At 35.0% G+C, this 72,089-nt stretch overlaps 5 protein-coding genes across 6 annotated transcripts in view; 4 read left to right on the forward strand and 1 right to left on the reverse strand.

Annotated features, from left to right (window-relative positions):
• LOC125814610 (mitochondrial inner membrane protein OXA1-like) overlaps positions 1–1,508 on the forward strand; it is a 9,425-nt gene extending 7,917 nt beyond the window's left edge. Inside the window, exons 9-10 of the mRNA XM_049494074.1 lie at positions 712–766; positions 857–1,508. Of these exons, the coding sequence (XP_049350031.1) occupies positions 712–766; positions 857–1,155 (354 nt within the window). The 3' untranslated portion in view covers positions 1,156–1,508. The remainder of the gene's footprint in view (positions 1–711; positions 767–856) is intronic.
• Positions 1,509–4,031: 2,523 nt separating this feature from the next.
• LOC125814614 (long chain acyl-CoA synthetase 4-like) lies at positions 4,032–16,677 on the forward strand. Of its 2 annotated transcripts, none has more exons than XM_049494080.1 (20): positions 4,032–4,057; positions 4,336–4,495; positions 5,738–5,801; positions 5,905–5,994; positions 6,457–6,513; positions 7,530–7,578; positions 7,836–7,912; positions 8,347–8,386; positions 8,472–8,566; positions 10,210–10,377; positions 10,487–10,597; positions 10,667–10,754; positions 12,120–12,186; positions 12,648–12,723; positions 12,823–12,940; positions 14,319–14,564; positions 14,654–14,793; positions 15,406–15,588; positions 15,684–15,803; positions 16,518–16,677. In XM_049494080.1, exons 2-20 carry the CDS (start codon positions 4,347–4,349, stop codon positions 16,551–16,553), a joined length of 1,974 nt encoding a protein of 657 aa, XP_049350037.1. In that variant the 5' UTR covers positions 4,032–4,057; positions 4,336–4,346; the 3' UTR covers positions 16,554–16,677. The 2 variants fall into 2 exon arrangements, with proteins under 2 accessions (XP_049350037.1, XP_049350036.1); XM_049494079.1 differs by having other exon boundaries at positions 4,051–4,245.
• A 9,461-nt stretch (positions 16,678–26,138) lies between these two features.
• On the forward strand, positions 26,139–27,364 carry LOC125814617 (ethylene-responsive transcription factor ERF061-like). The gene has a single exon (XM_049494083.1). It carries the CDS (start codon positions 26,306–26,308, stop codon positions 27,344–27,346), a length of 1,041 nt encoding a protein of 346 aa, XP_049350040.1. The 5' UTR covers positions 26,139–26,305; the 3' UTR covers positions 27,347–27,364.
• Positions 27,365–31,870: 4,506 nt separating this feature from the next.
• LOC125814599 (uncharacterized) lies at positions 31,871–32,976 on the reverse strand. Its single transcript, XM_049494063.1, has one exon. The coding sequence runs from the start codon at positions 32,946–32,948 to the stop codon at positions 32,082–32,084; it is 867 nt and encodes a 288-aa protein (XP_049350020.1). The 5' UTR covers positions 32,949–32,976; the 3' UTR covers positions 31,871–32,081.
• A 950-nt stretch (positions 32,977–33,926) lies between these two features.
• LOC125814728 (probable WRKY transcription factor 53) lies at positions 33,927–35,911 on the forward strand. Its single transcript, XM_049494191.1, has 3 exons — positions 33,927–34,246; positions 35,123–35,245; positions 35,587–35,911. Exons 1-3 carry the CDS (start codon positions 33,927–33,929, stop codon positions 35,909–35,911), a joined length of 768 nt encoding a protein of 255 aa, XP_049350148.1.
• Positions 35,912–72,089: the final 36,178 nt, after the last annotated feature.

Genomic DNA, 72,089 nt, shown 5'->3' on the forward strand with positions numbered 1-72,089 from the left:
GCAATTTTCTGTCTTCGTGACCTAGTGAAATTTATCCTTGGGAAATTGCTTGCATGTGCTCAGGTATGCTTTATCATAAAATCCGGTTCTAGTCTTATGAGCATGCAACTGGATTATCAACGATGTTAAAGCACCTCTTTCTGCATAACTTCAAGCATAGATGTTATTCTGATGTGCTGGTGCATTTTCGTGAATGACATTGTCGATGTGATTAGCCAAATGCAGATGTTGCTATGAGAACCTCAATGGCCTTCACTTGAGGTTGTCAATAGGCACGGTCTCATCAAGAAAACATCATTTTATCCTTGGAGTTGTTATCTTAAGAAAAAGCCTATCTAAGATTTGGTATTTCTTTCAGATAGGTAGTCTCCTGAGAAAAACTTTAAAACCATATGTTTGTTAGTTTTCTTTTTATTTTGTTCTAGTCCATTTAGATGTATTTATTGAGTTCATGTAGGTCTCGTCCTTTGTATGTGCTTTCATGTGCGTGCTAGCTCTTTTCACTTCTCTTTAGAATGTGTCTTTTTTGGTGCGTGTGAACTGTCATGTTTGTTTGATAATTCTTTATGTGCCACATAATCCTTGTAAATGTTATGTGCTTCGTGTTTGGAATTGATTTGAGTTCTTGCTCGGTTTATTGTTTCCTTTGTCATATCGATATGTTGATGAATCAAGACCATTAACATTAAGGATGCGCTTGTTTCATTGCAGGCAGTATTCTGCTATTGGATGACCTCAAATCTATTTTCACTCTCATACGGATTAGGTTAGTATATTTTGGTTCATTTCCTGCAGAAGCTTTCATCTCCTTGTCAAACATGTTTCACTTATAATATTGTGTCTTCTTGTTTGTCAGTGGTTAAAAGACCCGCGGTTAAGAAGTTTCTTGGCGTTCCTATAATACCTGTCACTCCTAAATCTGAACAAAAACCGGGACTCCCATTTTTCGAAACTCTCAAGAAATATGCTGCAGCGCATAAGCAGATAGCAGAACAACAGCACATGCAATCATCGCCTGCTGTGGCATCAGAACCCACAAGTCAAGGTTTATCATCATCATCGTCATCATCATCATCACACTCTGTTCTTGGTCAAAGGATCGCAACCTTGGAGAAACAGGTAAAAAGAAGAAAGAACAACAAGAAGAGGCGATGAACACGCATGATTAAAAGTGAAAAATTAGTCAAGCAGATCGCTAGTTATTGGTTATTGATGGCGCGTATACGCAATTAAAAGCTATATTAGTCAAGATAATTGTTGCAGAAGCTCATTTTTTCCATAAAGTTCATGATTCTTGAGAATTGCAGAGATTCATATAGATACCATCAGAAACATAGTACTCTTTTTTTTGTTTTGTTTCAATTTTAATATGAATATAGGCATTCTATAAATATTGTTTACTCACAGAAAATTTGTAATGGTGACCAGAATATATACTGCAGCACAAGATGCATAGTTGCTGTAAATAAACAATTCCATTTTTTAGTTTCTTCCTTTGCAGTTTGCATACCTACCAGCATTCGCAGAGTTAGAATTTTCACTAACGGTTTGTTTGGATGATTGTTACCTATAGGGGTGTACATGATCAGATTGGTTCGGGTTTTTCAAATATCAAATCAAATCATTTGTGTAATTTTTTTTTTAAATTTATAAACCAAATCAAACTAATAAAATTCGGATTTTTTTTGGTTTTTCAACCTCGAGTTGGTTTGGGTTTTTCAAATATCAAACCAAACCATTGTGTCGAATTTTTTAATTTATAAATCAAACCAAACTAATAAACTTCAGATTTTTGGATTTTTTCAGTAAAGTTTGCATACAAACATATAATTAACTTGTGCTCCAAATACTTCTTTAGTTCAACCAAAATACAATTATCTAAGGTGTTTCTAAAGAAAATAACACAAAATATGAGATGAGTACTGATGACACTAAAATATTCAATAAAAAAGAAATCATCATATAAAATAAATATTGCAAAGTCATAATGAAAATGATCATAATTTAAAAGTACTAAATCATGCTAAAATAAGTTTAATAAGTATTAGTTACATTTCTAAATATTTAAGGAAAATTAAAATTAGATTATGTATTTTAATTGTCTGAACCAATGTAAAACTAAAGAACAAATATTCAATATTATTGTCATTCTTAGTGTTGAATTGATTTTCTTTTTGCATTAGTATTAATTTGATTTTGATTTAAGTTTTATTATAATTATCAACATCTATGAACTATAATCTATATTGGACCATTCCAAATTATAAGTTTTAAACTTGAAATAATATATTAAAAGATAAAAACTATGAAATAGTATAAGAAATATTTTAAAATTATATCAAAGTAAATATTTTTATGTATAAAATAAAATTTTAAAATTACATATATATAATGTCGGGTTGATTTGGTCTCGGGTTGTTTTTTTTAAGTTAAAACCAACCCAACCCAAATATAGTCGAATTTTTTTTCCAATACCAAACCAAGTCAAACCAAACCACTAGTCGGGTTTTTTTTTTTCCGATTTGACTCGGTTTGCGATTTGGTTCGGTTTTCGGTTCGATTTTATACCCCTAATTACCTATTGTGTTGTATCGCGTTATTACTTTAATTTGATGTTTGTTTTGATTGTTACTTCTAAATGTATTTTTGTGGAAAATTGAATTTTGCAAAATTGTTATTTATATAGATCGAGTGTCATTGAAAATGCTTGACGATATTATTTGGAGTTTATATGCTAATTTTGAGAAAATTTGGTGAAGAGTTGAATTGATTTTTGTTAGAATTTCATATTGGAACTCGAAGAGAAAGGAGAACAATGTTATATTTTTCAAGTTCTCGATGTGTAAGTAAGTTGTATTTTGAATCTAAGGTTTTCTTTATGAGCATGATATTTGGATCAGCTTATGCGCATCTCAATTATTTTTACACGATATGTGTTATTCATGCTAGTACATGTACTGAATAACTCTATCTACTAATACTTGAAATTGAAAAGAAATCACCTAGTGATTTTTGCTTTGGATGGAATCAAAATTGAATTTGAGACCTCACGGTTTTCAATCCACTTCATTGATCATTAGACCACAGTTGTCGACAGTACTCTTGACCGCTTTTAAATACACAGTTTATTAAACTAAATATCCTTATATATGACCCCGTTTCGAATAAACCTGCTACATTTTAAAATTGAATACATGCACTTTTAATTGTAGAAATTTTACATTTACACCACCTATAGGCATATACGTGATTAAGTATATTAAAAATAATTATTTATATGTTTTGTTAGGGATATATACCTAATAGATGGTGTAAATGTACAACTTTCATAATATAAAATACTCAACGTTTATTTTTAAAATACATAACGTGTAAGTGTAACTGAAATTGAATCATTGCATGGACGTTTAAAATAGATAATTAAATATAGAGTTAATAACATTAAATATCTATGCAATATAATTATGTTTAACGTACTTAATTTATTACAAATATACATTATAACGAGTGTAGTGTAGAATATCCTAATATAAAAAGTATAAGTATTTGATTTTAATATTCAGAAAGTTGTAGTTGTAACTAATCATATTTTATGATCTGAGTGCCTTAAATATAAGAGCTTTGTACGAGGTCACATATTCGAACTACAAAAACAATCTTATGAAGAAATATAAAATAAGATTACGTACAATAGATAATTGTAATCTGAGAAATTTTGTGAAAAATATAAAAGCTTGGTATGAAGGTCACATGTTTAAAGCATAAAAATAACTTTACGTAGGAGTATAAAATAATACTACGTACAAGATTGATCATTTGAGAAGCCTTTTGCAACATGTTTGATGTAAAAATGTATAAAAAGATAAAATTATATATAATAGATCCTGATAATCCAATTTCTTAAAAAATTACATATAACGGGAGGGTTAATGCACGGGACTTGACTTTTTATATAAGGGCTTGGTACGTCAAAATAGTTTGTCCTGCATGGAGGAATATTCTTCTCTTCTATATATATACAGTTATATATTGCGCATAGAACACTGAAAATTTCTCCGTAAGACTCGTAATTCTGTTCTCAAAAATCCCATTTTCGCTGTAAATCTCACATTATCCTTCGAATTATATACTAAGAAAATTCATCAAAATATGTATTAAGATTTAATCTGTTCACCTAAATTGCACTAATTATTTCACTCGATTTGGCGAAATTAAACGTGAAAAACTACACAATATTGGCGATTTGTGCGAAGATTGCACTTTTTTTTTCATTCGATTTGGCGAAAATCGATTTATATTGACGATTTGTGCGATTTTTGAATTTTTTTTATACAGAGGAATCGGAGATGGCGGAGAAATTCATCATCGAAGTGGAGCCGGCGAAGCCAGCGAAAGATGGAAAGCCGTCAGTCGGACCGGTTTATCGGAGTAAATTCGCGAAAGACGGTTTTCCACCGCCGATTGAAGGCTTAGACAGCTGTTGGGATATTTTCCGGTAAGATTTTTAGAAGGTGAAAACCGGTTTATTTAATCGAGTAAACACATTTTTGGAAAATAATTATTTTTGTGTTACTGCAAATATTTTGACTAAATTGCATGTGGATTTATTTCTTTTTGAAATAACTGTGGTGTTTGAGTCCGTTCGGGTCAGCTTACTCTAGGTGGATTTCACCTTTCACCTTGTAATTTGATTGATCTGATTTTAATATTTGCCTTTGTATTTATTGGACGAGTTAGCAAAGAGAAAAAGTGTAGTCTTTTAGCTTTTATATATGTGATGAGTATTGCAAAATCTACTTTTACTAATTTTTGTAAGATAAGGTTTTCCCTTTGTCTCATATGGAGCCTAAGCTGTTGTTTTGACTTCTATATATATCTTTATGATAGTGGAGTGAAATGTTACAGTAATAGTTGAAAAGTAAATTTGATAGAAAAATTTTACACTCCGAAATTTAAGATTTGAAAAGGTTGATAAAAACGTGTTATAGAAATAGAATGGTGTCGAACATTTCGGACATCTTAACATCAAAGAGTGTCTTATAAATTGAGACAAAGGGAATATTATGTCTGAACATTTTGGTTTAGTTTTACAATAAAGGTGTAGTCTTTTTGTATTTTTGATGAGTCAATGTGTAGTTCCCAGATTGATTTTGACATTTTTTTCCTTATAGCAAAATCTTTAGACCTCCTTAATTCAAGTAAAAAGCTGCTATCTCCGCCCTTTGGCTGTTAATTATGTTCGCAAAAAGCTTGCTTTTCAATACTAAATGGGAAATGTGGCGGGTAGTTGCACTTGACACATCAAAGACATCATACTGCCTTAAACATTATAAGACATACATGTGTTGGATACTCTTGAGCCAGAAATATCACTCAGTTCATGTTACCAGAAAACATGTGTCAATGAAGTCATTGTCATTCTATCTATGCAACCTTACATGCACACGATGACTACTCGGTAAATCTCAGCTATTATTCGCCAGTTCCCGAGAAAACCCTTAACGGAACTCTGCTTATGATACTTCTATTTGTGTGGTTTCCAGAGAGGCTGCTTAGAGTTATGGCACGCCTTCTACTCTTTCTTCAGTGAAATTGAGCTTTATTTATATAATACTCTTCTATTCAGAATAAAAGTTTCATCCAAAATCTTGTCATTGTACTGAACTTGCATTAGCCTTGATGATGACGCTTCTTTCTAATATTAGTACTTAAAGATGTTTTCTTGTCTATGTCATAGTTTGTCAGTGGAGAAATATCCTAACAACCGAATGCTTGGCCACCGTAAGATTGTGGATGGGAAGGTATATTTTACTTTAAGTATTATGCATTAATTTCAACTTCCAGAAGGATTCTGTTTTCTGATTCAAATTAGCTGATTTTTGCATTTGTTGCTCTTATCTTCAGCCTGGAAAGTATGTGTGGAAGACTTACAAAGAAGTGTATGACATTGTCATAAAAGTAGGGAACTCCATCCGAAACTGTGGTGTAGAAAAAGTAAGTTCTCAACTCTATATGGTATTATGCTGATAATTTGGCTGACAAGAGAACAATGCTAATGATAAAGTTTCATCATTGAATACGGTAGCAGTGTAGCTAGTGGAATTTAGCTTTTTGTTTATTGCCTAGTTCTATCAGGACTAGGAGCCAATTAAAAATCAATGTGCCCCTTACTCGAAGGTCCACTTAGGCTCTCAAGAAATGGTAGGCATCTTTTAATGCACTTTTTCAGCACTTTGGTACATAAGTTTAGTTCCGTGTTTAAATGTGGATTATCATCCTCCTTGGCTGTTCATTTTTCCCATCATTGAGGTATGTTGTTCTTATCCTTTTTGTAATTCATGTGTCTCTTTGTCCTTTGTTTATTTTTGTAGTTTCACATGTTGATATATTCCCCTTGAGTATTCATTTCAATTAGTTGCTTACCTCCTGTTTATTTGACATCTTATCTTATGTTAGGGAGGGAAATGTGGTATTTTTGGTGCCAATTGTACTGAGTGGATTATCAGCATGGAGGTATTGCTCGTTTCTGTTGCTAAATTTGTGTATGTCTGGAGTGTTTCATGTTATTTGTTACGTTTTCTTTTTTGCTAATTGTCTGGTCTCCATTGAAATTCTATTAGTATGATTCTTCTTGTCACATATATTGGCACAGCTCTTGAGTTGCCCGATAACATGGACATATTTACTCATAGCATGATAACGCTTGGATTGGACGTCTACTAATCAGTTGTTCTTTCTAGCTATCTTTTCAATTCTTGAAGATGCTAGGGATAAATTTTTGAAAGCTGAATGTCACATCCATTTTACGTGGATAAGAATGTGGGTTTGGGACTCATTAACGGCTTCCATTTTACCTCTAAATGAGGATCCTATTGGCTTAGTTATTACATTTACTAGTTTCTAGTATCATGTAAATTGGTTGAACATTTAATTATGTGATATCAGCAAGTCCATTTCTTTGAATTGAACATAGTTTCCTCCCTTCAGATTTTTTATGAGTTGTATACCTACTTCAACTTATGGATTATTCCGTGCTTCCTTTTAGTAACACTTTTTTTATTCAATCTGATTCTGGATCCTTCAATTTGTTAAATTCTGTCACACATATCTTTTTTTCTATACCAGTCCTCTTTATTTTCATGCTTTCCCTTCATGCTCCAAAAATATCAGTATTCTGCCATAATAAGGATGGCTTTTTGTTCTATGAAACGAAGAAACAGATCTTTGGACTACATCAGTACATCTGTATTATTAAATTGCTTGAAATTTCTGCCACACTAGGGATGTCAGTTGATTTCTTTTTAAAAAGTACGATATATTTGTATAAATCCAATTCAATTTAAACTACCAGAGAAGTAAAAAAAATTCCTCTCTCACTGCTCTTATTTCCAAGTGCACTTTCAGTTTATCTGGGTTTCATATATTTGTGATCCTATCTTCGCTGCTCACTCTCTATTTGTTTCTGTTTATTATATCTATTGTTTGCTAGGATAGTTCTTATTGTCTCTGATAGCAACTTTTTAATGCAGGCATGCAATGCTCATGGACTTTACTGTGTCCCTCTGTATGACACCTTGGGTACACATTTTCCTTTGTGCAAATAGTGGTTCCACGCTCTCCTTGTGATAGAATTTATTATCCTAGTGGTACTCTTAAAAATAATAGAAATGTCCTAGGCTCATTGTAATGTGATGCATGATGGTGGAGTTTGACTACCAAGAGGCTATCACATTTACCAGTCATGTGCCTTTTTATTTTCAGTTTCTTTCTTAGAAGAAGGATTCACATGCCAATGTAATAACTAATATTTAATAACTATCTTTTTATGTCTTCAGGTGCTGGTGCAGTGGAATTTATCATTTCCCATGCAGAGGTTGCAATTGCTTTTGTTGAGGAGAAAAAAGTTCCCGAGGTATGTATTTTAGGAGTTAACCTTTAATAGACATATTGTATTAACTTCTCAAACATCATGTCCGGGATACTTTAAGCATGTTGATCTCCATGCTAGGTATACATGACTTTCTACTCAAGTCTCATTGATATATCAAGTGTGGCAGTGAAATTAACTCACCCATGCAGGACAAAGTATCATCTGTTTGAACTTCTATGCTGTTTTAAAAATATGTAAATGTTTCAGACTTGGACATCATATTTTTAGAACTTTTGATTAGTATAGATTTTGGAAAAAATTGGTCCAATAAATTGAATAATTGACAAGAGAAATTTCAAGAATAACTTTCCAAGAGATTGTTCGTTAAGAAGTTTACTAGTGTTGAATTTGGAGCTATGTTCTTGAACATTCAGGGGTATGATTTTTACTAGAATTTTTCTCTTATGCCTTTTCAGCTTTTGAAAACATTTCCAAATGCTGCGAAGTACTTGAAGAGTAAGTCATCTGTAATTTTGTTTCTTTTTCGGAAGTATGAAGTACCTCATGTTAATGGCAATTGTTTCCTGTTCTTTATCAACAGCGGTTGTGAGTTTTGGGGAAGTGACTCCCCAACAAAAGGATGAGATTGAAAAGTTTGGAGTGTCTCTTTATTCCTGGGATGAGTTTCTGCAAGTAGTAAGAGTTCTCTTTTCAACTTTTATCTTTCTGTTCAGATTTCTCTAATGGCTGTTTAAGGGTTACCAGTAGCGTGTTGTAATCTTCATGTGACTTCTAACACGGGGAAAAAAGGGGAAATAAAGATCTTTGGATCCTGAAAAAAAGGAAGCGGAAGCTAGTGCAAATAGATTTACATGTTGGCTTGCGATTGATTCCAATTTACACATTTTTGTTTAATATTTCATCATTTCAGTTTTTGCTAGGTTTTCCTTGTCTCAGAATCGACCTTCAAATTCTTCTCCACATTTATTCTTGATGTTTCTACTCTTAGATGTGGGGCTACTTATGTAATTGATAATTATTCTTGGTCTGTTGTTTCCAATAGTTTGGTGAAATTGTAGTAAGTTTAACACTTTTGTTGAATGACCTGCTAAGAAGAACCTATATAGACTAGCTGGCAGTAAAATTGAACTTTTCCTTTCCGTCACTTAGTAATGTTATCAGTATTCATGAATGATAGTTTTCCTAATCTCGATCTTTCTGAATATCAACATATCAAATCCTTCTCCCTCTGTTTTGAAGATGTGCAGTTTCGGCAATCACCTTGACAGCAAAGTAAATGGATTAAGTCATACACTAGTCTAGATTTTCTTTCAATAGGTTAGTTGATCACTTCAGGAAGTTTCTGCTTGAGATGAAGTAAAAGGATGTTGCTTGGGTTGGGAGACTCAGACCTTAATTATGAGTTCTTATGGTTCATTCAGATTGCCTTGGTATAACACTTGCTCTGGATGATCTTATTCTATTTTTGATTTGTTTTTCTACGTTCCTTCCAACTGGTGAATTATGCTTCCATTGGTTTGAATCGGATAAGACTAGGGACTAACGAAAAGCTAGTTATATATCAGGTTCTAGCTTCACAATTTTCAAGTTTCTGCAGAAATTTCACCAAGCAGTTTGGGTGATTTTTGTTTGTGCATGCTTGTTTGTTAGTCATCCAGTTGCCTCGTCAATTTCATTTACTATCAAAATATTCATGTTTGGCTGTGCACTGGATTATAGACAAATATGTGAAGAAATAGTCCCCTATGAGTTGGAGGATAGGAAATTAATTACTCCTTCCGTTTCAATTTGTTTTTCTTCATTTGACTCGGTACGAAGTCTAAAAAAATAAAGAAGACTTTTGAATCTTGTGGTCTTAAACTAAAGATGTGTGCAATGTACCAAAATGTCATTTGAATCTTGTGGTCTTAAATATGCCAGGTAAGATATTGGGGGGTAAAGAGTTATTAAATATAGAAAGTGACATTCCTTTTGAAACAGACTAAAAAGGAAAGGAAAGTCAGACAAACAAACTGAAATAGAGAGTATATAAAATTACTAAGGCACAGGTTCTTGGTTGAAGTCTAGTTCCACACTTCCTAGTACTGCCATATGCTTGGCCTATAGAGAATTTGTTCAATAAATGAGTGGGGGGCTTAGACACAAACTATGGACAAAGAAATGATTGTTTTTATTAAAACTTTTTAGGCAACAAGGTCATTCATTCACTGGGAATATAATGATTGATGCACCACTTCCCTACATTTTGTTGAACATCACATACTTATATAACCTTGATTATTCTTTAAGCTAAACATCACACTTCTCAATATGTGCAGGGAAGCAAAAATCAGTATGATCTTCCACTGAAAGAGAAGAGTGATATCTGTACAATAATGTATACCAGTGGAACAACCGGAGAACCCAAGGGTGTGATGATCTCAAATAATAGCATTGTTACTCTTATAGCTGGAGTGAAGCGGTTTCTTGAGAGTGTAAATGAGGCAGTGAGATATATCTTCTTTTTATTTGCATGTGTTTTGGTAAAGCATTCTGAGAGTTTTACTTTTGCTTGAAAATATGTCTTAAGTTTTATCGAACCTTTTTGTATTGCAGCTGACAATGAATGATGTATATCTCTCATATCTTCCCTTGGCGCATATATTTGATCGGGCAATTGAAGAATGTTTCATTAGGCATGGCGCCTCAATAGGATTTTGGCGAGGGGTAAGATGTCCATCTCTTTCATGAAATGTTGTAAGAGCTTATCTTATGCATTTCTTATCATGTTTGCAGGATGTCAAATTACTAACTGAAGACCTTGGAGAGCTGAGACCAACCGTCTTCTGTGCGGTACCTCGGGTATTAGACAGAATATATTCAGGTAATATCTTACCCTCCCTTATAATTGATTCATATAAAGTTTCAAACCTTTCCACCCAATTACTAATGTTGACCTCCTTTTCTTATGAAAATCTATTTGTTTTACTGGAATACCAATGTACTTTAGATGTGACTTACACAGAAAGTGTGTAGACATAAAATTAATAATAGAAGCATTATTTTTTCTGTATAACAATGATGTCTGAGCCAAATTTTGCGCACCTCGACTATTTCAGTGGATACCTGCAACCTCTATCAACACAAGTATTGAGTAACTCCACCCGCCAATGCTTAGACAGATGAGAAAAGATCACCTAATGCCTTTCTCCTCTACTAGAATTTGATTTATTGACCAATAAGCCACATCCTTAGATGCTACTACAAGTGTTCTTTCTATAACTTTACAGATCTCCACACATTAGCGCAAGACATAAACTTTAGCTACGGAAATGAAGGATGCCATGAAAAATATGAGGGTTAGAAACACTTGTGCTCCAGATAGTAGCTCTTTTAGAGGTTTGGAATTATCTTGCAGAAGTTGGTGTGTTATGGCTTACAAAGTAATACAAACTATTCACCGTCATATTAAGGAGCAGAAAGATGCCATGAGTGGAGAAATAGTACCTAGATTCCGACGGATAATCAGGAACCATCACAAGTGTGAAAGCAGATACTAAGGAGTTATCCATGGGCGTGGTTTATTAGATATTTACTTTAAGCTGGTACTTGTTTTACCCCAATTATGGATGAGCTAACCCACATCATAAATGCTTAAGGCTCATGTTGTGTGCTATTTACTGACAATATCGGTTAATTGATGAAACTGTGTCTACCAGAAGCTTGAATTATTGAGACACTATTAAAGAGTTTTAGTACAAGTAGAAGTAACACTATAACACATAGCATATGAAGTGCATTTTTCTTTAATACTTTTACACCTATGGAAACATGTACTTTCTATAAATTGTTTTACTAGGAACAAGTCAGTTCACTCCATTCTTCTTCCCTCAGATCTGAATATAAATCAGAACAAACCGATGTCCTAAGCCTGAGTCACTGCCACACATCAACAAAATTTCAATGTGCTCGACTTAAGAAAAAGAATTAGATCCCCACACAATGAAGTGTATTGCAGCTATATAATAAGCACATAACAATCCTATCTTATCTAACAGTTTAAGCTTTTAGATAAGGTTATTCACGCAATAATAAGGATACAATCATCTTCTGTTAGAGACAATAAGATGTGGGATTTACTGTTGTTCTCTGTGGAATTTGCTTCTTTCTCTCAAGTATGCTTTTCACTTTGTGCACTTTGAGTCTTAAGATTCTGGGTCATTTGACTAATTGCAACGAGCATTCTCAGGTTTGCAACAGAAAATTTCGTCAGGGGGTCGGCTAAGAAGCACCCTGTTCAATATTGCATATGCTCGGTAAGTTCTGTTCCATATTTCTCAAAGAGATGGCAACTTTTTTTGTTTTGATGCAAACATCAGTATTTTAAACTCGACGTTCGAGCTTTGAAGTGCTTCAATTGTCTTAATGTGTATCTGTTGCCAGGGAAGGCATTGTATCTATGGTTGAAAGGAAAAAGATGCATCTGATGATGGTTCCTTTTGATTTTTGGAAATTCCATTTTACTTGTCTGGCATAACATAGGTGTTTCACATTGTTGGATTTATACCTGTACTCTTTTACAATTCTAGCACTTTCTATGCTACTTCCAAATGTAGAGATTAGTTCTGTGAGTCACTACAAGCTTTTTCATTTTTGAATTGATTTCCATAGAAGTGCAATTGGTTGCATGTATATATGAGTAGAAATTCGTTCCTAGTTTTGGTTTAATATGAATATTGTGGAGCCTTTACCTTACCTACATTTTTTAATTCTGCAGAAAACTTCAATATTTGAAGGATGGGTGTAAATATCATGAAGCATCTCCAATATCTGACAAAGTTGTTTTCAGTAAGGTGGTGTAGATACTCTTGCAGCAGCTAATACATCTTCTAAATTTGCTTCCTGTCGTACCACTAGATATGAAAATTTGGTTGCTTTTGCTGATTTCTTAGGTAAGAGATGGGCTAGGAGGCAAAGTACGCCTTATATTATCTGGAGCAGCACCCCTCTCTTCTCATGTAGAAGCTTTTCTGCGAGTTGTAGCATGTGCTCATGTTCTTCAAGGATATGGTATTTTATTCTAATCCTCACATCAATTCCATCTATGGTGTAAAACTTATTGTCTTACTCCATCCCAAAAAAAAATCAACAGGCTTAATTTGCTTAGTTATTTTACTTTTTTTTTTGTAAAAAGATGTGATAAATCTCATGGTTTATAATCTAGTCATAAGTGACATCAGTAGTTGTCCTGTCTGAGTGTTGACTATAGCTGAAGTAAGTAACCTTTTAAACTATTCGGCAGAAAAGCTTCTATTGTAGTTTTACAGAAAGAAATCTAGCATGGTAATTTAGGTTTCTGCTTGAATTGTTCTGAAATTTGGCATTTCTGTAGCTTGTATTCTATGGGGAGTAATTTATTGGCATTTGGCAAGTACTGGGACTTGGCAGAAGTTATGAGCTCATTCTCAGTTTTGACCACGTTGCGCTGACTCTTCACTTTCGATGCCGCATCCGTGTTGGATTCTCCAAAAAAACACTACTTTTGGAGAATCCAATATGCACCCGTTGACAATTTTGAAAAGTCCGAGCAACATAACTGACCAGAGACTTCTCTAAGCCTACATCTATTACCATAATGGTATTAATAAAATGAATTTGACATCATCTCTCCGTAGACCCAACATGTTATATTCAATTGAAAACTAAAATAAGTGATGTTTGTTTCCCTATGATTTAAACTTAAACCTTCCTCTCAAATTTCCTCTGCACTCTTCTGTCAGCATATTGTTAACTTAGCTGAAATTTGATGCATACTTTTGTCAGTATTGAGAGATTGTTGGCTTTTATTGTTTTGCACGAATAAACGTGTGTTGGACGTTGGGTGGTCTTGGGTTCGTTCCATGTGGGCTGACTAGAGCTGGTTTTGAAAGATTTAAGATAAAAAATAACTCTCTCGGTAAAGTCGAGGAAATAATTAAAATGGTGTTTATAACTATTCGATGTGACAAACAATTTTAAGTAAATTACTTAAGGTATTTGGTTGTATAGACTTATTGAAAAGCTCTAAGTCAATATTTGGCACTTTTCTTTGTAGTATGTGCAGTTTGAACCTAGAAACTTTGTGAAGCAATAGAAGTGTTAGTAGTATGCCAAGTAGATTTATGGTCCTGGTTAGAGAAGTCATTTGTTGTTAAGAATTGGACATAAGAACATAACTCATCTTGCAAACCGTTTTTGAACATAATGAAGCAACTTCTGAAAAATAATAGTGATACGTATACATTTAGCTGTCATTTATGTCTATAGTGTAATCTTATTTTAGATTTTTAAAATATGGATGAGAAATTCTTTGGTTTCTTTATATTGCCTGAGTAATTGGATTGTCGTTCCTGATGATTTACTAGTGCGTGTTCTTGCCAAAGCTGATGATTCAGCCTTTTACTTTTAGGTCTTACTGAAACATGTGCTGGTACATTTGTATCACTACCCAACCAGTTTGATATGCTTGGTACGGTTGGTCCTCCGGTGCCCAATGTGGATGTATGCTTGGTGTCCGTTCCTGAAATGGAATATGATGCTCTTTCAAGCACACCACGTGGAGAAATATGTGTGAGGGGAGACACTGTGTTTTCTGGTTACTACAAGCGTGAGGATCTGACAAAAGAAGTCTTGATTGATGGATGGTTCCATACAGGTTTTCCTGAAAAAAGAATTTGCTTGAACTGATAACTGTCCCACTTGTTAAAATTTTTTAATTGAACTTGCTCCAAAAAATCTTGTCAGGGGATATTGGTGAGTGGCAACCAAATGGTAGCTTGAAGATAATTGATCGCATGAAGAATATTTTCAAGCTATCACAAGGGGAATATGTTGCAGTCGAAAATTTGGAGAATGTATTTGGCAATAATCTTGTTATTGACTCGGTAAGTAATCCCAATTAGGTGCATTGGCCTCTTAACTATAGCAACTTGGTGACTTCGTGAGTGCAATTTATTTTCTGAACAAATAAGGTAGAAATTTTCCATCTGCTGTGTTCACTGCCTGTGATCTATCTGTGTGAACACTATGCTGTTAAAAGAAAGAAGCATTATTCATTCTAAAATCTCATTCTTTATGCAAATATATTTCATTGTCAATTGACAAATGTTTACTTAATTCTGTAATGATGAGATGGGATGCATATATAATTTTGGGCCACCCTTCACTCTGTTCATGGTTAGCCATGCTCACTATTAATGTTTGATAGAAAGTTTTGGGGCATAATACAACGAATATTCATAAAGAATAGAGCATATCCGTAAACCTGTTCATTATTTTAATGTTCTATAGAGATAGCTAGTTAGTCGAGCTCGAGCCTCTTCAGCTCATGCTGCATCTCATCTTGATTGATAAAGCTTTGAAGGGTCGATTGGCTCTGAATAGCGCTAGCTGCATTATTGGTTCTCTAGGATTAGATAATATGGTCTAGTAGTAACACAGTTATATCCACTTTATACTCTAGATTCTCAGTTTTTTTTCTTCTTGATTGGCTTCAGGTATGGGTATATGGGAGCAGCTTTGAGTCTTTCCTTGTTGCTGTTGTTAATCCAAGTAAACAACAGGTTGAAAAATGGGCCAAACAGAATGGCCTCTCAGGGGATTTTAATTCCCTATGTGAAAATTCAAAGGTGAAAGAGCACATACTAGGGGAGCTCACAAAAGCTGGAAAAGAAAGGAAGGTTAGTTTCTCTTCGGCCTCCATGGCTGTTTTTCATAATTTGATGTTTGGCAGAAACAGGCAAGCCTAGGTAAACATGACTTATTTTCTTTGCAGCTGAAGGGATTTGAGTTCATAAAAGCTCTACACCTTGATCCAGTTCCATTTGACATGGAACGTGACCTCCTGACTCCAACATTTAAGAAGAAAAGACCACAATTGCTTAAATACTACAAGGTAAATTCTCTTTGATCAAGTTTGGTCCTTTATCAAGACAACTCCAACTTGTTGGGGACTAAAGCTTAGTCATTGGTGTTCTTGGTCCACATCCAAGCATTTCCGTTTTCTCTTTTGTCTTCCTACTATTTCACTGCTATTATATTCGTCTGTTGCGGGGAAAACAGGATGTTGCATGCTCCTTCGCCTAGCTAACAATATTATTTTAATGGATATAAGAGGAGTAGACATATGACCAATGATCTTGTGTTCTTTAACCCGTTGTTGAGATTTAGTGTTAAAATGTACCTCATTGGTTGAGAGAACGGGCTATTGTCTCTGTCTTGGGCATTCCTCACCATGTAATGTAACTTTTGAAGTTGAGTTAGACCCTAGGTCCTTTTCTTCTCGTGGACTACCCATAGACTAGTTCATGTTTATGAGCAGAAATATTGGTTATTTTGTTCATAGCATGATCAATAATCCTCAATGCCCAAGATTGTTCTTAACATTTTTTTCTTGGTTATATCTAGAAGGAATTTGTCTAGAAAGACGTATAATTTCTTAGACCTAGTGTGGATCCATATAGACGATCCTAATATGTTTAGACCTGAGGCATACTTGTTATTACGTTATTGTTATATATCGTTCTATGTGCAATCAGTTTATGAACTCCACGTTACGGAAATATATTTCATAAGCTGTTCTTTTCTGATTTGATTTAACTTTGTGCAGGATGTGATTGACACCATGTACAAGGATGCTAAATGAACTTGCAATGCTTGAAATTAGCACCTTTTATTTTTAACTAAACCTACCCCTTTTTATGTTTTTTGTTTTAGTACTGTACATATCACTCAAAGAATATGAGATTGTTTTATCCAAAACTGGATCAGACCCTGTGTAATACATGGGAATCTTATTTCTTATTAATTTGCTTTAGTTTATACCTATCAAGGAACACATTGAATTATGTCATTAGATTATGTTATTGCACAAACCAATAGTGGGTGTTTGGACGGAGAAATTGTGATTTTTTTTTAAAAAAAGCCATATTTGTTTTCAAAGTTGAAAATGGTATATGGAACATGGAGTTGTATTTGAACATTAATACAAATTAGAATTGTTTTTTAATATTTGTGAGTGATCTGGGGTGAAAATTGAAAAAATAGGTTTTTGGAGTTCTTTGAATTTCAAAATTTTCAAGTTGAATTCTAGAAAATTGTAAGAATTCTAGCTAAAAATATGGGTTATTAAGTTTGCGTAGTTTCTTAGAATTTATGTCTAGTCAAATTCATTCGAGAATCGCATATCGATTCTCAACGATGAGTTTGTATTAGTTTTTGAACAATTGAGGATAGTACTATATATATATATATATAGTAAATCCCTTTATACATTAACCATCCGGTAAAACTCACAAGTAATCACTTTTCTTTTTTAGAAAAACACTTTACTACATTACTTTAACATATGTTTCAGATGTCCATAGGACACCATTGTATCAGTTACAATACCACTTGAAAAGGCAGAATCCCAAGAAATCTTATTTACACGAGTAAGCACTTTTCAACTCAATAATTAAAAGCTAGCTCAAAGCTTCAATTACTAAAAGAAAAACTCCAAGATATTGATATGAAGTTTGAAATTTCATGATTGTAACTAGGGGTGTCAAATGAGCGGGTTGAATTGAAATTGAAGATATTAAAATGGATTGAAATTAAAATTGGGCTGGGTTTTGACCCGCCCAAGTTTACTTTGGGCTCAAATGGGGTTGGGTTCAAATGGGCTAAAAAACAGGTTAGGTCTTGACCCGTCCAATTTGACCCGATTAATCTCAATAATTTTAACATAGTGATATTTAACTTTTATAATCACAATTCGAATTTCAACTCGAGATTTTTTTAAAAAAAAGTAACAAATGGATAGATAAATCCTAAAAGATGTTAAATAGATAATAATTCATACCTTTAATATTGAAACATATCTTAGTAAAATGTTTTAAAACGGGTTGAAATTGAAGATTGAATTAGGCTCAATTGAAAATTCTCTTAAAATGGGTTGAGATTGAACCCAATTCAAATTATTTTGAGTCTAACCCTAAAAATTCTGAACGAATTACCTATATTTGGGTTCATTTTTGACACCCTTAATTGTAACTATTTCTCGAAGACAAGGCCAATAAGTGACTATGCGAAGAGTTCTTGGATTGTGTCGAGGGTTTTCATTGAATAAAATAATATAGACTTTACATATACATAGTAATCTTTCGGCTTAAGAAGTTCAAACGAACTCTATTGCTCCCCTTTAGCTATGTCCTTCATGATAAATATCCCTTCATTTTTAATCAGACGTTTCAAACTCAAATTTCAAAAATATAGCCAGCTTTAGTAGTGAGCGTTTTGCACCCTAAAATAGAACTTTCTATGTAAATTTGTACCCAAGCCCAAACAAAGATTCGGACGCTAGGTGAAGAACCAACAAAAGAATAATTCGACTGACTTCAAGTACTGTTTGCTAGTTATTAAATTAACGAAAATTACAAAAATACACAATTTAAGATATTATAATCTCTAAAATTATCTATCATTTAAAAAAATTACAACAATCTCCTTTTAGACATCCATATCCCCTCTCGGATACATTTTTATCCCCTCTCTAATATATCTCAATCCTTTCGAATACATTTCTATCCAATCTCAGATGCATTCCCCCCATTAAATAATATATCATTTGTAATGTATCAAACATCTAAGGAATATATCCGAAAGCAATGAAAAATTTGAGATTTTTTAAATTGGAAAAACTTTATGAATAAGATATAATTAGCACCAACTTATACTTCAATTAATCTAATCACTTAATACATTAATTAGAATTGAATAGCCACTAAGAATACGTTTAGTAATAACAAGAATTTGAAGTGGCAAAAATGTCTGCAAATAATAAGAAAACAAACAGAGGTCGGTTTCAATGCATAGAAAATGATAAAATTTGTCAAACCGACCTTTATTTTTTTTCTTTAGGTCCAAAATATACCTTTTTCCAAAACCATTCCATGAAGAATTGACAACTCATTTACATGAAAATAAATAGTGACCCTTTGAGTCCTTGACTAGACAATTTAGTCATCCCTTCTTCTATTCATAGTTATCCCTTCTCTATTTTAGTCCAATAGGAATATAAAATACAATTCAAAATTCGATAAATAATATTCTCGTCATTTTAATATATATATTTGAATTTGACTAGACATAAATTCTAAGAAACTAAGACATTATTGAGTTTTGTAGTCTTTTACGAGCTTATCAAAGATATAATTAAATAAATAAAATATATTTTATATAATAGCTTAAGTTTTTTTAAAATAAATATTATCAAAAAATGTATTTTTATTTCACTCCTTTGATGATATAAGATAACACAACTACAAACACCACAACAAGTAATGGTGTTTTTCCGTAACGACTCTATCGAGTTATTATGAGTAATCTTCAGTCACTGAAAAATTTATTTTAAAAAATTCTTTAGTTCTCACTAAAGGAAACATCCATTTTTTAATAGATTGCACCATATAAATTCAAATTAGTCAGGATTTTAAAATGAATACAAAATATAAAATAGGAAAACGTTGAAGAATCAATCAGAACAAAAGAAAAGACAAGAGTGATTTTATTAGATTTTGATGTCTAAGGTGTTTCTTGTTCTTTCTATTTCTTGATGAATCATGATGTCAGTTTCAATCAAAAAAATAAATAAATACAGCTATGAATTTCAATTTCCAAGAAAACGAACATGGGGATTTATATTACGATAAGAGGGGACCAAATCTTGATAAATGAAGAATTTTATCCACTACATATTGCATGTGTAATTTAATTCTTTGGCAAACATTTGCTAGATATAACAAGTGAATCACAATATTATATTATTATTGAATAAAATGGTCCTTTCCAATATGAAGAGTACCCATTTTTTGAACATTAAAATTTAGTAAAATTTAAAGGACTACAAAATTTGTTATGTGCTCATCAGAAAGCAATAGTCATGAGTCATTTGACTCATTTTTATAACGATGTTGGTTGTTCTGATATTCTCTTCCTTATAATATGTTATAGATGACATGCATTATAACATAATAAAAATATTAATAAAATCTCATGACTATTATACCCAAGTTATAAAAAATATTATGACGTGAAGGAATAGTTAGAATCTTTTCATATTAACGGAAGGTAATTTCTAGTTCAAGTCCTAACTAGTTAAGTATAAGAGAACCATTGGTTGGATATTGAAATTCATAGTTGCACCCACTAACCTCGTTTCGGAATATATATATAGAAATTAAGAGGTATTTGTATAAAATTAACATAGAGCACTCAATGAATAAATGATCTGATTGATCCATTGACTATTGAGTTGGTGTTTAAGATTCTTTTAGTATTGTTGAACCTGAGTTTGAATCTCATTTTAAGTTGTTTTTTTTTCTGAAATTTCCTTTACCCTCTTAGTTGGTATAACTGGCGGAAATTCTTATTATCAGGTCATAACATTTGGATATTGGATATCGATTATTAATAAACAGAAGAAATAAAAGGATTGCAAATTCTCAAAGTATTTATTTTCCCTTTTGAGTTTTATTCTTTGAATACTGTTACCTTAATAACAGTTACTACCAATAACACTTTCACTACTATATATATCATCATATGTCTAATAAAGTCATTAAACTTTGTTTTGTATCAATTAAATCAAATATAAGGAATGACCAAGATCCGGGATTCGTTGCTAACATAATTACTACTTCACTTCTCTTTGCTTTAGCACAAGCTGACTTGTTATCTTCTATACTATTTATTAATTTTATGTTCTAAAATTTGTTTATGTGACAATATCTTTACTCCCAAATCCTAATCAAACATGAAAAATGCAACTATTATCAGAATATAAAAAATAGATTTTATAATTTATTGATTTGCGGAGTTCATGATTATATGACATTAAAAAAAATAACTTATTTTGTCATGTCAAATATATTTTAAAGATAAATGTAGTTGAATGATTTTTGAAGATAAAAACCTTAAGTTGAGTGATTTTATTAATACAAAATAAAGTTCAATGACTTTATTAGATAATTTCTCATAGTTAAGTAACCTTTTAAGATATTTACTCCATCGTTTGAAGTAGATTCTTCTTTTGATCAATTCCCAAACAGTTTTTCGAGCTTCTTCCAAAGCTAGCATAGGGCTTTCTGGATGTAGATGATGGATATCTATAGAAATGGATCTTCTATATATTGCAGAATGAAGTACCACATAGGTGGATATATATATATATATATATAATGCATTAGATAATCTATAAAGTTCAAAACACATACTAAAAAGGATATCCTATTCACATTTTTGACTATTTATATATATATATATATAGATAGATAGATAAGTTTCAATAATATAATTGTGTTTCCGTTTGATCCAATATGAAATGATCTTTAAAATTATAGCTGTCAATGTGGGTTGGTCCAATCCATTTGGGTTAACCCATACATGCTTTGAAATTTCAGGGGTCAGGCTGGGCTAGCCTATTTTTGGTGTGAGCCAAAAAATGGCCTGCCCAACCCACAAGTATGTGGCTACGGAATTTGTCGGGCCAACCCTTTTATCTAAAAAGTATATTTTTTATAATTTTTTAAATTAAATTATAATTTAAAAATGTTATCATAAATATTGACAAGACAATATTACATGGTGTTAGTGTTACTATTTGTTAATCAAATTCACAAATAAAATTATTTTTATAATATTTATTAAGTTTGATTTCACGTAAAAGCATAAATAACTAAATAAAAATATTAACCTAATTGTTTTCCAATGATCATAATAAAACACAAAAACTATGACAATATTCCATAGGGTATGGCCTATGTAGTGATTCCCTAGAAATTTTAGTGAATTTTTATTTTATGTATTACATATTTTATAAATATAATTTGTATTTAAATTGTAATATTTAAAACTTTAAACAGATTTTGAGTTTAAACTCTTGTTATTTTTAATAATCTATTTTATTTTTATTTTTTAATTAATTTTTATTTGGCCCACGGATCAGCCCTATCCATATTTCTCAAGCCTCACAAATCGGCAGATTTATTCAGGTCGGGCTAAAAAGTCATTTTCTTAAATGGGCTCCAAAAATTGTAGCCCAACCCTATCAAATCACGGGTTAAGCCAGGTCGGTCCAACGAGCTTAGCCCATATTGACGATTCTATTTAAAATCATAGAATTACATAAACCTAATTCATTCTCATTTTGTGTAGCACACACATAAATTAAAATTAGAAAAAAAATATAAACACATATAATAACCAAATTTTATATGTGCTAAGCATGATATCATAATTACATCATCATTTTGAGATAATTATATTTATTTATTTTGGTCAGATAAAGGATGAAGTAGAGACGTGTTCTTTTTGGGATTAGACCATTTTGGGGGGACCAAGGGAGCTATCGTTTTAGCTGTTGTGCACCCATATGGAGTCAGTCCCCCTAATACTTCCAAGACTCAACTTTTTGCATTAGTGGCCCCTCTTTAATTAATAACCCACTTCTTTAAACAACCACCTCTTACCCCCCAACCCAACCCACACACCTTGAACATTTCCTTTGTCATGTCAAAAAAAAAAAAAAAAGCTTTTTTTTTTCTTGGCTACAATAGAAAATAATATATTCAGTATATTACTTCTCATGTATAGAAAGAATGAGATTGAGAAGTTTTTTTCGATAAATCATTTGTTTAAGAAAAGATGTTTTTAAATAAAATGATTTAAAAGAAGGGAAAGTATTAGACCAAATCCTCCATTGACTTTCCATAAATATGAATTCTCTCTATTTCAAAATAAGTGAATTATTGAGATATTGTACACCCTTTAAGAAAAAAAATATCAAGACATTACTTTTTATTTTTATCCTTTTTAATTATTGTCAAATTACTCTATAGAATGACTAAAGATTGATCAGCATAACTACTCTCACTACTAACTAAAAATTAAAGTTTCTTGAACTCATCGTACCGAAAATACAAATGAAAGGTAAATATGAAAGAAAATTCTAAAATTATTCTTAAAAATTGAACAATTTAAATTAATTTGAAATATAAAAAACATCGTAACATTAACTTATTCTTTCAATAACTTTTCATAGTAACTCTCAACAAATTGATCGATATTGCTTACATAAAATCTGGTGGATAGCAAAAAAAACAACAAAAGCAAAAGGTTTGAACATGAGGTAGGATTTATGAAGATAATCAAAAGATATAAAAAAAAACAAATAAAATCAAAAAGTTTGTGAAAAAACAAAAAGTAAAAATACAAATTGTACGGTTTTAGATTTGACTTTTGAGGGAGGAGTTAGGTTTGTATCACATTCAAATACAGAGAAAAACTTTTTGGGCTATAAATGAAAAGATATGTGGGCCCATATCTACATGAGCCCTGTCTACAAAAGGCCATTCAATGAAAGATATGTGGGCCCATTTAACTTTACGTTTTTAATGAAATGAAAGTTTTGGGCCCATTTTGGTAGCCCCCTTTTTTTTTTTGTGTTTTTAACCACTCATGTCATTTTTGGTCAATCATCCATACTAGAAGAATTGGTCTTCAAAAGCATAATTATTTAAATTTTTATTATTTGTTTTATAATTATCTTAACCACACAAAATGGAAGTTACATCATAAGCAATCTATACCATAATATATGAGTTCAAGTAAGTTCATTAGGTTTTTGCATATACTTTATATACGTATTAAGAGACACTAAGCAATTATGAAGATTGATTCTGAACCTAATCATTCATGTTATTTGAGTCGAGGATCTTTTAGAACAATCTCACTAAATTTTCGAGGTAAGATTAAGATTGTGTACACACCAACCTTGACTGTCCTCAAAATTCACTTGTAAGATTTACTCACTATGTATATGGTTATTGTTGTTTAACTCAATCATTATTGTATATTGTAACAAATCTTTAAACTTCAAATCATCCACCTCAAATTACATACTAACATTATTCCAGTCTCATCTCATCTAAATTATAAATTCACCTCAATTTGTTTACATGTTTCTAATTTCTTATTTATATGTAGAGTAAAATCAACAATGACTCGAGAACCTTTCATGAAAATGGGTGTTAACTATTATTGACTTTTTTTTCTTTATAATAGAGTATAATATGCAATTTTTACTTGTTGGATACGTGCAAAATGAGACAATATCCAAATTTGGTGGAATTTTGAAATATTGGGTATGTAATTTCTCCTCTTATTTGCGCTATTTAGCTTCATTATTACATTAGTGTTGCTCGTTTTCCACATTCCTACACTAGTCTCATCTCACACATACACTGATCTTTCTATCCTACTAACTAAGATTGACAACTAAATTCAATCTTTGAAACTTAGTAGTAAACTGCTAGATAAGTTTATGCGCCACGTTAGCATTTTAAAATTCACTTAATCAAGTAGAGGGGTGTTTTTAAGGTTGTCAATAGTTGGAGGACTAAAGTAATAATTCACGTCAAGTTTAGATATGTTTTCAATACTTATCCCAAGAATTAAAGCATATAACATCCGTTTTGGGGTGAATCAATTCACCCCCACCCCACCCTCCAAAGTTGGTACTTCTTGAACCATTTTCACCTTGAATTAATCAACATATCCATAATATCTAACTTTTTGTCTCAAATTCGAGACTTTCAAATGAAAACCCACTAATAAAAACTCGTCTTATCCTTTAATGAGATACATCTAAATTAATCGGATCAATAAATTTCAGAAACCAAAACTATTAAATATAGATAAAACAAATTTCCCCTGCCAGGAAATAGGAGATATAAGAAAGACGCTCAACTGTTCAAAAGTCCTATGAGTACTGCTGACTATTCTGCCATAGTAAATTAAATACTACATAAAGTACCTTTTTGTATCTCATCAATAAATAGGGGATTTAAACCAAAATAAATACACATAGGGCCACTCTTTCTGAGGTTGGCACGGATACATCGGAGGTAAAATCTGCGTATATTTTTTATTTCAGACTTCACCTGCGGAATTAGTCCTTTGGGGTCCATACCAGTTGTTAGTTGTGAATGTGAGTTCTTCTAAAGCTTATTTTCCAAACTCTGTACTCAATATACAGCCTGTTTATGGGGTACACATTTTTCTCTTTAAGATATTTTTTGCTTTCTTGTACAACATTGTCTTCAATGCAAAACACAATTTTGTATTTGAGCTTAATATTAGTTAAAGCTATAATAAAAATATATATATATGAATTTTTACTTTAATATGTAACTTGTAAAATCGAATTATTTGATTTAGTAGCAACAACATATTCAATACAGTTTCACGGGAAATTTGGGAAGGTTAGAATTTATGCATATCTTAATCTTATCTTTGTGAGGTAGAGATATTATTTTTAATAGACCCTCAACATTCAATGTTAGTGTTGTGCTAGATAGATTATTACGGGGTCACTTGAGTCAGCCACCAACATGCAGGGGTAGGTAGAATTAATGGGTTTCAACTAAATTCTCTAGTCGATAACTTAAATTGTGTAACTAGAGATTTTTTTAATATAAAAACGGTTAAATCTCCTTTTATGACGTTCAAATCCTAGATGTAACACTGTAGTATCTATTAATTCCCTCTCATAAAAATTTCTAACTCTGTTACTGATTGTCGATACCTATCAACCTCTTGATCCCGTCCATTTTTGGGTTACTTTTCCTTTCTTACTACAAAAATGAACTTTTTACACCTCCAATGTTATTTAATCCGCTATAACAATGATCTTAAATATGATTACTTGCAATTATGTCCATATATTGTACGTCAACAATACATATAACTTTTACTCTTTGGGATCGTTTGATTGGAAACAAGTTATTTCACCATATATATAGGATAACTTATCTCATCACTAAAGTATAAAAGATGAGAAATAATCTTAAGACTGCCTAATACCTCCAAACAAACGCAGGATAAAATTATCCCTGAAAGTATTACTTAGACCTCACAATAAACAGCTCCATTAGTTATTGAATGTGTAGTAGTTCAGAGATTGTCAAAAGAGCTAAAAAGTGAAAAGGTGAATCATAAATATTGAACTTTTGAAAACAAAAAGTTAAGGACCTTTAGAAGAAAGAGAAAAAAAGATCCTTTCTGTAGCTATAAATACAACAAAGAGGAAACCAAACTTTCACACACACCATAGATATCAAACACAACAAATCTTTTTTATCCAAATCCCAACTTCCCCTGAATTTCCAATTTTTCTTCCTCTTATAAGCCAATCATCAAGAACAAATTCTTCAACTTTTAACACACCCTCAAATTTTCTTGGATCAGTGTATTATAAATCTCAACAAAAGGGACAATTTTTTTTAGTATCCTTTTTTCCTTTTTGTGTTTTCTCTTTTCTCCTACATCACTTGTCTCTCTTGAGGAAATCAAGAAACTATGAGCAGAATTCAAGAAACCATGTCTTACTCATCTGATGAGGCTGCTCAAATTAGATCATCTTTATCTCAAATCCTATTAACAAGTAGTACCAACACTTTAGACTCAATATTTTTTCATTGCCAAGAACCAAAAAATCAAATGACTACTACTAGTCCTGTTCTTGAACCACTATGTTCTTCAGTCTATCTCAGACAAAAAGATTTGCTCCAAAAATTTTGGGAACAAAATAGAACAAATATCACAATTCCAACAACTTCCACACAAACCCCACTTCAAGGATCTTTATATTCACAAAAATTTTGGGAACAAAATAGAGCAAATGTCACAATTCTAACAACTTCCACACAAACCCCACTTCAAGGATCATTATATTCACAAAGATATGTTAGTCCAAACAAGAAAAAGTTATATAGAGGAGTGAGACAAAGGCATTGGGGAAAATGGGTGGCTGAAATAAGACTTCCTCAGAAGAGAATGAGAGTTTGGCTTGGAACTTATGACAATGCTGAGGCTGCAGCTTATGCTTATGACAGAGCAGCCTATAAACTTCGCGGGGAATATGCACGATTGAACTTTCCAAATCTACGCGATCCAAGTGAGTTGGGATTTGGAGATAGTGCAAAGATGAATGCTTTGAAGAATTCTGTGGATGCTAAGATTCAAGCTATTTGCCAGAAGGTTAAAAGGGAGAGAGCTAAAAAGGGTGGAAAGAAAATTGTTGAAAGTGAGAAAAAAGTTGCAAAAAATGTGGATTTGGATTCATCATCTTGTTCTTCTTCTTCATTGGTTGGTAGTGAAAGTTGGAGTCATAGTGATGTGATTTCAAGTAGTTCTGATGATGGATTCTTGAATAGTGAGAAATCACCTTGCTCTGTTCTTGGTGACTGCCCCATGGGGCCTGAGAACAATAACTGCCATGTCATTAGCATCACACATCAATTCGAAAGGTCTGTGCTGGAATCGGAGTTGGAAGATTATTCCTTAGCAACAATGCCTTCTTTTGATCCTGAGTTGATATGGGCAGTTCTGGCTAGCTAGAAGTCATTCCGACTTTGTAAGTAGGATTCAAAATTTTAAGTTTATGAATTCCGATTACAATCCTTTTTTCTATTGGATCTTACCAACCCCATAACTTCGTCTGTAGATGCACCCCTGCTTACCCTCCACATGACTTGAATTTTTTTTGACTTTTAGGTTAAAAGTGCTTTGGATATTTGTAGAATCTCTTCTTGAGATGTGGTAGAGACCATTTTTATATTGTGGGCAGTGTAAATGTTTAATTTTGAAGATGTGTAGCTATTTAGTTATATGACTTCTTTTGTTCAAATTAATCAAGTATCAGTCTCTTGTTTTTTAACTTTTCTCTATGGGATGAACAGAGATATTATAACCTGTTCATTCCCAGTTTTCTGTATTTTATCTAATTCCAGTACTCATAAAGTTTAGTATCTTTTGAACCATATTGTAGAATGATCTTTCATAAAGAGAAAGTTCATATCCCTTTTCATCATCATCAATCAATCAATGATATTTCCCATCTCAAATTAGCTGAGGTAAGTTAAACACATCATTTGTATATATGTTATTCTATTTGGTAAAAATGTACTCACATGAGGATATTTACTCCAAATTAATAGATACATGACATATGTTCGAATATACTACTAACACTTAACCATCAACATAACATGGGGTGTGAATATAGGTGTGAGAACTACGCCGAATTTAGCCAAATTATTGGATAGCTCTATTACATCTACGATCGAAAAGTATAGATTAATTGGGTATTTGGTTTGATTTCTGGATTTGTGTGTGTATTATACATAAAAGTATAAGAATGTGTTGCTATAACACCTTATTAATAAAATATTAAGCGTTAACAAATAATTAAATTTTATTAGTTTTAGTTCAATGACTCTAATTAATCAAAATATTTATTTAGGAAAATTGTATAAAATAGCAAACTATTAATTCAAATTAAATGCTATAACCATAGTTTCATTTAATTCTAATCCGTAGCAAACACTTGTCATTCGGCTCTCTCTCCAGAATTCTCGTTCGCCACTCTCCCTCGCCTCTCTCACTTTATACAAACACAAATGTATAAAATGTGTTTGTATAAAGCGAGAGAAAACTATATATACAAATACATATATTTTCATCTTATACACTTATAATTATACAAATATAGATCTTTCCCTACCAGTTCTCTTTTGCCTTTCTCTCTTTCTCGCTTTATACAACCACAAATTATACAAATTACTATGTATAATTTGTGTTGTATAAAGTGCGAGAGAGATATTTGACATACAAATATTTTATTTCGATTCAATTGTATACAAATTCAAATTTTATGCAGATATACAAACATAAAGAACATATACCTGTACAAACACAATTTTCATAGACACACGCCCGATTTATACAAATCGTTGCGTTTTATACTAATCAGATGTCGCGATTTTTATACACGATTTTTATACAGATCTAATGCTCCATAGCAAACATAAAATTTGTTATGCAAACTATAGCTATAACATACAAATATTATTTTTATGTTTGCTAAACCTAAAATTTAAACTATTTATTTTACATAGCCCTATTTGTATTTCTCTACCAATAGTCAAGAAATCCAAATAAAGAAAGAAATGGTCCCAATTCTGTGGTGGAACAATGTGACCCACTAAGTGCAGAGTAGATGATGGGAATGCCTCAGTATCGCTTGTCTGATATATAATATAACAGCAACATAAAGACCTTTTTGGGCTATCCTTATTTCTAAGACTAGTCATTGTTTGATAATGTTACTCTGAATATGCCAATTATATGTCAAGCTTCATCTACACTACATGCACAAACGTAATCAACTCAACTAGCTCTTTGTGGTAGAAGAGCATACATAATATATACGAAAAGGAACTGACGGACTTCTAAGCAGACAAACTTTTGAAATAGGGGTACATGTTAAACGTTATCAAATATCACATCAGAGAATGAGAGAAGTAACATGTTATACTATAAGACAACACACAAGTTAACATGACAGACATGCTTCTGGTACAATGAGTCATAGCCCAAAGACAAATCCTAGAGCCCATTGGATCAACTGGGACAATACATATCATAGGCTTGGTTTGCAACAAATAATATGTGTGTTGTGAAGAAATAGATAAATAGAGAATTGAGGTAGAATAACAGTGAGTGTGGTTCAAGTACTTCAATTGTCCTTACCTTCTTGGCAATTCTAGTTTCATGGCAGAATAAGGAGATTTAGTTATTATTTTATTTTTCTTCTCACCAATTTTTACTTAGAAAACTGAATGCCCGGTTCAAGTACAAGATCAGGACAAATCAGGCATCCAACTCGTAATCGCAAGGACTCAATTGAAAGAGTAAGAGCTCTACCAACTGAGCTCTATCCTCCAAGCCAAGGGAAGCATGCATGAAGTAATCAAATGCTTCATTTCTTATTCATATTTAGAGCTACTCTAGGCTAATCAAGGAGGTGGAATGTTTTTATACGATACAAACAATATAATAACTATCTTTGTAGATAAATGTGCTCAACCTTTATCCTTGGTGAATGTCTTCTTGATGTTGTATAAACAAGACATGGCAAAACTACAGGGAAAATTTTGTATATTACTTAGATGTAATAGTCACAAAATCTCCTCTACTTGACTAAAAACTTGGTGGAATAAAAAAGGAATAAATAAGCAGTAGAAGATACACTTAGAGATACTCATGAGGCACCATTTTCAGTATTTCTCAAACGTCTTCTCAACCAAGAAGAAATTTTGAGTTTTTGACACAAAAACAGTTTACACTGAAAGACAACTTCCAAGACTGATAAAAAGAGGTGTTTAATGGATTGGACAGTTTAGCATCTAACCTTTTATGGGCTGGTCTCATGGACCTTGTGTTGGACTTCCAAAATGGGCCAGTACAATCATATGGGCTATTTGCTAAATGAAATATGTGGGTTCACATGAATCCAGTAAAAAATCCATAAAACATCTATAAATATTTGACTGTGAGCAGAAGCGGATCCAAGAATTAGGCTATATAAATTCAGTCTTTAAGGTGGGTCCTTAAAATTGAGCCCAATATATTTTAAAAGTTATCAATTCTTTATTGCTATATCAATGAATTTTTACATATGAATTAATTAATGTTTGAAAGTACTGGGTGGGTTCAAATGAACTGGTAACTTAAAAAATCTTAGTATCAATATTAAGGCTTTGTGTGGTGAAAGGGTGCAGCCTAGGTTTTTATACAAGGTCTCAAGACTGCTCCTTTCTCTGGGATTTGTCACTCCAATGTCAATCTTCATCACACCCCAGGACAGAGGCAGACCTACCCCTAGGGTAGGAGTGTCATGTTCCCCCGATAACCTCAAAAAAGATATACGCATATAGATGTAATTTTGATTGGCACTCATTCACAGAGGTCAGGTAGCTCCATTGGTTGATACAGGGTGCACAAATGATCCTTAAGTGCACAGATCTGGATTCGATTCCCACTCCAACATATTTTTGTAGCCACAGACCAGTAGTGCCCGCACTGCTCTCAAATTCTGAGTCCGCCTTCACCCCAGGACCAAGAAAGTCTCCATTGGAGTTGCAATTCAAATCAGCCTATGGCCTTCCATCCTAGAGGTCACCAGCACCCAACAAACTGATACATGCTCTGCTATATTTTGAGAATCTTGTGATTTTTCTTTTCCATTCGGGAAGTTAATGCTAGTATGAATGTTTGATACCTCTCCACAACGAATTAATCAACTAAACCAAAATCGCAAATCAATTAAAATTGCCTTACAGGCAAGGGAAGAAATATTTTTGTACAGGGGAGTCAAAATCACGGTATAGATAGGTCAAAATTAACTTTTATGTGTTTAGATATTTTTATGTTGATCTCCTTAGGTACTGATTATATATATTTCTTTATATTTTAATTCTACTTGGTGAAAAATTTGGTTCCACCACTATTTATAGGAATCCTCTTTGTCCATTGCAATTCATGATTCAATGAATTCATATCACCTACGACTATTTCTTTTACTTTATTCAGGTAGTTCAATCAAGATTTTTAAGAATTAGACCGATCAAGGCACAGAAAGCAGGTAAAAGATATCCATTACAAGGATATCTCAATCTCCTCTTCTGCCCTACTTCATGCCAATCCTCTTTCCTTCGCAAAGAGCCGATCAGGGCATGGCATTCGATACATCAACAAGTTCATTGTTTTCCTCTAGAAAATCAGATTCAATAGAACCCATTAATTAACTAACACCAGATTATGTAGCACGGGAGAGAGCAGGAAAGAGACAACGGCGTTCATTCTAATGTAACCCAAGCATAACGATTACTGTTGGTATCCAAAGCTTAGGATTATTCCAGCATAATTATATGTAATTATGTGACTTTACAGCTTACTGGTTCGAGCCGTGCAACATCACACCCCTTGGGTGTGTGGCGCTTCCCTGGACCCTGCTAGCACGGGATGTTTTATTCACAGGACTATTTTTTACTAAACAAAGTGGTTCTGTAAAAGCAAAGATTTACAAATGTCTAGTACAATCATATGGCAACATATTACAAAACGTATATGATATAGTATAGAGTAATAAATTACTACTATTATATTTCCTATTACATCTCACATGGATGCAAATTATTTACAACAACATCAAAACATATAGATACTTCCATAGTTCTTTTAAACAACAACACAAAAACGCAAATATGCAGCATATCAAAGCAAAGATGCTTCAATCGAAGTAGTGATGCAAGAACTTACGAATACCTCTCATGAATCCACCTTTCTTCTTTTCCCTCTTATGCCACTTATTCTCTTCCTTAGCTTTTTCTTCTTCTTCACCATTGTTATAATGAAAACGCTTCCTCAAATTCATTTCATAGTGCTTTGCATAAAGCTTTGATCTTTTGTCAAACTCATCATTAACCTGATGAGCAACAAATTGATTTTCATTTTTCGATTTAATCTCACCAAAATTACCTTGATTTTCACGATTGATTTGAAACATCGAGATCTGCCTCTGTTCGTGATCATTGTCTTCGTTTTCGTCATGGTGATGGTGGTGATGAGGTAATTGATCCTTCAATTTCATTTCCCCAAAACTCTCGCGATCATATAGGAACTTCCAGATCTTCTTATCATTGTACCGATGGTGGCGGAAACTGAACGGATCCGACGGAATCTGACGCACACCAATATGGTTCACAAACTTCTCAAAGTCAATGTTTCTCTTAGAAGGCAGTATCATATCATTACCAAAAGGGATCTGACGCTGTGATCCCGGCTTCAGGTGGTGACATAGGCGGAACGGTAGGCTCGATCGGAGCCTGAATCGACGGTTAATCGGCCGGAATCTGACTAATGTAACCGGGACTGAATGGACGGAACGAGTATCTTCGTGATCGGATTTACTAGGGATGTTAACAGCAGGCGCTGAATCATCTGATTCAGGTAGAGTATGAGGAAGTTCAGGGATAACGACGTCATATTCCGAAGGAAGTTTGAGGTGTGTGACGTCATTTTCCGGTTGAGTAAACGGAGTACGAGCAAGTGAAAGGTTGAATAAGAGGAAAAGGACAGCAACGAAGAGTTTCGCCATGGTGAAAAGTAAAAATTGTTGAAACAAGATGAATCCAATTCGGTATATATAGGATGGGGTGACGGGCAGTTCGGGCAGGTGGTGTAGAATAGAAAGAGAGGTTAATGGGGGCAACGGGCATCGGTTACCACCACCACGTGGCTGGAACTGAAATCACCCGCTAATATTCTCGGGTCTTTTAACTGAATCATACAAACACCAAATATAATTACTCTTTTAATAAGATAAGATCTTTATTAAATCGTGTTTTATCCCTTCGGGAAAAGTCAAATTTAACAAGACTTCAAAAAAAAAAAAAAAAGCAATATGTATCATAGACCATAAACCTTCTTCCCCCTTTTTTGCACATTCCATCTAAATCCCATTTTACATAAAAAATATCTCTCTTTAGGAAGTTAAATAAACTTTTTATATTACTTTCTGTCTTAATTTTATGTGTAATATTTTTGCTTTTTGAGATTTAAATTTCTTAATTTTGATAGCAACATAGAATCTTTTCAATTTTAACACTTCTATCTAAGTATATATAAATTCTTATTTATAAAAACAAATTTTGCCACTTAGAAGTATGGTAACATACCCACAAAATACAAAATACATTACATGATACAACCATTGTTACTTTTTTGAAGATTTTGTATCTGCAATATTTCTCCATCTCACCAATAGAAGGAAAGGACGAGGAAAGGGAGGTTTTGAATTGGTCAAAAGTTTGTCTCATTAATTTCCACACGTCTAAACACGCAGAAAAATTATTCTAAGGCCTTCACTTTTACAGTTTCTGCTATATTAGATCTGACCAACTGTTCATCCTAAATTCTCTTGGTAATCTTTTTGTTAATGGCAATTCACTCATAAGTCATAAGTAAGTCCACATCGTGGTTTAAGCTGCATATAATTCTATATAATCTAAGTTTCACTCCACTTAGTGTGCAACTTCAGTTCAAGGGTATCAACATCAATCAAGAAAACTAAAATATGGATGGTGCTTTTACCTGGGATTACTACTTACTCATCAATGAACTAACTCAAGGCATGGAACACACTAAGCAGCTAAGAACTTACCTGAGCTCTGTACCTTCCACTTCTGAAGCAATTCCGGAATTGCTTCTGCAGAAGATACTTTCTTCTTATGAGCAATCTCTGTTAATTCTCAAATGGAGTGGCTCACCAGTCCAATCCCTTCCGGCAGCTCGGTCAATCGAATCAAAGGTATCTGGTGATGGAAATCCTAGGAGTGATGACAAGAAAAGGAGTTCCGAAGATCATCAGAAGCTCATACATATTTCAAAAAGAAGGTCATTTTTTTTTATCTTACCTCTCCCTAGGACCTACCTCCCACCTTTTTGCTCGGTGAACTCACAATCTTAGGATTGGAAGTAAGGGTTGCTTACCATCCAAACAACTCTTTCTTGTATTTTATGCTCTCTCCATCCACTTTTACTTGCATGCTATACTAAAAACTGATGTTAACCTTTATATGTCCTGAGAAAATTAAGAGATAATAGTCATTTTTAAAAGCATTGAATTTATCATGTTCAAAAAGGTGATATGGTAAAATTGTTTTTCTATTTATTGCTCCCTAAGGATGTGCCAAGTTAATAACAGACAAATAAAAATGGATAGGGGGGTATTTTATATGACACTTTCCCCTTGGGTCTCAGGGGTCACTTGGTTGGTCTAAGGATGAGATTTAAACTTTACATAAAATAGATTGCTTTTTAGTTATTAGATTATAAAACAAAAAATGAATACATATTTGGATAAGGTTGTTATTAGATAGAAAGAGTACAATGGTAGTTGTTGGTGATAGGTAAAGTTCTGTTATATAGAGTAAAATATCAGTTTCAAAGAAAATTTGCCTATTATATATAGCATAATGCTAGCATTACAGATAATGACAGGCGGTTATACAAAAGTTTGACGGTATGTTTGAAATCTATAGTGCTCAAACTCTTCAAAAATTCCAAAGGGCGCGTATTACATCCTCCAAAAGTAGTATATTTTTAGATGATTCAATACAGGTGCAACAACAATTTTTGAGAGTCTGAGCAACATAATTTAAAACCGCAAGTCCTAGGACTATATGTGTTGAAAGTCCTTTCTTTCTTTTAACTACAGATATGGAATTATTTTTCTATGTGAAGTTACCTGGTTTTTATGGGTGTCAGCAGAAAATCACAGTTTCTCGAACAAGTAAGATTCAACGCTAAGAGTGAAGTTGAAGGTCCTCCGGATGATGGATATAGCTGGAGAAAATATGGACAGAAAGATATTTTTGGAGCTAAGTTTCCAAGGTTAGTCAATTTCACTACCCTGCATAAAAACATAAATTCATAAAAAATACTTAAAAGGAAAATCAACCTTTTCAATCAATCAACTATGATTTAATCCTAAATTAGTTGAAGTACGTTATGTGAATCCTTTACATACGTTCTATTGTATTCAAATTCATTTAATTTCAATACTAAATATAAATGCACTAACTAAAATCATGTTATGTACTCCTCAGCTTTAAATTTCGCAAGTTCTTATCTTCTTTCAGTGATTCAGCTGCTTTATATGTACATAATTAAGAAAAAAACAACATACAACAAGAGTCATATGTATTGATGTTGAGTTTTACATATCTTTACAGAGGTTACTATAGATGTACATTTCGTCACATTGACAACTGTCTGGCAACAAAACAAATGCAAAGGTCTGATGTTGATCCTACTGGATTTGAGATCACATACAGAGGCTACCATACTTGTCAGTGTCACCAAGTTACTAACTCTATACTACAAGCAGCATCACCAGGGAGACAAGCCAGCCATCACAGCCTGATAGATGATGACTATTCACCATATTTTGTCGGTGCTGAGGGTGGATTTGATTCATTTGAAGGTCCTATAGATGGTGGCTATAGCTCGATAAAGTTCGAACAGAAAGATATCCGTGGAGCTAAATATCTCAGGTAATAAAGTCGATATCACTATCCTGGTAAAAGTCACAAATTTATAAGAACTTCACTTTAGTTTGTTTCACTGTTTGACTGGGCATCAAGGTTAAATAAAAAGGAAGCTTTAAAACATGACTAGTCTTAGACATGACATAACATATGTGTGGCTATAAGACTTCTAAAACTTGTAAATACAAAGTATTTGTGTGGCTATACAAATTTGCTATTAAAGGTAAAATGGAAATTTTAAGTTCATTATTTTCAAATTTGGGAAGAAATCATTCTTTTGGAACAAATTAAAAAAGAAAACTAGGTCATATAAACCGGAAGAAAGGGAGTACTTAAAGGAAAATCAAACTTTTTAACTAATGAACCAACTAAGGTTTAATTCTAACTCAGTTAAAGTAATGTTATGTGGCTCCTTTGCATATGTTCTGTTCTATTAAGGTTCATTTAATTTCAGTACTAAATATAAAATGCACTAAATAGTCTAGTTAAGGACTTTTCTTAAAGGACTAAAACCGGTTAGTGTATAGTTAAGGGACCAAAGCTGATAAGTTATGAATAATTAAAGGATTAAAACTGATAAGTGTATAGTTAAGGGACCAAAGCTAATAGGTTTTTGAATAATTAAAGAACTAAATCCGACAAAAGTATACTTAAGTGTCACGGACTTAGAGTCTCACTAATGTTCAGTGCGGCACTTGACAACTTACTCACGAATCTTTCATGTTCTTATAAACTCAAGTAAGCCCTTTGAAACTTAAGATCACTAAGAGAATAAAAGAAAGACTAAGAGAGTTTTTAAAGAAGGCTTGTTGTATTGCTTGGAGAATGCTTACACTTTGTTGGATGCCCTTGCAAATGAGAGCCCTTCTATTTATACTACTTCCTAGGAGCCAAAATATAAATAATAATTACTACACAAGTCCTTACATATTTACAATTTAATCCCTATTCTAGGATTCTCTACAAGTCTAGAGAATTATAAAGCCTTCCAAGAAAATATCTAAGGATTTCTAGAATCTTCAACAAACCTCTACCTAACTCTACGTCTTTCCCCCATATTTTTATGCTGAATTTGATGGGCAAAGTGGCAGTACATGACACTCTCCCCCCACCTATTGATGCGACGACCGCGGCGCATTGTCGTTGAAAAAACTCCCGAATTTGGTCTTTAAATTGCCACGAGTCCTCATATTGCTCCCATATGGCCTCCTCCGGATATTGTCCCTTCCAATGTAGAAGGAACATGGCAATGGCTAGTTGACCTCGCTTCCTCCTTGTTTGGTAGTCGATGATGGACTCGATTTCACGATCGTGCAAGATAGTGACAGTTATTGGCGCCCGTTTTGATTGGTTTCGGCTTAGATCATCCTTGTCCTCATGGTATGGCTTGAGGACGCTCGCATAAAAGACCGGATGAATCTTGAAGTGTGGAGGTAACTCCACTTTGTAAGAGATCTTGCCCACCTTGGCAACGATCTTGAACGAGCCCTCGTATTTACGCACTAAGTTTTGATGTATTCCCCTTAGTGCTTTGAACTGTCTTGGGTTGAACTTTACCAAGACCATGTCTCTGACTTTATAAACCGTGGGACGACGCTTACGGTTGACGAACTTCTTCATCTTCTTAGTTGTTTTGTCTTAGTATGACTTGGCAGTGTTAAATTGCCCTTCCTATCCATTGTCATCTTGGTAAGCTCCCAAACTCTTTCCATGAAAAACGGATGGTAGCGAATGCAGAGTTTAGGGTTGTTGGCCAGTCGCTAACTCAAATGGTGTGCGCTCGGTGGACTCGCTTTGTTGTAAATTGTAGGATAATTACGCCATATCCAGAAGCCTAGTACAATCCTTCTGATGCACACTCACGTAGTGCCTTAGGTAGCACTCCAATAAGGCATTGACACGTTCCGTTGGGTCATTTGTTTTGCAGGTGGAAACTAGTGGAAAAATATAGCTCTGTGCCAAGTATCTCAAACAACTCCCTCCAAAAGTTTTCGTTGAAGCGGGGGTCTCGATCACTGATTATATGTCTTGGCAGCCCCAATACTTCACCACGTTCTTGAAAAATAATTTGGCAACCTCCTTGGCGGTGCAACAAGCTGTGGCGGGCATGAAGGTCGCATACTTTGAAAACCTATCCTCCACAACCATTATCGTTCCATACGCATCGGACTTGGGCAAAGAAGTGATGAAGTCCATGGTCGCACTTTCCCATGAGTGTTCTGCTACGGGTAGTGGCACAAGTAGTCCTCCCGATTGTCGTTGCTCCACCTTGTCTTATTGGCACACAAGACACGTCTGCACGTAGCACTCTATGTCGTCCCGCATGCGTGGCCAATAATATATTGCCTTGATTAACGCCTTCATACGTTGTTGTCCCGGATGCCTTGTCCACGGTGTGTTGTGGCTCTCTTTAATGATTTGTTGCCTGATAGATCCAAACTTGGGTACATAGACCCTCCGATCGACAGTGAGTAATAGACTGTCTTCCACCCAGAAACGTCTTATCTTGCCCTGGGCAACATCTTAGATGTCACAACTCACTGTGGTGATTGCTGCAAGTGCGGCTTTTCTACTCAGTGCGTCAGCCACTACATTGCCCCTTCCCGACTTATACTCCAAGACATAGTCAAACTCGGATAGAAAGTCCTGCCACCTCGCTTGCTTTAGAGTGATTTTCTTTTGTGATTGGAAGTAGCTAGTGGCCACATTGTCGGTCTTGACCACAAACTTGGAGTCTAGTAAGTAGTATCTCCACGTATGTAGGCAATGTACAATAGTCGTCATCTCTTTCTCATGCATAATGTAGTGTTGTTCGATCTCATTTAATTTGCAGCTCTCGAACGCTCTTAGGTGTCTATCTTGCATTAAGACTCCCCCCAATAGTGAAGTCTGAAGCATCTGTATGTACTTCAAATGTATTTGAGAAGTCGGGCAGCGTCAAGACCGTCTTTTCTGTCACAGCGGCTTTGTGACTCTCGAACGCTTTTTGGCACTCCTCGCTCCAAAACCCATGGCTTATTTTTCTTCAGCAGCTCAGTCAGCGGAGCTACCGTGGGGGAGTAGCCACTTATTAACATGCAATAATTGTTCGCAAGTCCAAGGAAAAATCTCAGCTCGGTCGCTTTTGTGGGTGCCTCCCACTTTTTGATTGCCCATATCTTGGCCTCGTCCAACAACAGTTCACCTTGGTTGATGATATGTCCCAAAAAACTATGTTGCTTGAACTCTTCAAAAATGTCAACGGGTGCGTGTCGGATTCGCTAAAAGTAGTGTATTTTTGAAGAATCTGAGACGAGTGCGGCATCAAAAGTAAAGAGTCCGCGCAACTAAGCCAAGAAGTGCACCTCAAGCTGGGCGAACTCGCATTTCTCTCACTTGATATAGAGTTGGTTATCTCGTAAGACTTGGAAAACCTTCTTGAAATGTTCCACATACTCTTCCAAGGTGTTGCTATAGATGACAATGTCATCCAAGTATACTACGACAAACTAATCCAAGTAGGGATGAAAGATTTTGTTTATCAACGTGCAAAAGGTGGAGGGTGCGATTGGTTAAGCCGAAGGGCATCACCAACCACTTGTAAGATCCATATCTCGTCACGCATACTGTTTTGGGTTCATCCCCTTCTGCTATGCGTACCTGGTAGTAGCCTTTCCGGAGATCCACCTTGGTGAAGTACTTGGCATGTCCAAGCCGGTTGAACAAGTCAGCAATCAGCGGGATGGGGTACTTGTTCTTGATTATCACCTTGTTGAGAACCCAATAGTCCATGCATAGGCGCAATGACCCATCTTTCTTTTTTTAAAACAGAACCAGCGCGCCATAATGTGCTTTGGACGGGAGAATGTAACCAACTTCGAGGAGCTCCTTTAACTGCTGCCTTGGCTCCTCTAACTCGGGTGGAGCCATGTGATAGTGAGCATGTGCTAGTGGTTTAGCTCCAAGCTCCAACTCGATCTTGTGATCTACGTCGCACATGAGAGGGAGGATCTTTGTCAGCTCGTCCAACATCACGTCCTTGTTCTCTTCAAGAACCTTCTCTATGATCGGTGGCAATGACTCCTTAGCACCATTGTCTTCTTCCAAACTTGCAATGGTGGCTATGAACGTTGGCTCTTCTTTCTTTAGGCCTTTCACAATCTGCATGGCCGACAATTGGGAATGTCCTTCCTTCTTCGGCACCTTGACTAGAGGCACCATGCATGATCTTTCTTGCTCCATGACCATGAGTCGTTGGAGGTAGGGATCGATCATCGTATGACACTTTTGGAAGAACTCTTGCCTAAGAATGATATCAAATATATCTAAAAGAGCGACAGTAAAGTTAGTCTTACCTTGCCACTTTTCCAACGTGATGCTTACTCCTTGGGCAACTCTACACACGGGATGGTGATGCATTGACCGTCTTGAGGCATGTGTTGCTCGGATTGTAACTCAGTCCCAATTTTGTTGTCATCGTCTTGGTCATAATGTTGGATTCTGCACCAAAGTCTACCATGACACGAGTTGTTCATCCATTGATGGAGATGTCTACATATTGCGTGCTATAATCTTTTGGCTTCTCCGTCTGCTTGGCAATAGCCTCGCGTAGTCTAACCAAGACCAATTGCATTGTCCCCACGTCTTGTCTTTGCTCTTGTGCATCTTTCTCCTTTTGCTCTCGCAGGATAACACTAAGGTTTTTTATCTCCAGGAACTTGGCATAACCATACGGCCCACCGCATATGTAGCAACCATCTCCATTTGTAGTCTACGCCTTTCTCTCTGTATAATTCTAGTTCCCGAATTTCTTGCCATCCGACTTGTAAGAGTCGTGTTGCTTAGGATGTGTCTGTTGCTCCTTGCCTCGGCCTCGATCTGCCCCACATTTGGCATGACTAGTCCTCGTGTCCTTCCCTTTCGCCCTGTCATGCATGTCATGCTTGAAGTCGGTTAAGGCTTCAGATTGTGTGATAGCCTCATATATGGTTCTGACTTGCCATCGTTCCAACTCCGTCTTAGCCCAATTCTGCAATTTGTCCATGAAGTAGATCAACATGTCTTCATCCGTGAGGTTGGGGATTTAAAGCGTGAGAGTGGTGAACTCATTCACGTACGCCTGAATGCTGCATGTTTGCTTCAATTCCCTAAACTTGTGCTTGGCCTCATAGATGACATTGTTAAGGAAGAAGGCTTTCTTGAACTTTTCTCGGAATTGGTCCCAAGTGTTGATAGTGCAAAGCTCTTTCCCTATCTCGGACTCCTTGCTCCTCCAAAATAGCATGGCCATCTCCGAATAATATAACACAACGGTGTTGATCTTGTTTTTGTCACTCTTTCACTCGATTACTCTTGAAGTAATTCTCTGAGTGCCATAAGAAATTCTCGACCTCTTGTGCATCATAGACGCCTTTGAACATATGTGGCTTTGAAGCCTCAACCTTGGCCTCCCTATCTCGGTCGTTCAATGATGATCCTCTAACTTCCATGTCCCCCTTGAGTGCTTTCATCTGGGTCCTCATGGTCTCAATTGTACTTAATGCCTTCATGAGCCGACACTCCAAGGAAGTGATAGCCTCCTTCATCTCGAACTCGACATGCTGGCGTCCCTTGTACTCCTTGCAGATGTTGTCGTTCTCCACAAGGTTGAAGTCCTCTAGAGTCTTGAACTTGCCATCGACCTCATTCAAGCATTTGCCTAAAATCTTCACGGCCTGCCTCGCCATGTCAACCCTTGCGACCCACTGTACTCCAGGTGTAACGTCAATGGCCTCCTCACCATGTTCATCTTCATTTGCTTTAGTGGTCAAAAATGGGTGAGATGTTAGTGTCACACTTGGTGTAGGGTCGAGCAGCATTTCCTTGCTACTCTTATGGTGCTTCTATCCCATGTGGTTCTTCTTTTCACCATCTAGGAAGAAATTGTTGGTGCTAGCGACGTTTACGTCTCCATCTTTGGTCATTCTCTTAGTATTAAACCTTTGCTCTGACACCATATTGTCACGGACTTAAAATCTCACTAATGTTCCTCGTGCGGCACTTGAAAATTTACCCACAAATCTTTCACACTCTTGTAAGCTCAAGTAAGCCCTTTGAAATTTAAGATCGCTAAGAGAATGAAAGAAAGACTAAGAGAGTTTTTTAAAGAAGGTTTGTTGTATTGCTTGGAGAATGCTTACACTTTGTTGGATGCTTTTGCAAATGAGAGCCCCTCTATTTATACTACTTCCTAGGGGTCAAAGTGTAAAATAATATTTACTACACAAGTCCCTACATATTTACAATTTAGTCTCTATTCTAGAATTCTCTACTAGTTTAGAGAATTCTAAAGCCTTCCAAGAAAATATTTAGGAAGTTCTAGAGTCTTCCACAAACCTATACACAACTCTAGTTCTTTCCCCCATAATTTTTAGGAAAAATTGTACATAATGACAAACTATTAATTCAAATTAAATGGTATAACCACACTTTGATTTAATTGTGCTCTGTAGCAATCTGTTTGCCAGTCGCCTCTCTCCCTCAAACTCTCGCTCACCACTCTCCCTCTGTCGCTCGCCTCTCTCGCGTTATACTAACAGAAATGTATAAATTGTGTTTCTGTTTGTATAAAGCGAGAAAAAATTGTATATACACATGCAAATACATATATCTTCGTCCTATACACTTATAATTATACAATACAAATATTTCTCTGTCCAGTTCTCTTTTGCCTTTCTCGCTTTATACAAACACAGATTATACAAAATACAATGTATAATTTATATATAAAGCGAGAGAGAGATCGATATTTGATATACAAATGTTTTATTTCGATTCAATTGGATACAAATTCAAATTTTATACAGATATACAAACACATAAAATTAAATTGAGAGACTCTCAACGATTTATACAAACGAGAGGCTGATAACATTTTATACAAATGGCTTGCCAGCGAAATTATACAAATCTGAAGATGAGCCAACGAATTATACAATTGCTTCTTTTGTATATATGTATAGCGAAATAGCCTATTCATAACATGTTTGTTATGGAGCGCAATTATGCAAATTTTGTTATAGCATACAAATATGAATTTTGTGTTTGCTATATGCGAAAGTTGCTCTAATTTTTATGCTGAATTTGACCAGCAAGGTGGCGGAACATGGCATAAGGGACCATTTTAGACCTATTCCTATAGTTAAGGGACTATTTATGGCTTTTTCTCGCGCATATCACATCCTCCAAAAGTAGTATATTTTTAGAGGATTCCATACAGATGCAACAACAATTTTTGAGAGTCCGAGCAACATAATTTAAAACCGCAAGTCCTAGGACTATGTGTTGAAAGTCCTTTCTTTCTTTTAACTACAATTATGAAATTATTTTTCTATGTGAAGTTACCTGGTTTTTATGGGTGTCAGCAGAAAATCACAGTTTTTCGACCAAGTAAGAGTCAAAACTGAGAGTGAAGTTGAAAATCCTCAGGATGATGGATATAGCTGGAGAAAGTATGGGCAGAAAGATGTTCTTGGAGCTAAGTTTCCGAGGTAATAAGTCAATTTCACTACCCTGCATAAAAAACATAAATTCATAAAAAATACTTAAAGGAAAAACGAACTTTTCAATCAATCAACTATGATTTAATCCTAAATTAGTTGAAGTACGTTATGTGAATCATTTACATACATTCTGTTGTATTCAAATTCATTTAATTTCAATACTAAATATAAATGCACTAACTAAAATCATGCTAGGTACTTCTCAGCTTTAAATTTCGCAAGTTCTTATCCTCTTTTAGTGATTCAGCTGCTTTATATATACATAATTAAGAAAACAACAGCATACAACAAGAGTCATATGCATTGATGTCGAGTTTTACATATCTTTACAGAGGCTACTATAGATGTACATTTCGTTACATTGAGAACTGTCTGGCAACAAAACAAATGCAAAGGTCTGATGTTGATCCTACTGGATTTGAGATCACATACAAAGGCTACCATACTTGTCAGTGTCACCAAGTTACTAACTCTATACTACAAGCAACATTACCAGAGAGACAAGCCAGCCATCACAGCCTGATAGGTGGTGACTATTCACCATATTTTGTCGGTGCTGAGGGTGGATTTGATTCATTTGAAGGTCCTATAGATGGTGGCTATAGCTGGATTAAGTTCGGACAGAAAGATATTCTTGGAGCTAAATATCCCAGGTAATTAAGTCAATATCATTACCCTGGTAAAAGTCATAAATTTATAAAAAAATCATTTTAGTTTGCGTGGGCATCGAGGTTAAATAAAAGGAAGCTTTAAAACACGACTAGTCTTATACATGACATTACATTTGTGTGGCTATAAGACTTCTAAAACTTGTGGTATTAAATATGCAGAGCATTCTATAATGTTATGCGACTCCTTTGCATATGTTCTGTTCTATTAAGATTCATTTAATTTCAGTACTAAATATAAAATGCACTGACATGATATATACTTTTCAACTTCAAAATTCGAAAGTTCCTATCCCTTTTTTGGTTATTCTGTTTTATAAGAACATGAGCGTTCATTAAGAAAACAACAATAAGCTTTTCTGGTAATTTTAGGAAACCGAATCCTATGTTCTGATACCAAGTTTACGTATGTTTTGCAGAAGTTACTATAGATGCACATATGGAAACATGAAAAACTGTAGAGCAATAAAACAAGTGCAAAGGTCAGATGATGATCCTACTGCATTTGAGATCATATACAGAGGCTCTCATACTTGTCACCTAGCTACTAATTCTGCACTACAAGCAACATCACCAGGGAAAGAAGCCAGTCAACACAGCCTGATAGTAGGTAGATATTCACCATCTTTTGTCTCTCCTACAACCCCTGAATCAAACTACTTCTCAGTCTCTAGCTTCCAGATGAATGATCTTGGAATAGTTCACAACTTAGACCATTCAGAATCATACCTCAGTGATATTGGAATGTTTCTCGACTTGCACCATTCAGACTCAGACCGCACTGATATCTCCGCCAACACTTCCACAACAAGTTCTTCAATGGGTGGTGAGTTTGCTAGATTATCTGGAGGTAGACCCGATTTTTCCATTTGGACTAAACGACATCCCCAGACCGAAGCTATTACTCCCCAAAAGGATGATAAGGATGAATAGTTTTGATCTTATCACCAAGTTACTCTATCGAGATTGCAAAATTTAGCAATAAATCTAACTGGTTGCAGATTAGCAACTAGCTATGATATTAGTACCAATAGTCTATTGTGTTGTTTCAAGGGCTGATTTTCTGGTAATTTGACATCAAGCTGCTGAGTGAAATTCAAGGATATTCTAGCAAAAAGTAATTAAATATTCATAAATTTTATATAGCTACAGACAGTTTGGATGGGCTTATGTTCGTGTATAATCATAATCAACCAAATTCCTTCGGGCTACACTATCATCAGTCATGTCTTCGTTCAACTTAAAGTCCAAATCCGCGATAATCTAATCGCAATTGCATAGATATTTTACTAGCTTGGACCAGTACCAAGGGAGAGCAAACAAAATGAGAAAGTGATTCTCTAACCTGCCTCAAAAGCCTCCCACTTATATTAAGTGTGACACACAAGTTATGAATTTCAATTGCAATTGTATAGATCTCCATAAACAGAAGTGGAAACTTCTTAAATCCCCAAACTATGACTACTTTGAAACAAATTGAATCAATTTTTCGATAAAAAAAAATACAGTGAAATGTGGAAATCAAAGGGAAAAATGCAAGTTAAAACGCTAAAACATAGATATAGCGGAAACTAGAGAATCAGGAGCTTACAATTTCAAGGCATAATCAAAGCAGCACTAGAAGAAAAGTTGACAACTAATACTCAGATCACTTAAGTTTAACTACTTCCGCTTCAGATTTCAATTAAGATTGTGTATACTACAGATAAATCTCCATAAACAAAAATACAAGTTTCTTAAATCCCCAAATTATGACTACTTTGAAACAAATTGAAGCAAAAAAAAAAAATACAGTAAAATGTGAAATTCAAAGCCAAACATGCAAACCAAATAGTTATGTGGTACTTTGATTTGAAAGTACTTTACACTTGATATGAAAGTTCTCAACGTCAATTCGAATTTTAAAAACATAGCAATATGTATCATAGACCATAAGTCTTCTTCCACCTTTTTTGCACCTTCCCGGTAAGTGTATTCCATATGCAGGGAAATCACTCTAGTGTAACATTTTGAGCTAATTCAAGATCACTGTAGTTTCCTTTCGAGCCTTCATAGGACAGTTGCCTATAGGTGGTAGGGTAGGTCCTTGCTATATTACACTTTATCCCATTTTATTAAAAAACGTAATATAGAACTTTTCAGTTCACTTCTAACTAAAAGTGTGTGTTTATATATATATATATATATATATATATATATATATATATATATAAATAAAAAAATAAAAAAACAAGTTTTGTCACTTAAAAAGTATTTTTCTTTTGTATGCCGAGTATATATTATTGTACGTGAACATATGGTAACATACAAACAAAATACACATAACGATTGTTATTTTTTGGAGATTTTGTATATGAAATATTGGCTCCATCTTACTAATGGAAGGAAAGGATGAGGAAATGGAGATTTTGAATGGGTCAAAAGTTTGTCTCATTAATTTCCACACGTCTAAACACGAAGAAAAATCATTTTAAGACCTTCACTTTTACCGTTTCCGCTATACTAGATCTAACCAACTGCTCATCCTAAATTCTCCGGGTAATCTTTTGTCAATGGCAATTCACTCATAAGTCATAAGTAAGTTCACTCTTTTTTATTCATTTATTTTGATAACCGAGAAGTCCCCGAGCACCAGCAGCACACAACTTGAAACTCGGTGGATAATGGTTCTGTCCTTCTACCCTTTTCCACTTTAATACAAGATTTTGTCTGCGGGGTTCAAACCTAAAAAAGGGAGCCTAATCCACACATCACAATTCACAAGTGCACTCTTGCAAGTCATGGGCCCAAAACATGAAATATTTAGCCACAACTCAAGAAGTTAGAGGAAATATAAAAATTTCAAACCAAGAAACATTATGACTTCTTCGCAAGATAAAGAGTTGACACTGTACTCAGATCACTTGAATGTAACTACCAAGTGTTTGTCGGGAGGGTTCGAACCTGTGAAGTGTGCCTAACCAACACATCACAAGCAGGCTCTTACTGATAGAATAGAGCCCTAGGGACACAAAACATGATATGTTTACATTCACAACTCCAAAAGTAGAGGGAAAGTATAAATATCTCAACCAAACAGAGTATAATTTTAATGTTGAACTTAATCCTGAGATATCTCACCTTATCTCATCCAACTTAATATTATTTTATTTCATCCCCAGGTGGGATAAATTAGTCACGGTATTATAATAGCAGGACTATAATCCCTAGATAACTTTGTCCGTGAACCTAACGACCCCTTAGTTCCTTCTTCTCTCGTGGGATAAATCTATACCTTCAACCAAACACAATGTATAAATTTGATCCTGTACCACTTTATCTCACGTACCAATCAACACCTTTTACATTTTAAATTTTCACACTCAAAGCACTGAAATCAAGATATCAACGCTCATTTTGAACCACTGATCGAAAAATTGATAGCTAATACTCAAATAACTTAAGTCTAACTACTTCCACTATGGATTTTGATGTGAGGCAAAAAATACATATTTTTAATCATTATTTGCCTTATATTTATTATTTATATCAGTCCTTTTTTAGCATTAATTTTATGGATTGTGCTAAATAGTGTATTTTATTTGTAGGAGTAAATTGACATAAAGTTAAAAAAGGTTGGAGTTAAAACGAATTAAGATGGAAGGTTGAAGAAGGAAATCAAGCAGACAGTTTAATGAAATAAATTCAATATAATAATGTATAAGGAAAAGGTGCAGCAATAGCGAAATTGAAGATTACTGCTGCTGCTGCCATGTGGCAGCCAATAACGGCAGCAACAACCCAACATGGCGGCTACAATGTTTTACGCACGGGAGGAATTCCAATTCCTTTTGGTTTCGGTTTTGGATTCCTAATTTTCTTAGGACTCAATTATTTTATTTAGGGTTTACTATTTCTATAAATAGTCCATAGAAATAATTATTAAAAAAACGAAGATAGAGTAAGGAGGAGGCACTTTTGAAGAGAAAGTCGTCAATACTTTTTAGGGTTCTTTTCTTCTTCTTCTTCTTCTTCTTATTTTCTTAGAGATTAGTAGCTAAATCCCTTGTCCTGGGGCTGTAGCTACGGATTTAATGTTGATTATTTAAGGTTTTAGAATTAATTCTTGGTTGTCATTATAAGTTACTTCTATATTCTTGTTTTAGTATGTTGTGCTTGATCACCATGAGATAAATATATTGTCTAATCTTAAAATCGAATGAGGAGGGATTAGATAGACCATAGGATATAGAGAGCTCGGTCCACCCATTAGATTGAAGTGATTAGTGTTCAGGAGTGACGCCCAGACGAACACCTTGCTTGGTTATGAAATAGGATGAAATATAAATGCTCGCCAGTTAGTTTATCTATCCCCGCTCAACGATGTAGTTAGATGGCTAATTGGGGTAGGCGGCGAGAGGCGAACCACCCGGACCATACTATCAACCCTATACACCAGTAACTTGACAACTGAAATTAATTCTAAGCCAAAAATATGATACATGAAATCCTATACATGCTGCAGCCCTGGGATTTTCCAACTATTGTAAGTAATTTTATTATTTTGTTCTTGCATTCTTCTCTTTTGGATCTCTTAAATAAATAATTAGATCAGTATAATTTAGTAAAAATAGTTAATTGACAAGTCCTTTGGGTTCGATAATCTGGTTCTTTTAAGAGCCACTATATTACTTGCGCGACCATGTACACTTGTGTGTGCAATTGGAAGCAACAGATTTCAATTGTGATTGTATATACTACAGATAAATCTCCATAAACAAAGCAAAAGCTTCGTAAATCCTCAAATTATGACTACTTTGAAATAAACTGAATCTATTTTACAATAAAAGCACTTACAGAGTAATGTGCAAATCAAAGTGAAACATGCAAATCAAAACACTAAAACCTGGATATAACTGAAACTAGAGAACAAGGAACTTATAATTTTAAGGCATAATCAAAGCAGCACTGGAAGAAAAGTTGACAACTAATACTCAGATCACTTAAGTTTAACTACTTCCACTCCAGATTTCAATTGCAATTGTGTATACTACAGATAAATCTCCATAACCGGAAGCAAAAGCTTTATAAATCCCCAAACTATGACTATTTTGAAATAAATTGAATCAAACAAAAAAAATATAGTGAAATGAGGGAATCAAAGTGAAGCATGCAAATCAAAACAATAGCAGCATTGGAAGAGAAATTGACAACTAATACTCAGATCACTTAAGTTTAACTTTTCTGCCGGAAAGTCATGGCCATGATGGCTGTTGGCCAGCCTCCACCTATCGAGGTTGGACCAACCATCAGCATGAAAGCAATAGACAAACCAACGCATGCCAGCACCATCAAACCAGCACACCCTTCTTGCAAACCTGTCCCTCTGAAACAAATTTCCTACTTGCATGGGGAGCCTCGTGTTATCTGGGAGGAAGAGAAAGTAAATCAGATGATAATCAATGAAGATCTACAATACGCATTTATAGGAAAATTCTCCTATGGATGGCCGGAGATACAGGAACTAAGGAGATTGATTCCGAAATAATGTGAACTAAAAGGAGAGGTCAATATAGGTTTGTTAAGCAACATATATATCCTCATTAGAGCCACGTTGTTAGAAGATTATGTAAATCTGTTATCCAAGCCTCAAAGTGTGTGTTTATATATATATATATATATATATATATATATATATATATATATATATATATATATACACGCGCGCCTATTTATAAATAATAAAAAAAAACAAGTTTTGTCACTTAAAAAGTATTTTTCTTTTGTATGCCGAGTATATATTATTGTACGTGAACATATGGTAACATACAAACAAAATACACATAACGATTGTTATTTTTTGGAGATTTTGTATATGAAATATTGGCTCCATCTTACTAATGGAAGGAAAGGACGAGGAAATGGAGATTTTGAATGGGTCAAAAGTTTGTCTCATTAATTTCCACACGTCTAAACACGAAGAAAAATCATTTTAAGACCTTCACTTTTACCGTTTCCGCTATACTAGATCTAACCAACTGCTCATCCTAAATTCTCCGGGTAATCTTTTGTCAATGGCAATTCACTCATAAGTCATAAGTAAGTTCACTCTTTTTTATTCATTTATTTTGATAACCGAGAAGTCCCCGAGCACCAACAGCACACAACTTGAAACTCGGTGGATAATGGTTCTGTCCTTCTACCCTTTTCCACTTTAATACAAGATTTTGTCTGCGTGGTTCAAACCTAAAAAGGGAGCCTAATCCACACATCACAATTCACAAGTGCACTCCTGCAAGTCATGGGCCCAAAACATGAAATATTTAGCCACAACTCAAGAAGTTAGAGGAAATATAAAAATTTCAAACCAAGAAACATTATGACTTCTTCGCAAGATAAAGAGTTGACACTGTACTCAGATCACTTGAATGTTACTACCAAGTGTTTGTCGGGAGCACTACTAAAAAAACTGTGAATACCGACCTATAAATACCGACCTCCGGAGGTCGGTATTCCTTGAAATAGCGACCTAAAACCGACATCCCAGCTTAGGTCGGAAAAAGCTTGGTCGCTATTCAATACCGACCTCTGGAGGTCGGTATTTACTGACCTCTCGAGGTCGATTTTTATTTTATGTCAGAATATTCATTTTTTTAAATTCCGACCTCTGGAGGTCGGTATTTTTATTTTTGTAATGTTGAAATTCTGACCTCCGGAGGTCGGTATTTTTATTTTTGTAATGTTGAAATTCCGACCTCCGGAGGTCGGTATTTTTATTTTTGTAATGTTGAAATTCCGACCTCCGGAGGTCGGTATTTTTATTTTTGTAATGTTGAAATTCCGACCTCCGGAGGTCGGTATTTTTATTTTTGTAATGTTGAAATTCCTACCTCCGGAGGTCGGTATTTTTATTTTTGTAATGTTGAAATTCCGACCTCCGGAGGTCGGTATTTTTATTTTTGTAATGTTGAAATTCCGACCTCTGGAGGTCAGTATTTTTATTTTTGTATTTTTGAAATTCTGACCTCCGGAGGTCGGTATTTTTATTTTTGTAATGTTGAAATTCCAACCTCCGGAGGTCGGTATTTTATTTTTGTAATGTTGAAATTCCGACCTTTGGAGGTCGGTATTTTTATTTTTGTTATGTTGAAATTCCGACCTCCGGAGGTCGGTATTTTTATTTTTGTAATGTTGAAATTCCGACCTCCGGAGGTCGGTTTTTTGCTGCAAAACAGGCAGCAAATTGCTACAATTTTTAGTTGTCCACCTGCATATTTATACCAAAACAACGCAAAGCCAAATAAACTTCATCCAACCAAAACAACACAATATTTTCAACATATACAAACTATTTCAAAATAAACTTCATCCAACTTCAAAATATACTAAAATACGATCAAATTAAACAATTCTAAAAATATAGAAGTCTAAAATGTCAAATAGATACAACTATTCTTCATCACCCTCACTCTCCTTATCATTCTCATCACCCTCCTGATCAGATCCATCACTGCTAGCCGGACATGGAGGAAGAATATTTCCTGATTCAAAAAGAAAAGTTAGTTGGGCCTGAAGCGCTGCATACCTCTTGATCTCTACCTCCTTATAGTATAACATGCAACCTTTTTCACAACAATCAATTCTTATCGAGGAGAGTCCTAACTTAGATACCAATGCATTTGCTTTATAATAAGAATCAGGAATCTCTACATTGGGATCAACTAATTCCTTCATAAGTTCTATGATAGAGTCCATTGCTCCTTGAGAAATATTATTGTCAGATTTGATACTTAACAATCTAACTGCAACAGACAATTTAGAGTGTTGACTCCCGTTGAACAAAGGACTACTACAATCACGCAAATGTTCATAAAAGATGTTTGCTTCTTCATTAGGAGCTTCTTCTACATTTTCTCCTTGTTCAAAATCAGAATGCATCCCAAAAGCATCATTAATCATATCTAACATTCTAGAACCTTGGAAATAATTATGCTCGGTAGATCTACTACTTTCACCGACAACAAAGTTATTAAACATAGTGTCACTTTCAACCTCACCATGGCTAGTCCAAACTGTGTACCCTGGTTTGAATCCATTCATCGTAAGATGCATAGCAACAGTCTCTGTTGTATGATATCTCACATTTTCACAATTAACACACGGACACCTAATCAATCTTGAATTTAAAAAATCATCAAGTGTCATTGCATGATTTATAAATCTAGTGACACCTTCTGCAAATTCTGGAATCATACCCGCTCGACCAGGATTGTTTCTATTATACATCCAACTACGATCAGGATTCATCTACACAAACAATAATGATAATTTTAATTCCATCAACTAAATAACATTTGAATTTATTTAAACAACTTAACCACTTTCTAAGTATAACTAGTTTTGACATATTTATTTTAACTTATTTAAACAACTTAACAACTTTAACTAGTTTAGTTTTGACTTAATTCGAACAATTAAATCCACCAACTAAACCACAATATTTATTTTAACTTATTTAAACAAACTTAACTTTTTAACTTTAACTACATTAGTTTTGACTTAATTCCAACAACTAAATTCACTAACTAAACCGACATTATTTGTTTTAACTTATTTAAACAACATAACAACTTTTGAACTTTAACTACATTAGTTTTGACTTAATTCCAACAACTAAATTCACTAACTAAACCGACATTATTTATTTTAACTTATATAAACAACATAACAACTTTAACTAGTTTAGTTTTGACTTAATACAACAACTAAATCCACCAACTAAATCACATTATTTATTTTAATTTATCTAAACAACTTAACAACTTTTTAACTTTAACTACATTAGTTTTGACTTAATTCCAACAACTAAATCCATCAACAAAACCACATTATTTAATTTAACTTATTTAAACAACTTAACAACTTTATAACTTTAACAACTTAACAATTTTTTAAAGCTTAGTGTCAACACTAGATGGACACAAATCGATCTTCCAAGAAAATCAATTTTGTCATCTATAGGATCAACTAGTATTGATACTTATGCTTAACAAACACATTATTCCTAAATTAAAGCTTAATAGCAACACTAGATGGACACAAATCGATCTTGCAAGAAAATCAATTTTGTCATAAATAGGATCAACTAGTGTTGATATTTATGCTTAACAAATATATTATTTCTAAATTTAAAGCTAAGTGTCAACACTAGATGGACACAAATCGATCTTGCAAGAAAATCAATTTTGTCATCAATAGGATCAACTAGTGTTGGTACTTATGCTTAACAAACACATTATTCCTAAATTAAAGCTTAATAGCAACACTAGATGGACACAAATCGATCTTGCAAGAAAATCAATTTTGTCATCAATAGGATCAACTAGTGTTGATATTTATGCTAAACAAATTTATTATTTCTAAATTTAAAGCTAAGTGTCAACACTAGATGGACACAAATCGATCTTCCAAGAAAATCAATTTTGTCATCAATAGGATCAACTAGTGTTGGTACTTATGCTTAACAAACACATTATTCCTAAATTAAAGCTTAATAGCAACACTAGATGGACACAAATCGATCTTGCAAGAAAATCAATTTTGTCATCAATAGGATCAACTAGTGTTGATATTTATGCTAAACAAATTTATTATTTCTAAATTTAAAGCTAAGTGTCAACACTAGATGGACACAAATCGATCTTGCAAGAAAATCAATTTTGTCATCAATAGGATCAACTAGTGTTGGTACTTATGCTTACCAAATATATTATTTCTAAATTTAAAGCTAAGTATCAAATATATTAAACTTCTGTTGATGTGTAGTTAAATTTTTTTTTTTTTTATATATATATATATATAATTATTTTAATATAAACTCACCTCCTGAGGTTGATTTTATTAATTAAACATATATAATTTAACTACACACCAACATATAATATATGTATATGTATACATACATATATATACATCTATGTATATATATATATATATATATATATATATATATATATATATATATATATATGTAAATTTATTAAATTAAAATTCTGTTGATGTGTAGTTGAATTATATATATATATATATATATATATATATGTATATATATATATATATACACACACATATATATACATAATTATTTTAATATAAACTCACCTCTTGAGGTTGATTTTATTAATTAAACATATATATATATATATATATATATATATCACATTAAATTTTAAGAACACAAAATGGTCCTCCGAAAAACGATTTAAATAAAATTAAATCAAAATAGAAAATAATACCGACATCAAGAGGTCAGTTTTTATTATAATTCATTTTCTGGGGAAAATTCCGACTTCTTGAGGTACGTCGGTTTTTATTGTAATTCATTTTCTGGGAAAAATTCCGACTTCTTGAGGTCGGAATTTGGTTTACCCGCAAATCGCAAACCGACCTCCGGATGTCGCTTTTAAAAGTAATTAGATGAAATAAAAATACCGACCTCCGGATGTCGCTTTAATTAATAGTCGAAATAAAAATACCGACCTCATGAGGTCGGTATTTTAATTACATACTATTTAATTTTTACCGACATTCGGAAGTCGGTATTATGAAATATTTAATTGAGAAAAAATTCCGACCTCACGAGGTCGGAATTTTTAATGAATTACAATAAAAACCGACCTCTTGATGTCGGTATTATTTTCTCAATTAAATATAAAAAATACCGACCTCATGAGGTTGGTAATTTATATTAATTTATTTTTACTATTTAATTTTACCGACATACGGAAGTCGGTATTATAATTTTTTTTGTTTTTTATTTTACAGAAAACCTATTGAGAAAAAATAAAATATTGTTATTTATTTATTTTTTTAATACCGACATCAAGAGGTCGGTTTTTATTGTAATTCATTTTTTCCGAGAAAATTTCCGACCTCCAGAGGTCGGAATTTGGTTTTCCCTCTTTTCGCAAAACCGACCTCCGGATGTCGCTTTTAAAAGTAATTAGATGGAAAAAAAAATACCGACCTCCAGATGTCGCTTTAATTAATAGTAATAAGATGAAATAAAAATAGCGACCTCCGGATGTCGCTTTAATTAATAGCAATTAGATGAAATAAAAATACCGACCTCATGAGGTCGGTATTTTAATTACATACTACCGACATTCGGAAGTCAGAATTATAAAATATTTAATTGAGAAAAAATTCCGACCTCCTGAGGTCGGAATTTTTAATGAATTACAATAAAAACCGACCTCTTGATGTCGGTATTATTTTCTCAATTAAATATAAAAAATACCGACCTCATGAGGTCAGTATTTTTATTGTAATTCATTTTTTCCGGGGAAAATTCCGACCTCCGGAGGTCGGAATTTGGTTTTTCCGCTTTATTTTGCATAAAAACAGACTACTTGTAAATACCGACCTCCGGAGGTCGGAAATTACCGACCTCCATTTGAGGTCGGTATTCACTGTTTTTTTAGTAGTGGAGGGTTCGAACCTATAAAGTGTGCCTAACCAACACATCACAAGCAGGCTCTTACTGATAGACCAGAGCCCTAGGGCCATAAAACATGATATGTTTATATTCACAACTCCAAAAGTAGAGGGAAAGTATAAATATCGCAACCAAACAGAGTATAATTTTAATGTTGAACTTAATCCTGAGATATCTCATCCAACTAAATATTATTTTATTTCATCCCCGGGTGGGATAAATTAGTCACGATATTATAATAGCAGGACTATAATCCCTAGATAACTTTGTTCGTGAACCTAACAACTCTTTAGTTCCTTCTTCTCTCGTGGGATAAATCTATACCTTCAACCAAACACAATGTATAAATTTGATCCTGTACCACTTTATCTCACGTACCAATCAACACCTTTTACATTTTAAATTTTCATACTCAAAGCACTGAAATCAAGATATCAACCCTCATTTTGAACCACTGATCGAAAAGTTGACAACTTATACTCAGATAACTTAAGTCTAACTACTTCCACTCTGATTTTCAATTGCGATTGTATATACTACAGATAAATCTCCATAAACAAAGCAAAAGCTTCGTAAATCCTCAAATTATGACTACTTTGAAATAAACTGAATCTATTTTACAAAAAAAGCACTTACAGAGTAATGTGCAAATCAAAGTGAAACATGCAAATCAAAACACTAAAACCTGGATATAACTGAAACTAGAGAACAAGGAACTAATAATTTTAAGGCATAATCAAAGCAGCACCGGAAGAAAAGTTGACAACTAATACTCAGATCGCTTAAGTTTAACTACTTCCACTCCGGATTTCAATTGCAATTGTGTATACTACAGATAAATCTCCATAACCAGAAGCAAAAGCTTCTTAAATCCCCAAATTATGACTATTTTGAAACAAATTGAATCAAACAAAAAAAATATAGTGAAATGAGGAAATCAAAGTGAAGCATGCACAAATCAAAACAATAGTAGCACTGGAAGAGAAGTTGACAACTAATACTCAGATCACTTAAGTTTAACTTTGCCGCCGGAAAGTCATGGCCATGATGGCTGTTGGCCAGCCTCCACCTATCGAGGTTGGACCAACCATCAGCATGAAAGCAATAGACAAACCAACGTATGCCAGCACCATCAAACCAGCACACCCTTCTTGCAAACCTGTCCCTCTGAAACAAATTTCCTACCTGCATGGGTAGCTTCGTATTATCTGGGAGGAAGAAGAAGTAAATCAGATGATAATCAATGAAGATCTACAATACGCAGTTATAGAAAAATTCTCCTATGGATGGCCGGAGATACAAGAACTAAGGAGATTGATTCCGAAACAGTGTGAACTAAAATGAGAGGTCAATATAGGTTTGTTAAGCAACAAATATATCCTCATTAGAACCACGTTGTTAGAAGATTATGTAAATCTGTTATCCAAGCCTCAATTCAACATCACACACAAACATTGGTCCTATCCAATGAGAACCTTGAAGTGGGATCCGCTATTTGATCCAGTTGAAGAGACGTCAATAACAATTGCTTGGATATCGTTTCCATCATTACCACCAAATATCTGACCTAGCATGTGTAATTCAAGAACTAATGAAATACATAGCTAGGGTGTTCTGAAATTCATGCGATAAACTGAGCAATAACAAGATAATCTAATTTGGAACATTACAATAACTAATTCATGATGATCTGTTGAAATTCTAGAAACCCTAGGTCTGTTCATAATCATGGAATCAAGAATCTGACTGAATTGTAGGGACCTAATTGGCGAAAGGAACCCACTAGTGAAATCCCACATACCTGGTGACGAATTCCACGGAGAAATCTTTCGATTTCGAGGCTGGAACTGAAGAAACCTCGCTGCATTCTTGAACTAGGGTTCTTGACCTTTTTCTCCTTCTTGATTCTAATTTTCTAAGTTTTGATTAATGATTTTGACTAAGGTAAGTTCTAATTATGTTTCTAAGCTTAAACTGATTAAAACCTCATGATTTAGGGTCTAAACGACGTATCTTAGGGGTTAAATGAAATAGGAACTGACCAAAAGACCCCTGAATTAGCTGCTGTCGGAGTGACTGACGGACGGGACTAACGGTCCGTCAATGAATCGACGGTCCGTCGATTGGGTCCGTAGGTCGAGTCTGCCCGACAGGGCTTCATTAAAACGGGCATAACTTTTTACTCGGAGGTCAGAATTTAGCAAAATCAGTGGCATTGGAAAGATAGTTCAATTATCTATCTAACCATAGGTCAGGGGACACATAATTCGTTTTGTGATAAAAGTTATGACCATCTGAAGTTGACCCATCAATATTTTTCATCTAACTAGCTGCTAACCTCATCTACGGTCAGACCTACGGACCGTGGATCGAAAGAAGGTCCATGCTGGTTGATCGTAGTTTGTGTCAGAGGCTGGTAAGGGAAGTCTCGATCCACGGACACAGACCACGGACCGTGGTCTGATCTACAGACCGTGGGTCTGTCTGTGAGTCGGGACTTAGCCAAATTTTCTGACTGAGTTCTGGGGAAGTTTTCTGTCACGAACCACGGACCTGCAGGACAGACCGTTAGTCCATCTACGGTCCATGGATGGTGTCCGTGAGTGCCATCTGTAACACCAGAAATCTGAAATCTCTATTTTCGGATACGGGGTGTTACATTATCTCCCCCTTGGGACCATTCGTCCTCGAATGAAGACTAATCTAGCTAAAATAGAGGGAGAGGGCTACAATCACTACCACTAAACACTGAAAACTGAATTTCTAACTGAACTGAGTTCCAAGAACATACAAATACGCTGAAAATGCAAGTACAAACTGAAGGAACATGATTCTAAGACTGAATTTTCGCATGAATGACTGAAAAACTGAAAAGGAACTATTACCTCAAGCTGGAATGGAATCGAAAGGAAAGAGGTGAGGATACTTGGACTTCATGGCTGCTTCTGCTTCCCAAGTAGCTCCCTCTACGGACTGACTCCTCCACAAAACCTTGACTGAAGCGACTTCTTTGTTTCTCAACCTTCTAACCTGACGATCGAGAATCTCAATTAGTACATCCTCATATGAAAGGCTATCTTTCAGGGCCACACTCTCTAATGGCACTATGGATTCTGGATCACCCACATACTTCTTCAAAAGAGAAATGTGAAAGACTGGATGCATTGCTGCTAAGTCTGCTGGCAACTCTAACTCATAAGCCACTTTACCAATCCTTTTCAAGATCCGGTAAGGGCCTACATATCTGGGACTGAGCTTCCCTTTCTTGCCAAATCTCATTACCCATTTCATAGGTGACACTTTCAAGAAAATCCAATCATCAACTTGGAACTCTAATTCCCTTCTTCTCACATCTGCATAAGACTTCTGGCGACTCTGAGCAGTCTCGAGTCTATCTCTAATGAGTTGCACTTTCTCCATAGCATCAAGGACTGAATCTAGTCCTATCAAGGCTGCTTCACCTACTTCAAACCAACCAACTGGAGATCTACATCTATGCCCATACAATGCCTCATAAGGGGCCATCTGAATGCTGGAATGGTAACTATTGTTGTAAGCGAACTCAATAAGAGGAAGGTGATCGTCCCAACTACCCTTAAAGTCGATCACACAAGCTCTCAACATATACTCTAAGGTCTGAATGGTACGCTCTGCCTGACCATCCATCTGTGGATGAAATGTTGTGCTAAGGTTAACCTGAGTACCAAGACCCTTTTGAAATGACTTCCAGAAATGAGAGGTAAACTGATGACCTCTATCTGAGATGATAGACAAAGGAACCCCATGCAACCTCACAATCTCATTAATGTAAAGCTTGGCGTAATCCTCCGCCGAATCTGTAGTCTTGATCGCCAAAAAGCGAGAAGACTTAGTAACCCTATCAACAATCACCCAAATGGAGTCATGTTGTCTGCGATTACGAGGTAAACCTGTGATGAAGTCCATGTTGATCACTTCCCACTTCCAAGTAGGAATGTCAATCCCTTGAGTCATACCCCCTGGTTTCTGATGTTCTACCTTTACTTGCTGGCAATTGGGGCACTTAGCCACAAAGTCTGCTATATCTATTTTCATACCAGTCCACCAATAGACTTCCCGCAGATCACGGTACATCTTATTGGCGCCTAGATGAATAGAATATCTGGAATTGTGGGCTTCTGCGAGAATATGTTGTCTCAATTCACCCACATCAGGAACACACAATCTACCTTGATAGCGAAGTACACCATCTCCCCCATGGGAGAAAACCTCTACTCTCTGATTGTGGACTGCACCCTTAAGTTCAAGCAAGATTAGATCACTATCTTGTTTTTCCTTAACCTCTTCTACCAAAGAAGATTCTGCCCCATTCTGAACTGTTACACTACTATCTGATATGCTCATAAGACGAACTCCTAGGCGAGCAAGTCTGTGAACATCCTTTGCTAGCTCTCTCCTTTCTTCCTCAACATGTGCTACACTGCCCATGGATAGTCTGCTAAGGGCATCTGCTACTACATTCGCCTTACCCGGATGGTAATGCACGCTCATATCATAATCTTTAAGGAACTCAAGCCACCTTCTCTGGCGAAGATTCAACTCTTTCTGGGTAAACACTTACTAAAGGCTCTTATAGTCTGTGAACACATCTACGTGAACACTATACAAGTAATGTCTCCAAATCTTAAGTGCAAACACCACTGCTGCTAGCTCGAGGTCATGAGTTGGATAATTCTTCTCACGTACCTTAAGCTGTCTAGAAGCATAAGTTATAACCTTACCTCGCTGCATCAACACACAACCTAGGCCGACTCTGGATGCATCACAATAGATCACATAACCATCTCAACCCTCTGGTAGAGTCAAGACAAGAGCTGTAGTCAACCTAGTTTTCAGTTCTGCAAAGCTTTTCTCACAATCATCTAACCATTGGAACTTAACCTTTTTATGAGTTAACTTAGTCAATGGAGAGGCTATGGATGAAAATCCTTCCACAAATCGTCTGTAATAGCCCGCTAGACCCAAGAAACTTCTGATATCTATAGTAGAGGTAGGTCTGGGCCATTGTTTCACTGCTTCTATCTTCTGGGAGTCTACTCGAATTCCTTCACTAGACACAATATGCCCAAGGAAGGCAACTGATTGTAACCAAAACTCGCACTTGTTAAACTTTGCAAATAACTGGTGATCTTTGAGAGTTTGCAGAATAACTCTCAAATGACTTACATGTTCTTCCTCATTCCTAGAGTAAATGAGGATATCATCAATAAAGACGATAACGAACAAGTCCAAGTACTGCTTGAACACTCTGTTTATCAAATCCATGAAAGCTGCAGGAGCATTGGTTAGTCCAAATGACATAACTACAAATTCATAATGACCATACCGAGTTCTGAAGGCTGTCTTCGGAATGTCACTATCTCTGACTCTAAGCTGATGATAACCTGATTTGAGGTCTATCTTTGAGAAATGACTAGCACCCTGAAGTTGGTCAAACAAGTCATCAATCCTGGGGATGGGATACTTATTCTTGATTGTGACCTTGTTCAACTGCCTATACTCAATGCACATTCTGAGAGAACCATTTTTCTTCTTCACGAACAACGCTGGTGCACCCCATGGTGAAATACTAGGTCTGATGAAGCCCTTATCTAGAAGGTCTTTCAACTGTTTTTTCAATTCCTTAAGCTCAGCTGGAGCCATTCTGTAAGGAGGTATAGAGATAGGCTGGGTATCTAGAAGGAGATCAATTCCAAAGTCTATTTCCCTTTCGGGAGGAACTCCAGGAAGATCTTCTGGGAACACTTCTGGAAACTCATTAACCACTGGAACTGACTCAAGAGTTGGGGTTTCGGAACTAGAATCCTTAACTCGAACTAGATGATAGAGATAACCCTTAGAGATCATCTTTCTGGCCTTAAGGTAAGAAATGAATCGACCCATAAGCGCTAAGCTACTACCCTTCCATTCTAGAATTGGTTCGTCTGGAAACTGAAAACGAACAATCCTAGTTCTACAATCAACTGAGGCATAACATGAATGTAACCAATCCATACCTAGAATGACATCGAAGTCTACCATTTCTAACTCTACAAGATCTGTTGAGGTGACTTTCTGAGAGACTATGACAGGGCAATTTCTGTATACCCGTCTAGTTATAACTGGGTCACCGACTGGAGTAGAGACTGAGAAAGGTTCTGAAAGGGTTTCTGGGCTAACACTGAATTGGACTGCTAAATAAGGAGTTACAAAAGACAAAGTAGCCCCTGAATCTAACAATGCATAAACATCAAGATCAAAGACTTGTAACGTACCAGTGACTACATCAGGAGAATCTTCTTGATCTTGACGAGCCTGAAGAGCATAAAGCCTGTTTTGGTGTTGTCCGCCACCAGTACCAGAAGAGTTACCCTGCTGAGTCGGGCGACCTGCTGGTGCTGCTGAAGTTGTAGACTGAGCTCTACCATTATTTCTTTCTTGACCTTGTCTTGAAGGACAATCCTTCAATCTATGACCAGACTAACCACACCCAAAGCATCCTTCCTTACCTGCAAGGCACTTGCCCGGATGGTTCTTACTACATTTCGGGCAAGTTAGGTAGCTTTTGGTGCTTGAAACACTACCTTGAGACTTAGAGCCTGACACCCTACCTTTCTGATCATTACGGAACCTGGGGGATGGAACACTAGCTGATGAAGGTGCTGGAGTCAAAGACTTCTGCTGAAACTGCGAGCAATTTCCACCACCCGATTTCTGTTGGGAATACTCATAGTTACCTGTTCTTGCTTTCTTAGTCTCCTTAGCCTGTTCCCTAAGCTTATCACCCTCAATCTGCTGAGCATGAGTCATGAGCCTAGAGATGTTCATATCTCCCAACAACATAGCATTCCTGCACTCTGTTTTCACTAAGTCTGACACTCCATACAAAAACTTATTCATCTGAGCCCTGGAATCAGCAACCATGTGAGGAACATACCTGGAGAGTTGGTTAAACTTGAGCCCATACTCTTGGACAGTCATGTTACCCTGCCTTAAGTTCATAAATTCCTGGGCCCTTGTTTCTCTCAACTCTATAGGGAAAAACCTGTCCAGAAAGGTTTCGCTGAAACAATCCCAAGTAATAGGAGCGGCATCTGTACCCTATTCTCCTTCCACTGAGTATACCAGATATGAGCCACATTCTTAAGTTGGTAAGATGTCAACTCAACCCGATCATTCCCAGTGACCTGCATTACCTCAAATATCTTCTTGATCTCATCCAAGAAATTCTGGGAATCTTCACCAGTCTGTGATCCTAAGAACTCAGGCGGATTCATCCTAACAAAGTCACGGACTCTTGCAGCTGCTGATCCACCATTTGCATTCACAGGAGCATGAACCCGCTGATTGTTCTGGTTAGCGACACTCTGAGCCAACATCTGAATGTCATTCATGAATTCAGTATTTGAGACTTTCTGATCCGGAACTGGAGGAGCTGCGTTTGCATTCCTGGCATAAGCTCTACGATGAGGCATGATCACTGAAACGTAGAACGTCGAGTTAGAATGGAATTAGATCATATCTTACGCACGATAAGAGTAACAAGAAAGTGAAGATTTCCTAAAATCACTTTGTAGCCTCCCTCTCATTATATGTGGTGCACTTCACACCCATGAAAAAGACTCTACTTAGTGCGGCTTTTCAGACATCCTAGGACTCTTAAACCTAATGCTTTGATACCAAGTTTGTCACGCCCCGAGCTACCCCCGAGACGCGGACACGGGACCTAGGACCACAAGTGATCCCAAGCTAACCCTGCTGGCATGATCATGAGCATACTAAAGATAATAAACTGATGCGGAAGCTAAATCATAAATAAATCTGAAAAGATGGGGAATACCCATATAGTATGGCTGAATATATCAAATCTAAGAGTTTAATACAAAAGAAATATCAACTCAAAACACTAAGCTGAATCTAACTATGTCTGAAATAAGCCTCTAAATTGAATAGAAATGTTGGGACATACCCCAACTAGGTCTAGCAAAACTGAAACTGAAGAATAAAAGCAGTAAGGATAAACATGTCACTAGTCCTCGAAGAATGAGGACTCATCACTTATGTTGCTGAACTGAAGATCGGGAACCGATCTAAGCATGATCTGGATGCTGAGAACTTGAACCTACATACGAGAAGATGTAGCGCACGTATGCATCAGTACTTGAAAGGTACTGAGCATGCATGATAGAGTAAAGCTGAAATAACATATAACTGAACAAAGCAATAAAGCAATGACATAATCTGAACATGAAATAGATACTGAATGTTGGGCTAACTGAATGCAATGACCAATTTATAACATGCTGAGACAAAATACTGAATATACTGATAAATGGTCAATGAAATAAAATCTGACTGAACTGTGGGAGCTACTAATAACCGACATAAAACCAGATGAGCTAAATATGGAGTCCGATGTATGCGCCCCATCAAGAGGACCCAATTACCCTGCCAGAGGTATAGAGGCATGCTGGCGTGATCACTAAACTGATGTTGCCCATAGAGGGGACTTACACCTACATGGCTCGTAGTTCTGGGACTATATGGGTACGCTGAAACCCTAGTCCAACTCGGTATTATGCTACTCCCAAAGAATTAAATGATTAACTAATTATGACTGAATTTCTGTAAATACTGGATAGCTCGAAACTGAACATGCAAACTGAGAATGCAACAATTAATCTGATAATGATGCATTCATAAACTGAGGCATGTAAAACTGAATATTGAAATATCTGACCTAGCATGTGTAATTCAAGAACTAAAGAAATACATAGCTAGGGTGTTCTGAAATTCATGCGATAAACTGAGCAATAACATGATAATCTGATTTGGAACATTACAATAACTAATTCATGATGATCTGTTGAAATTCTAGAAACCCTAGGTATGTTCATAATCATGGAATCAAGAATATGACTGAATTCTAGGGACCTAATGGGCGAAAGGAACCCACTAGTGAAATCCCACATACCTGGTGACGAATTCCACGGAGAAATCTTTCGATTTTGGGGCTGGAACTGAAGAAACCTCGCTGCGTTCTTGAACTAGGGTTCTTGACCTTTTTCTCCTTCTTGATTCTAATTTTCTAAGTTTAGATTAATGATTTTGACTAAGGTAAGTTCTAATTATGTTTCTAAGCTTAAACTGATTAAAACCTCATGATTTAGGGTCTAAACGATGTATCTTAGGGGTTAAATGAAATAGGAAAAGACAAAAGACCCCTGAATGAGCTGTTGTCGGAGTGACTGACGGACGGGACTGACGGTCTGTCGATTGGGTCCGTAGGTCGAGTCTGCCCGACAGGGCTTCACTAAAACGGGAATAACTTTTTACTCGGAGGTCGGAATTTAGCAAACTCGGTGGCGTTGGAAAGATAATTCAATTATCTATCTAACAATATGTCATGGTACACATAATTCGTTTTGTGCTAAAAGGTATGACCATCTGAAGTTGACCCATCAATATTTTTCATCTAACTAACTGCTAACCTCATCTACGGTCAGACCTACGGACCGTGGATCGAATGACAGTCCGTGCTAGTCGATCATAGTTTGTGTCAGAGGCTAGTAAGGGAAGTCTCGATCCACAGACACAGACCACGGACCGTGGTCTGATCTACGGACCGTGGGTCCGTTCGTGAGTCGGGACTTAGCCAAATTTTCTGACTGAGTTCTGGGGAAGTTTTCTGTCACGAACCACGGACCTGCAGGACGGACCGTGAGTGTCCGTGAGTGCCATCTATAACACCAAAAATCTGAAATCTCTATTTTTGGATACGGGGTGTTACAGATACGTTTACACATAAGGAACAAGAGAACCCGATTGACAATGACTTCCAAGAACAAAGGGGAAAAAAAGTTATAGAAGGGGTAGGCAGATGGCAAAATGAGGAGCTGAGAAAGTCTGGTATCCTAAACCTAAACAAACTAGGACTAATGAGGTCACTACTACAAACAAGTGTGGGGCTTTGGAAGGTGAGCACAAGGAAGAATCGCATAAAGAAAGGGACAATGAAAGAAAATATGAAGAAAAGGGGACCCGAGTAGAGGAACAAGTACAAGATACAACACAATATGAGAAAAGGAACAACAAAAGAGAGGTAAACAATACACAAAACTCTGTTATGGAGAAAGATGATGCTCAAAGTGCAATCAAAGATGTGGTCAATATACTTGATAAATCAGAGAAGTCAGTGGAAGGGAGGAATGATAAAGAAAATGAGGCAGATGGGGAAACCGAGAAGGGAATAGGAGAGGAAGATGACACTGGAGAGCATCCAGATATTGGGGATAGTCATATAGGAGAGGAAGAGAATTCACAAAGCCAACATGTCACAATACCACCTCCAAAGATAGATAAACTATCTGAGCAGGAAAGAATAAAGTTACAAGAAAGAGAGGAAGATGAGAATATTGACAGAAACATTGATGACATAGGTAGAAAATATGATCTTTCACCTAGGCAGATCAGCCATCTAAAGGGGAAGAGCAAAAAAGGAGGTAACACATCTCAAACCCTTTCACAGATAAACACAAGGAGTAAAAAGGGGTCCACCTCAACTAATATTTAATGATTAGCAAAGCTCTTTTCTGGAACATTAGGTCTGTCAGGACTCAAAAGGCCTTTGATAGACTTATTGAATTACATCACAGACATCATTACTCATATATTGCTCTATTTGAACCATTTCAAAGTCCTTTAGAATTAGAAACATACAGAAGAAGACTGGGCATGCCAAATGCAAAAGTAAATTGTGCAGCCAAAATATGGATATTTTGGGAGGAAGATTGGGAGGAACAAGATGTAGTAGACTCTGTGCAACAAGTTACAATCAGATTCAAAAGAAGAGGATCAAATGATTATTTCAGAATCACAGCAGTTTATGCTAGATGTTCTGCACTGGAAAGATTGGAATTATGGGAGCAACTGGAAGAGATAGCAGAAAATTCTACCATATCATGGCTGGTTGGAGGAGATTTTAACACAATCATGGATGAAGATAAGAAGTTGGGAGGCTTACCTGTGACACAGATGGAAATAACAGATTTTGTGCAATGTACAAATGTTTGTGCATTAAATGAAATCAAATTCAAGGGGAGTTCATACACATGGTGGAATGGAAGAATCGAGGAAGAGAGTATTTTCAAAAGACTTGATAGGGTATTTGGCAACAATGAACTGATGAGTTTAATACCTAACAGTGAGGTACATCATCTGATAAGGCAAGGGTCAAATCATGCCCCCTACATATGATTGGTAACAACTTACAAGAAACAGTGACAAAATCGTTTAAGTTTTTAAACTTTTGGACCAACCACAGTGAATTTGAAAAGGTTGTGAAAGATAGCTGGAATGGAGAAGAGATTAATGGGAATCCTTTCACAGTGATTCATAGTAAAATGAAGAGAATTAAGTATGTCTTCACACAGTGGAGTAGAAGAACATTTGGGGATATTTTTCAGAGAATTGCCACTTTAGAAGACACCATTAAAGTTATGGAAATATAGATGGAGATTACACCAACAGCAGAAAACAGAGCCTTACTTCATAAGGTAGAGGCTGAGTTAAAAAAATATAGACATATAGAGGAGGAGTTTTGGAGGCAAAAGGCAGGAATGAAGTGGTTCAAAGAAGGTGATAGAAATACCAAGTTCTTACATGCTTATGTAAAAGGGAAGAGGAGAAAGCTACAAGTTGTCGATATTTTTACCAACCAGGGAGACAGAATCACTACTACACAAAATATAGGGGAAGAAGCAGTAAATGTCTTTAGGGAGAAATTCTGGGAGAATCAAGAGACCACAAACTATGATATGATGGAATACATTCCTACCCTAATAAATGAGGAACAAATGTTGATATGGGAAGAATGCCTACTGAAGATGAGGTCAGAATGGTGGTTTTTACTCTAAATGGAGAGAGTGCTAGTGGGTCAGATGGTTTTCCAAGAAAGTTTTTTCAGAGCTGCTGGGATATTATTGGTAATGATGTGACTAATATGGTGAAGGTTTTTTTCTGTGGACAAGACCTACCCAAGTACATTACACATACCAATTTGGTGCTCATACCAAAGAAGGAGGTGGTAGTATCTTATAGTGACCTTAGGCCAATAAGTATAAGTAATTTTGTCAATAAAATACTTTCAAGAATCATTCATGAAAGAATTGTGACAGTGCTCCCAGGAATTATTTCAACAAATCAATCAGGTTTTGTCAAATGAAAAAGCATAACAAAGAATGTGTTACTGGCCCAAGAGATAGTAAGAGACATAAACAGGAGAAACAAACTACATAATGTGGTGGTAAAGTTAGACATGACAAAGGCAGGGTATCTTAGAAATATTTGGTAAGAGTGATGAGAAAGTTTGGATTTTCTGAAAGAATTATAGATATGGTAGTAAGACTGATTAGCAATAATTTGTATTCAGTCTTAATGAATGGATAGTCATTTGGTTTCTTTCAGTCTTCCAGAGGGCTGAAACAAGGAGACCCATTATCCCCGACTCTATTCATTATTGCAGCTGAGATATTGGCAAGAGGACTCAATAGTTTGTATGAAGATTCAGATTTCAAAGGTTTTGGGATGCCTAAATGGAGCCCTGAAATCAATCATTTATCGTATGCAGATGACACTATACTCTTTTGTTCAGGGCAATCATCCTCAATTAGAAAGATGATGCAAATTCTAAGGAAATATGAACTGGTTTCAGGACAGATGATTAACCTGAACAAAAGATTGGTCTACTTACATGACAAAATTCATATAAGAGTTTGTAACAGAATAAGAAGGCTCACTGGAATTAGGCAAGGGTCCTTCCCTTTCATCTATTTGTGATGCCCCATTTTTTATGAAAGGAAAAATAAATCACACTTTGAGAGTTTAGCCAATGAGGTAATGAAGAGATTAAGCTCCTGGCAGAACAAACTCTTGTCCTTTGGTGGAAGATACATTTTGATAGCCCATGTATTGCAAACAATGCATGTTTATTTATTGTCTGCCATGAACCCCTCCAAAAGTGTAATTGATCAGTTGCATAAAATTTTTGCAAGATTCTTCTGGGGTAATGCAACTGGAGCCAGAAACAAACATTGGGTATCATGGGATAAAATGTGCTACCCTAAGGAGGAGGGAGGTTTGGGTTTCAGGTCATTACATGATATATCCAAAGCTTTATTTACAAAGCTACGGTGGAACTTTAGAACAACTACATCCTCTCCCTGGGGAAGTTTCATGTGGAATAAATACTGCAAAAAACTTCATCCAATTTTGGATAAAGGACAGGGAACATCATATGTGTAGAGAAAGATGACTGCTATTAGGGAAGAGGTAGAGCATAACATTTGGTGGCAGCTAAATGAGGGCAACTCTAGTTTCTGGTTTGATAACTGGACCAAACAAGGAGCACTCTATTATGTAGAAGGAGATACTACGGTAAATGAAGAACTGGAGGTAAGGTCTTTCAGTAGACATGGAACCTGGGACATAGAAGGTCTGAGGAGGGTACTGTCTGAAGAGATGATTGTATATATTGTGAATCATATTAAGCCTCCAGAAGATAACCACAACAATGATGCAGCTTGGTGGATGGGTAATTCACAAGGAGTTTTCACAGTCAACTCAGCTTGGAAGTTAGTGAGGCACAGAAAAGAAAGAAGAAGGGACTTTGATTTCATATGGGCAAAGGGATTGCCATTGAAAATCAATTTCTTTGTTTGGAGGCTATGGCTCAGTAGAATTTCCACTGATGACAATCGGAAAAAAATGAAAATTTAGATTGTCTCAAGATGTTGGTGTTGTGAAGTAAAGGCAGAAGAAACCATGACACATGTTTTCCTAACAGCCCCCATAGCCAAGAGGTTATGGAGGCATTTTGTTATTTTGCAGGTATAAATATGGAGGACATGCACTTACAACAACTTATTATTCAATAGTGGAGTCTAGATGCCAATCCTAAACTTCAGTTGTTGTATAGGGCAGTTCCATCAGTCATTATGTGGACAATATGGAAAAGGAGAAACAGCTTGAAACATGAAAAGACTGTTACATTTGAAAACATGGTGGAACAAATAGAAGAGATGTTGAGGAAGCTAGTAAGAAGAGTGTATCCTTGGATAAGACCAGAAAAAGCAAATTAGCCACACCTAATAGCAAAATTGCAGAACTATAAGCCTAAGATATATCACCACAATTTAGTTTGGCAAAGGCCAGAGAGAGACAAAGTAAAATGCAACACAGATGGTGCAAGTAAAGGTAACCCTGGAGATAGTTCCTTTGGATTTTGCATCAGAAATCATGAAGGTAATTTACTAAATGCAAAGGCAAAAGGAATTGGAGTGGCAACAAACACAGAGGCTGAACCAATGGCAATCTTGGAGGCTTTACAGTACTGCATGGGGAAGGAACTGATGAGAGTCATAATCGAAACAGATTCTTTGAGCCTAAAAAGGATGATTGAAAAACAGTGGAAGGTACCATGGGAGCTGGTAGAAAGGATTGAGGAAATAAGAGTTCTTGTACACAAGCTACAAGCTTCATTAACTCATACATTTAGAAAAGGAAATTGTGTAGTAGACTCTTTAGCAAATGAGGTGGTTGAATCATAAAGCACAAAGGAATACAACACCTTTCAGGAGCTACCAAGTTCAATCAGAAGACATTAATTTAAATAAAGCATAGGTACCAAACATCATATTCAAGACAAGAAGAATCATAACACCAACATGTTGAAAATGAGGAAGAAAAACATAAACAATCAAGAACAAGGGAAGCATAGATACAACAGTGTGAGAACAACATTGAACAAGAATTGTAAACATCGAGAAGTGACGAGAAATATTACATTTGTGTTACAGAAGGTTAGGACTATAATTTCCAGCTACCAAACGCCCCATCAAGTCAGATCGCGGAGCTTTAGAGCTATCCAGTAAACAATGAAGTGAAATAGAGAGGGCGGGCTCAATGATTTACAAGAGTTAAAAAAGGGCAATTTTAAACCTTAAAAAAACGTTGAGGGCATTTTTAAATCAAAAGGTGGATGGAGGGCATTTTTGAATCATTTGGGATACGTTAAGGGCATTTTTAACCCTTTTCCCTTATTAAAAACATCTACACTTTAAAATAATTATTAAAAATGTCAATATGTCAATATTTTAACAAATAAATTGTATCCTAGATTAGTTCCTAATTTATCACACATTAAGCCCACATTTCAAGCCATCACATTTTTCTCTCATTATGTTTCAATTTTTTCTCTCTCTCGTCTGTAGTAAATTATATGTTTATAAGTATTCTCCTAAAATATATTCTATTTTCACTCCCTTTCAACCCCACTTTCTCTCTCTATTCATTATTTATTACTGCTTCTCTTTCTTTCCAGGTTCTTTCTCCTCTTTTTTTTTTCAAAATGAAAAAAAATCATACAAAGATATGTATCAGATTATCATTTCATCGGATAACTTCTTATTGGATTTATATTTATTGAGTTAACATCATCACTTTTATGTATTTTTGTATTTCACTCCCCTTCAACCCCACTTTTGTATGTTGTATATCAATTATTTGTACTCATGTAATTTTATTTTCAACTTTTGATTAAACAAAACAAAAATTGCATTCTAAACTGGATTTTGTATTTCAAAAATTGTATTGTAAAAGTCGTTTCCTAATATAATTGTTCATCAAATTTATTATTAACTTTTAATTTAAACAAAATTTGTATTCTAAACTGATTTGTATTTCAAATTCTTGTGTATTTCAAAAATTGTATTCTAAAAATTATTTTCTAACTGTTGAACAAATTTGTATTCCAATCATTCAACATATAAAAACACAATATTTTAATAAAGAATATGGATTTCATTATCAAAATTGTATTCTAATCATTCAATACATAATATCATCAAATTTGTATTCCAAACTAATTTGTATTCTGATTATTCATTATACAATATCACATCAATAAAATTGTATCTAAATTCAATTTAAAAATCTACTCTCAACCTGCGTCACCACTAATTTTATACAGTTTATTTTCAGTTTGAATTTTTTTTAAAAGCATGTTTGTCGTCCCCAATCACACATCAATCATTTACCCAAAATAATATATTAAGCATAAACAGTAGCAATAAATCATTCCAAAGTTTGGAAGAATGGACCTCTAATAGTCAATTTCAATATATTCAACTCTGCGTCGAGTTAAAGCAGGGCAGCTTATAAAAAATCTCAAACGGAGTTCAAAAATTGAGTTAGAGTCACAAACGGAAATCGATAAAACGCAAACCACAAGGAGACGGGTTCTTTGGTTTCAGAGAAATGAACCAATGGTAGATCAAATATTTCAATATTTTCTTTCCGCACGGAAAAAAATCCGAATGAAATTTGAGAAACAATAGGGAGAAAATTCGATATTGGACATTAGAGAAACAATGAAAGTGGAATCATTGTAGTTTTTTTTTTTTTTTGAAATTGTAACGGATGAAAAATTAAGTGATATGTTCCTTTTTT

This window comes from Solanum verrucosum, unplaced genomic scaffold (genome assembly GCF_900185275.1).
Source record: "Solanum verrucosum unplaced genomic scaffold, falcon-dt-bn FXZP01000268.1, whole genome shotgun sequence".
NCBI classification, from domain to species: domain Eukaryota; kingdom Viridiplantae; phylum Streptophyta; class Magnoliopsida; order Solanales; family Solanaceae; genus Solanum; species Solanum verrucosum.

Excerpts from the sequence above, each read along its gene's own strand:
- LOC125814614 (XM_049494080.1), top strand. The coding sequence starts at position 4,347 with ATGGCGGAGAAATTCATCATCGAAGTGGAGCCGGCGAAGCCAGCGAAA. Across the intron at positions 7,913-8,346 it reads AGGAGAAAAAAGTTCCCGAG|CTTTTGAAAACATTTCCAAA; the intron begins GTATGTATTTTA and ends ATGCCTTTTCAG. Across the intron at positions 10,755-12,119 it reads ATTAGACAGAATATATTCAG|GTTTGCAACAGAAAATTTCG; the intron begins GTAATATCTTAC and ends GAGCATTCTCAG.
- LOC125814599 (XM_049494063.1), bottom strand. The coding sequence starts at position 32,948 with ATGGCGAAACTCTTCGTTGCTGTCCTTTTCCTCTTATTCAACCTTTCA.
- LOC125814617 (XM_049494083.1), top strand. The coding sequence starts at position 26,306 with ATGAGCAGAATTCAAGAAACCATGTCTTACTCATCTGATGAGGCTGCT.
- LOC125814728 (XM_049494191.1), top strand. The coding sequence starts at position 33,927 with ATGGATGGTGCTTTTACCTGGGATTACTACTTACTCATCAATGAACTA. Across the intron at positions 34,247-35,122 it reads ATACATATTTCAAAAAGAAG|AAAATCACAGTTTCTCGAAC; the intron begins GTCATTTTTTTT and ends GGGTGTCAGCAG. Across the intron at positions 35,246-35,586 it reads TTTGGAGCTAAGTTTCCAAG|AGGTTACTATAGATGTACAT; the intron begins GTTAGTCAATTT and ends ATATCTTTACAG.